The sequence below is a fragment of the Hylobates moloch genome, unplaced genomic scaffold, assembly GCF_009828535.3.
Source record: "Hylobates moloch isolate HMO894 unplaced genomic scaffold, HMol_V3 SCAFFOLD_21, whole genome shotgun sequence".
In the NCBI taxonomy this organism is placed as follows: Eukaryota; Metazoa; Chordata; class Mammalia; order Primates; family Hylobatidae; genus Hylobates; species Hylobates moloch.
Window position 1 is genome coordinate 10,662,285 of NW_026652296.1, and position 70,655 is coordinate 10,732,939.

Sequence of the window (70,655 nt, forward strand, 5' to 3'; positions counted from 1 at the left end):
CTCCTTCATATATCACCTTCTTAGGGCTATAGTGGGAATGGCAAATGCAGTGTTTGGCGTATAGTAGGTACTTGATAAATTACAGCTACTATTTTTCTTTTAAGTCTTTCTGGAAACAGAACTGAGAACCACAAAAAAATACTTTTTTATGTCCTCTACTTGTGCTCCTTGGAGGGCAGATGGAGGGATTAGAATTCAGGCTATTTAGGAGATGGGTTAACTACTTAGGCAGGGCTGGGTTCCAATCCTGGTTTGGCCACCTGCTAATTGGGAAACTCTTCTCTAAGCCTCAGTGTGCTCATGTGGAAAATGGGACTGATATTAGTATCTACCTCATGGTGAGCTGGAAGGCTGTAAGATTGTGAGCAATATTTATTCAGCACCTACTCTGCGCCTGGCTGTATTCTAAGCACTGAGGATCAGCAGTGAAAGAACATGGTGTTTTGCATTTTGGGGATGATGTTCCAGTTGGGGATTGGGGGGTAAACAAACACAGAACAGGAAAGTAGAGAATTAACGAAGATGGTTACAGGTTATCATAAAGGCTATAAAGAAATGAAAGAGGGTGGCCTGTCATGGTGGTTCATGCCTGTAATCCCAGCACTTTAGGAGGCCAAAGCAAGAGGATTGCTTGAGCCCAGGAGTTCAAGACCAGCCTATATAAGACAAGACCCCATCTGCATTAAAAAAATTATAAATAGAGCCAGGCACAGTGGCTCATGCCTGTAATCCCAGCACTTTGGGAGGCCGAGGCGGGCGGATCACGAGGTCAAGAGATCGAGACCATCCTGGCCAACATGGTGAAACCCAGTCTCTACTAAAAATACAAAAGTTAGCTGGGCATGGTGGTGTGCACCTGTAGTCTCAGTCACACTGAGGCAGGAGGGTCGCTTGAACCCGGGAGGTGGAGGTTGCAGTGAGCCGAGATCGCCCCACTGCACTCCAGCCTGGCCACAGAGTGAGACTCTGTCTCAAAATGAATGAATGAATGAATGAATGAATGAATGAATGAATGAATGAATAAAGGGTAATGTGAGAAACCTGGGGTGCTGCTTAAGTGGATGATCAGGGAAGGCTTCCTGGCAGAGGTAGCGTTTGAGCTGAGTGATAAGGCCACCACAGTGCCTGGTATATAGTAAGTGCTCAAATATAAGTAAGTGCCTGGTATGTAGTAAGAAAGTAGATGAATATGGGGGTTGGAGGCCTGAGTGGCCCCAGGCCCATTGGTGGGAGGCCCCCACTTCCAGTTATTTGGCCAGTTCCTGTGTCCTATCCTGTACTGACTCACTCCTCATTGGGCCCCTCCAGCCCAGTGAAGGTCAGCTCTCTCTCAGTATCCCCTTGACTACTCTCTCCCATTCAACCTCCCGCTGCCATTTCTACTGCAGGCTGGCTCAACTACCCTCTGGAGAAGATAGGCTTCTGGCGACGCCTGGAGGACCTCATCCAGGGCCTGACGGGTGAGAAGCCTCGGGCAGATGACATGAAATGGGCCCAGAAGATCAAATAACTTCTCCAAGCCTGCTACCTGGTTGCCAACCTTCCCTAGCCCCCAAACCGAAGCCATCTGCCAAATTCCAGCCTCTTTGAGCTGGCCCCTCCAGATGGAGAGGACATCTCCTGGGCTGGGCCCAGGTACCCCCAGCCCACCCCTCATGACACAGAATACTTGAGCCACTGATTTTTCATTTCCTTTTTTTGTTTTTTTTTTTTTTCCTTGGCCCCTCCTCAGCCACCTGAGCTGCTCTGTCTGCAAGCCTGACTCTGCCAGCCTCCCCTGGTAGAGAGGAGGTTTACCCACTCCCTGCACGCCTGCCGTCCCTGCCCTGCTGGGCACCCCTTCAGTGTGGCTGGCGTTGGGGCCACTGAGTTGCCTCTTTCCCTTCTTGTCTGGCCCCAGTGGTCTGGGGAGCCCCCAGGCACACCTAAGCATCGCGGAGCATTGTTCTGCCACGGCCCTGCATACTGACCCCGGAAGGCTGGGCAGGTGGACAGCCCCAGCTACCACCTTCAGCCTAGCCTGTCCCCCAAGGATGGTGAAGCTCAGCAGGGGTCTGAGGGTAGCCGGCCAGAAGAGGCTGGAACCTCCTGCTCAAGTCTAGACCCCTACTTCTCTGCTGCCCCCACCCTGCCAGAGCTGATGTTTCCAATACCAGGATGTCTTCACAGGGCACAGCCCCTGCAGAGGGTCTTGGTCATTTGGAAGAGGACACAGTATCCCCTCTGGCCAGAGTATGTCAGAGAAGGAAGAGTAGGGCTTTTTTGTTTTTGTTTTTTTTTTAAAGGTGCTTGCTTGTTTAATGTAAATAATAGAAAGCCTTAATATCTTTTCTGTAACACGGAGTAATATTTTAATGTCATGTTTTGGATGTACATAATATATTTATAACAAAGCAGCAAGAGTCTACTTAACCTTGGCTGCCTTGTGGTGTTTCCTGGCTGGGTGGGGTGGGGGGTATCAAGGAGCCTGGGACGTGAGGCCCCACTCTCGCCCCATTCCCAGCTCCCTGCAACCCTGGCCTCAGGATGAGAGCTGTTACCTGAGACAGTGAATTAATGTTGACCTCTGCTCCAAAGCCTTTTGGAGGGAATTGGGTGAGGACAGTGGTCTTTCCTGTTGATCATGATGATAAAGTAATGATGGCTGATCCGTATTTGTGACTTCCTTCAGCAAATATTCACCGGCACCTGGTGTGTGCCAGGCTCTGTCCTGTACACAGGTACAGCAGTGAAAGAACCAACAAAGACCTGTCCTGGTGGAGCTGACCTCCTGGGGAAAGAGTCAATAAACAAATACGTGCACATGGAAATTCAGGTGGTGATTTGTGAAGAAAATCAAACAGGACAGAGCCACAGCGGAAAAGCAGGTTTGGTGCTGCTTTGGCAGAGCGGTCATGAAGGGCCTCTGAGCTGAGACCTGGAGGAGGAGAGGAGGTCAGACACGAAAGAAGTGAGGGAAGAGGCCTCCTCATGGGACAGCAAGTACACAGGCCCTGAGGCAAGAACAAGCTTGGGGCCGCACATAGTGGCTCACTCACGCCTGTAATCCCAGCACTTTGGAAGGCTGAGGCGGACAGATCACCTGAGGTCAGGAGTTCTAGACCAGCCTGGCCAACATGGTGAAGCCCTGTCTCTACTAAAATATACAAAAATTAGCCGGGTGTGGTCGCAGACGACTTTATCCCAGCTACTTGAGAGGCAGAGGCAGGAGAATCATTCGAACCCGGGAGGTGGAGGTTGCAGTGAGCTGAGATCTAGCCATTGCACTCAAACCTGGGGGATAAGAGCGAGACTTGGCTCAGAGGAAAAAGAAAAAAAAGAACAAGCTTGGGATTTTAAGAGATGGTGAGGCAGCCACTGTGGCTGGACTAGAGTGAGCTAAGGAAAAATGGAAGACAAGGTTGGGAAAACATGGACTTGGTATACAGAAACTCAGGCTGAGGTGAGTGGGGAGCTGCTGGTCATTTTATTTATTTGTATTTATTACTTTTTTTTTAGAGACAGGTTCATGCTCTGTCACCCAGGCTAAAGTGCAGAGGTGTAATAGCTCACAGCAACCTTGAACTCCTGGACACAAACTTTCCTCCTGAGTGGCTGAGACTAGCACATGCCACCACACCTGGCTTGGCTATTTTTTTTTTTTTTTTTTTAAGAAATAGGGTCTCACTATGTTGTCCAGGTTGGTCTTGAACTCCTGGCCTCAAGTGATCCGCCTTGGCCTTCCAAAGTGCTGGAATTTTAGGTATGAGCCACTGCACCAGGTCAGGACATTATAGACAAATTAGTAACTTTATTGGTTGAATAAGTAATTATAAGGCATCTCCTGTGAACTAGGTACTGTGACTCTGTAGTGAACGCTACAGACATAGTCAATAGCTAGTCTAGGCTAGATAGTTTCTGCAATATTAGCCAGAAAAAAGAAAGCCTGTTGGGGACAGGGAAATGCCCAAGGGACTCCAGAGCAGTCACAGATAATGACATTTCTGAGTAGCTGGGATTACAGGCGCCCACCACCATGCCCGGCTAATTTTTGTATTTTTAGTAGAGATGGGGTTTCAGCATGTTGGCCAGGCTGGTCTCGAACTCTTGACCTCAGGTGATCCACCCACCTTGGCCTCCCAAAGTGTTGGGATTACAGGCATGAGCCACTGTGCCCAGTCATGACGTTTATTTTTTAAAATGTGACCCATAATGCCATTTTCCTTTGCCCACTAGACTTTTGATTTGTGACTATGCCTGAGGGGACCACACAAGGAAGGGTATTAGAATTCGACAACTCATAAATGACAGAAATTTAAAGCAAACAGCTAAAATAATTGTATTAGCTCATAAAACAGAAAAGTCTACAGGTGTTCTGAATTAAGGTTTGGCAGGACCCAGGGGCTCACATGATTCATCAAAACGTGGTCTCTCTAAGCTCTGTTTTTCTGGGTTGAGACTTACTAGACCAGCTCAGCAATCTCAGTGGAAAGTGCATTTCCAGTAGTTGCAGTGGAAGCCCCAGGGCAGGCTCTCATTGGCCTGGACTGGGTCATGTGCCCACCCCTGAACCAATCACATTGGCCAGTGGGGTGAAATGCTCTGGTTGCCCAGGGCTGAAAAATGTCCATCTGGATTTGCAGGGTTGTGATCACCTCTTCCTAAGGCATTACTACAAAAAGAAGTCAATGCTGGATGGGACAGGCAGCTAAATTCTTTAGAGGCCATAGGAGTAGCCTCATGACTGTGGTGTTGGTTTCCAGGCCCCACCAATCTGTCAGTTCCCCTGGAGTCGACGAAAAAAAACCCTCAGCCTGAGTCCAGAGAGGTAAAGTGACTCCCCCAAGGTCCCACAGGTAGTAAGGGTAGAGCAGGCCTCAGACTCAGACCATTTCACTTCTGAATTCTGGGGGCTGGAAAAAAATCCTTCTCAAAACCAGAAGGTGTGCTGCATTGGGTCTGAGAGTGTTGGGGCCACTTGTGAGATCAGGGACTTGCAAACAAGTGCCTATGAGGGCCAGACAGGGAAAAATGGTACTTAACATTACTGAGCACTTAACTTTGTGCCAGACTGTGCAGAGAGCTCTGGCATGGGTCCTGTCAAGCAGTCCCTGCAGCTCTGAGAAGTGAGTACTCTTTGCACCATTTGCAGATGGGGAAACTGAGGCACAGAGGTCATGTAATCTGCCCAAGGTCACACAGCTGGTAGGTGGCAGAATCAGGATTTGAGCCAGCGTCTGACCCAAAGCCCCTGTGCTTTAACGCTCCCATCGTGGAGAGGGAGGTGAGACAGGTGGCAGGCGAGAAATGTGTCCACTATGAGGCAACTGCAGCATGCCTGAGAAAGGGCCGCTGACGCTGGGAACTGGGATGACCTGGAGACATCAGGCCTAAAGGGCAGCTGCTACTCACAGCAGCTGGTTAAACAGGAGCCAGAAATCTAAACTTTAAAAATGCTGGCTCCGTGTTTAAAACGTACTATGGGCAAAACAAAATGAGTACATAGGCCAACTGCCTGCAGCCTCCCTCCCAGCTGCTGTGGGATGGCTTGGTTTTAGGTGGGCATGTGCTGCTATCCGGTGGTGGCACAGGGTAGTGGCATGCAGGGCAAACATGGGTTTCCAGCTCCACCGGGGGAGCTGTAGTGAACTTGCATACCCCTCTGTGCTCACTGTTCTTTAGAAGGGGCCTGGGCACACACCTTAGGGCGCCTGCCCCTAACTGCAACTCCATCACCCCGCCTTTTTTTTTTCCTTGAGACGGGGTCTTGCTCTGTCACCCAGGCTGGAGCACAGTGGCATGATCTGCACTCACTGCAGCCTTAACCTCCCAGGCTCAAGCAATCCTGCCATTTCAGCCTCTTGAATAGTGGAACGACAGACATGTGCCACCACCCCCAGCTAGTTTCTTTTTGTATTTTTTGTAGAGACAGGGTTTCACCATGTTGCCCAGGCTGGTCTCGAACTCCTGAGCTCAAGCGATCGGCCCACCTCGGCCTTCCTAAGTGCTGGGATTATAGGCATGAACCACCACGCCCAGCCAACCCTCTTTTGATAAACCAAAAATATTTTTCAAGCTACCTATATATATATATATATATATACACATACACACACATATATATATGGGTATATATATATATATATATCGCAATATATATATTGCTATATAAGCAATAGGTAATGTTTGCATAGGTAAAGGATAAGAATCATGCCGGGTGCAGTGGCTCATATCAAATAATATAAACGGGGCTAGAGTATGGATAAGCTGACCCTGGACAGTGGGCCAAATCCAGCCACTTGCTTTTCTATAGCTCAGAAGCTTTTGTGGGTTGTTTGTCTGTTTGTTTTTTAGAGACAGGGTCTTGCTCTGTTGTCCAGGCTGGAGTGCAGTGGCACAATCACAGCTCACTGTAACCTCAAACTCCTGGGCTCAAGTGATCCTCCCACCTCAGCCTCCTGAGTAGCTAGGACTACAGATGGACACCACCACATCCAGCTAATTTTTTTTTTTTTTTTTTTTTTAGAGATGGGGTCTCACTATGTTGCCCAGGGTGGTCTCAAACTCCTGGCCTCAAGTGATCCTCCCACCTCAACCTCCTGAAGCACTGGGATTACAGGTGTGAGCCACCATGTCAGCCACGAGCATTTTTTAAATGACTGGGGGAGGGGGAACAATATTTCCTAACACAGAAAATTCAAATTCCAGTTTGTAAATCTGAATTGGCACACAGCCATGCCCCTCATTTACATATTGTCCGAGGCTGCTTTTGCACTGCAGCAGCAGAGTTGAATAGTTGCATCGGAGACCACATGGTCTACACAGCCTAAAATATTTATGATCTGGCTCTTTACAGAGAAAAGTTACCAGCCTCTCCCTAGTCTAGAATGAAGGGTAAATTGCTCCCCACTCATGTTCCCTCAGGTACTCAGTTCCTCTCCTTAGAGGCCATCATTTTGACAAGACACTTGCAATGCCTTATGTAGGCAGAGGGGTATGTCTGCCCCACTCCTTTTCACACAATATGTAGGATATTATGCGCACAGTTCTGCACCTTGCCTTTTTTCACAATATATTTTGGAGATAGTTATCATTAATGTTCACAAAATGTTATTATTTTTTACAGCTGCATAGTGTTCCACCTTCAGGATGGAATGGACTTGAATTTTTTTTTTTTTTTTGAGACAAAGTCTTGCTCTATTACCTGGGCTAGAGTGCAGTGGTGCAATTCCAGCTCACTGCAGCCTCTGCCTCCTGGGCTCAAGCTATCCTCCCTCAGCCTCCCATCCCAAGTAGTTGGGACTACAGGTGCATGCCACCATGCTGAGCTAATTTTTTTTTATTATTTTTAGAGATGGGGGTCTTGCTTTGTTGCCCAGACTGGTCTCAAACTCCTGTGCTCAAGCAATCCTCCTGCCTCAGCCTCCCAAAGTGCTGGGATTACAGGCTTGAACCACGAGTGTGTTTTAAATTTTGATAGTGCATACCAAATTGTCTTACAGAGGCCATGCGGTTTAAGTTCACACGTTTTCAGAGTCCCTGTTTCCTCACACCCTTGCCAACACAGCATGTTATCAAATGCTTTGTTCTTTGCCAATCTGATAGGTGGTTTTAATTTGCATTTCTCTTACTGTATTTCATTGATTCTAAGATGTCACTGATTCTAAGATGCATCCTGATTTCAGATGTTCACATGTAAAAATGTGGCTGGGTGCGGTGGCTCACGCCTGTAATCCCAGCACTTTGGGCGGACCACGAGGTCAGGAATTCAAGACCAGCCTGGCCAACATAGTGAAACCCCGTCTCTACCAAAAATAAAAAAAAAATAATTAGCTGGATGTGGTGGCGCGCACCTATAGTCCCAGCTACTTGGGAGGCTGAGGCAGGAGAATTGCTTGAACCCAGGAGGCGGAGGTTGCAGTGAACTGAGATCGTGCCACTGAACTCCAGCCTGGGCGACACAGCGAGACTCTGTCTCAAAAAAAAAAAAAAAAAAAGTAAAAACGTATAGCTTCGAATTACTGAAATACAATGTTTTGTGAGATTGGGTATCTTACTGTGAGTTTAAAATGCATTTGCATTTCCTCATCTGTTCATGTGCTTTTCCTATTTTTCTTGGAAGGCAGGGTAGTAGTGGTTAAGAGTGTAGGGTTCAAATCCCACTTCTGTCACTTACAAGCTCGTGACTTTGGGCAAGTTACTTAACCGTTCTGTGTCTCAGTTTCCTCATCTGCAAAATGGGAATAATAATGGTACCTACCTCATAGGATAGGTGTGAAGATTAAATACATTATTATATGCAAAATACTATGTTCCTGGAATATGGCAAATGCTCAATAAATATTTGCTATAACTGTCATCTTTGAGTTATTTTTTCTTAATGAGTTTCAAGGGCTCTTTATAAGTTAAGGAAACATCCTTTTTGTCCCCCCACCTCCCTGCCCCAAGCCCCGGTTTTCATTCCTTTTTCCTTGACCACAAAAGTAACATATAATACAAAATTAAGACATTACAAAAATTGTATCAGAAGAAGCCAGTGGAAACAACTTAGATGTCCATTGATAGAGTGAGTTAATGAAGTGCACCAAGACCCCCTGCTCACCCATCCCCACCACTTTTTGACCATATATTTCAGAAACTACATCAATCATTAAATAAGATGTCTCAGCGCTATGGCTAGACACACCTCAGGGAGCCATGACTCCACATAAATGCCATAGAATTTCACTAGCAAATGTATCACACATCCTGTTTGTTTGTTTTTAGATGGAGTTTCGCTTTGTTGCCCAGCCTGGAGTGCAATGCTGCAGCAACCTCTGCCTCCCAGGTTCAAGTGATTCTCCTGCCTCAGCCTCCCGGGTAGCTGGGATTACAGGCATGAGCCACCACGCTCGGCTAATTTTTCTATTTTCAGTAGAGACGGGGTTTCATCATGTTGGCCAGGCTGGTCTCGAATTCCTGACCTCAGGTGATCCACCCGCCTTGGCCTCCCTAAGTGCTGGAATTACAGGTGTGAGCCACCATGCCCGGCCTCATCACACACTCTGTTAACCACACATCCTTCTCCTCTCTGTCTTCTGCAAGTCCACAGCCCTTCCTGTCAACAGTTTGTCAGCTTCACTTTCTGTAGCTTATGTTACAAAAACTATAGCACGAGGTTGGGGGTTTTCCTGAACTACAAATAGGAAATATGAAGGTTGTGGATAACGTCATATAATTTTTGTTTTTTCACCTTTCAAATATACTTTTTCAAACTACTCATGCCTTTTACATCCCAGAGATTCCAAACCAGCCCTAGTGTTTTCCCACGTGAAAACAGAGTTCATGAATGGACATTGTGGAATAGTCAGTTCTATATGCCTCTCAACTGAACCACTGCATCAGCTTCCTGTATCTATTAGGTATGTTTTTTGGTGGTAGGTAACAAAAACCTACCTTTAAGAACAACTTAAGCAACAGGCACATTATCTCATGTCTTCAGATGTCTGCAGGTGGGCAGCCTCGCGATTCCTTCAGCAGCTCAGCCACATCACTCAGGATTCTAGTTCTAACCATTACAACCTCATATTGTAGGAAGGAGGAAAGGGGACAAAAATAGGCTTTTTCTTCAGCGTTTTTGTTTGTTTGAGACAGTCTCGCTCTGTCGCTCAGACTGGAGTGCAATGGCACGATCTTGGCTCACTGCAACCTCTGCCTCCCAGGTTCAAGCGATTCTCGTGCCTCTCAGCCTCCCAAGTAGCTGGGATTACAGGCCTGAGCCACCAAGCTCGGCTAATTTTTGTATTTTCAGTAGAGACGGGGTTTTGCCATGTTGGCCAGGCTGGTCTCGAACTCTTGACCTCAGGTGATCCGCCCGCCTTGGCCTCCCAAAGTGTTGGGATTACAGGTGTGAGCCAGGGCGCCCAACCTTCTCTTCAGCTTTTATGAGGGGAGGGAAAGTTTCCAAACACCCACCCCGCCGTGTGGGGACATGGCGACTGGACTGGCGGTAAACAGTGCCCAACACACTTTCACTCTGGGTTCCCTGCTACCAATATTGCTGCTGCCCAATTGGGTGTCCTTGCCCTGTCTCCTCATGACAGCACGATGCACTTTGTAAAAAGGCAAACCTGCCCACATTTAGCTCAAAACCTCCCAGGCTCCACCTCCCTCATCACAGAAGAGCCAGCGGGTGACACAGGGTAAAGAGAACTGGATTCCAAAACTGATTTTACTCCTTCCTTGTTGTGTGACCTTGGAAAAGCCATCTAACTCCTCTAAGTCTCAGTTTTCTCATCTCACAAATGGAAATGGTAACAGCTACTTTGCAAGGTTCATGGAAGATTAAGTAATAATAGCAGCTAATACTTATATTGCACTTAGTGCCAAGCCCTCTTCTAAATTCTCCAGTTCTATTAACCATTTTAATCTTCCCCAAAATCCGATAAAACAAGACTCTTATCCCATCAGCTGAGTTTATCAGCTCAAGCGCAGAGCGGTGATCAGGCGCAGGCGCCGGAAGGAATCCCGCTCTGGGGACCGGCTCTGACGTCCAGGAATGGGGCAGAACCTCTTCGAGGGAGCGTGTGGGTGGGACGTACTACAACTCCCACCAGGCACCGCGCCAACGCTAGACTACAACAACCAGCATGCCCCGGGCTGTCCCGCTGAACCTCTTCCTGCGATGAGCTCTGCACGGGAATTATTATTGTCAATTTTACTTGCAAGAAGTTTCCTACAAGAGCCAAGGAATCCATGCGAGTAAACATTTACGGGCACCATAGATAAAAGGCTTGTGTTTTAATCCTCATCCTCCACCTGTTAGCTCTGAGTCTCCGTTTTCTCATCTCTAAAAATGGGGATATTCACAGGAGTTGCTGCATCGAGTTGTGAGGATTAAAAGCTGGATGTAACGGCTTGGTAATTATCAACTCTTCTAGTGTCCCTTCCTCCTCCCTGTGCCAAGGGGTTTTAGGAAAGCATTTTATCTCCACAGCAATCCTATGAGGTTGATACTACTATCCTTATAGAAGGGGAAACTGATGCCAGGAGAGGTTCAAGCGTCTTACCTGAAGTCACAAAGCAAACTGAGTGATGAAGGAAGACTTGAACCTAGAAAATTTCACTGCAAAGGTGAGTCCACCTTAGGAACCCAAATGCTTCCACTTGCTACTGATGCTTTACAGTGACTCCAAGTCCAGGGCAAGTATTTTCTGTGCTCCCCAAAGCAAACTTGTATCACGTGATACACGAAAAGTCAAGTTGCTTCACCTGTAGCCAGTGCTGGCACTTTGAGAGCTAATTATAGCTGAATTTTTTTTTTTTTTTTTTTTTTTTTTGAGACGGAGTCTCGCTCTGTCCCCCAGGCTGGAGTGCAGTGGCACAATCTCGGCTCACTGCAACCTCCGCCTCCTGGGTTCACGCCATTCTCCTGCCTCAGCCTCTCCGAGTAGCTGGGACTACAGGCGCCCGCCACCACGCCCGGCTAATTTTTTGTATTTTTTTAGTAGAGACGGGGTTTCACCGTGGTCTCGATCTCTTGACCTCGTGATCCGCCCGCCTCGGCCTCCCAAAGTGCTGGGATTACAAGCGTGAGCCACCGCGCCCAGCCATAGCTGAATTTGATGTGGTTGGAGGAATCGAGGAAGGCTTCCCTGAGGGGATGGTGCTGGATCTGAGAACTGAAGAGTGGGAACAGCACAGGCAAAGCCCCTGAAGTAGGAGAGGGCATGTGTTCCAGGGGGCTTGCAAAGGGCCAGTGTCGCCGCAGAGGTACAGAAAGTCTCAGAGGCGCAGGCTGTGCCAAGGCTATGGTGAGGCAAGTGGGGTACCTAGGGTGCAGATTTTTTTTTTTTTTTTTGAGACCGAATCTCTCTCTGTTGCCCAGGCTGGAATGCAATGGCGCGATCTTGGCTCACTGCAACCTCTGCCTCCCGGGTTCACTTGATTCTTCTGCCTCAGCCTCCCGAGTAGCTGGGATTATAGGCGCGTGCTACCACGCCCCGCTAATTTTTGTATTTTTAGTAGAGACGAGGTTTCACCATGTTGACCAGGCTGGTCTCGAGCTCCTGACCTCAGGTGATCCGCCCGCCTTGGCCTCCCACAGTGTTGGGATTACAGGCGTGAGCCACCATGCCCTGCCCTAGGGTGCAGATTTTAAGGAGTCACTCACCTGCAGCGCTGTGCAAGCGCAGAGTCAGGACCTGAGTGAAAGCCCCATTAAATCTGACCACTCCATCCTCGTCCCTGCCTTGGGTGCAGAGCCTTGTGCACAGGGTGTCCAGGCATCCTGCTTTGCCCTGGAGAGCTCTGGTTTCCACTTGTCCTGGTGAGATTATAATAGGTCCCCTTTTAATCTGATGAATGTCTTCATTAGGTGATAATTCTATGGTCACTTAACTTGTAAAGTTTGTATTTTATCCAGAGGGAATGGGGAGCCACTGAAGGCTTTAGCTGGAGGGTGTTTTGAGCAGATGTTGGTCCATATGGAGAATGGACCATAGGGGAGAGAATGGAAGCTGCTGGAGTCTTCCGAGTGGGAGATAAGAGCAGCTTGCCCTGAGTGGAGAAGTGAATGGAGCGGAGAGATGCAGAGTAGGCATTGCTGTCAGACAAAGGTGATGAATTGGATGTGCTGGGTGAGGGCTTCCAGCTTCCTTGTCCCTCTATGTTTAGAGTCCTGGTCCTTCTGCCAGTATTTTGCTCTGTGACCTTAAGCCAGTCCCTTCACCTCTCTCAGCCTCAGTGTCTACATCCATATAAGGGCTTCTCAGACAATTTATAATAAAGGAGGAGTAACTTCTTGGGTTTATTTATTTGCAAAAATATTTCCCGAGGGCCTTTGCACAAGCTGTTCCCTCTACCTCCTCATTGTTACGGTCTCTGTTGAAATATGACCACCTTAGGAGGCCCTTCCTGACCATCCTCTGCTGCGCTTTTCTTGGTTTATCTCTACCCTATCAGAATTATAGTTTCTTGTTTATTTACTTGCTGTCTACGACTAGAATGTAAGCCCCTGAAAGCAGGGATTTGCTTCTTCAGAGATGTCTATCCATCCCCAGCGCCTAGCACAGCGTCTGGTATATAGTAGGTGCTTAATGTTTGTTTGGTTGAATAAATGAATGAACGAACGAATGAATGAATTGGGTAGATGGTTAGCAAATGTTTTCCCTGCCACCTTAATGCCCCTAAATCATTTAGCTGCACCCACTCCAAGCCTTCTCTGGCCAGGGAGCATCAATCCTAGAAGCCAGATCATCTGACCTGGAGAGTGATGATTCAAAAAATTTGAACATGGAGGTTAAAATTCTGCCTGTCTCTGCCACTTAACAGCTGAGTTTAGATAAATCGCTTGATCTCTCTCGGCTGCATTTTTCACATTAATTCTGACCTTGCGGAGATGTGGTGAGGATCTAGATAGGAACTAGACAGGAAAAAGCCCCAAGCGAATTCGGCGCTTTTGTTTGAAGCTATCTTTTCTTTTTCTTTCACAATCGCGCCTTCCCAAGCCTAGTCACCCCTGCCCTTCTCACTAAGCACATCACAACCTCCCTCGCACCCGATGTGGGGGGACTTGCAGGTTGCTGGGCCCTCGAGCACGCAGATATTTCCTTTCTCTAAAAGGGAAGGAAAAGAGCCTCCCCGGCCACGGGTAGTGCAGGTCTCCGGAGCTGGCGTCAGCGGCGGCGTATGTGCGTGCGCGCGCGCCTGCGCATCAGGGCCAGGGGACGGGTTGGGGGGTGAAGAAGGGGCCGGCCTTCAAGCAACAGCGACGCAAGATGGCAGCCACCACGGGCTCGGGTGAGCGGGGGCGCCGGGCCCGGCCGGCCGAGGGGGCATGGGCTTGGGCCGTGGGCCGGGGACCCTCAAAGGCTCCTGCAGCGGGGCCAGGGTCCCCGCGCCGCCTCTGTCCGCTGGGCTCCGCGGCAGCCACCGGCGCGGCCTCACCGGGGCAGGAGGAGCAGGCGGTGGCCGGAAGCACGGGCGGGGGGCTGAGGGGCCTGTGGGCGGCGCGGCGAGGCCCTGAGGCTCCCCCGGGAGGCGTGAGGGCCCCGCTGCGCTGTCTGGGGGAGCCGGAGTGGGCGACGAGCGAGCCCCGAGGCACTCCTGAGGATACCGGGGCTGGCGACTCTTAAGGAGCAATCGAGGGGTCCCCTAGAGGAGGCGCCCCATAGCGGATGGAAGTCCCATACTGGGTGCCAGGGGTGCGGCTGAGGGGGGCCTTGGGATGTCTGGAGTGGACATCAGAGAAGCCCCTCAGGCTGGATGGAAGAAACGGGATCCTGAGGGGGTGACTTGAGAGGATCCCTATCGGTTGAGGGGACGGCTCCGGCGTTAGTTTTAGAGATGGAGTTAGCTGAGGAAATAGCTATGTTGACTAGAAAGGAGGAGCCTTGGAGCGGCTGCTTTTGGGGAGAATGAAAGGGATCTCCGCATAAGTGAGAGGGGGGGAAAAGGATTCAGATGCCAGAGGGACCTAATAGCGGTGATAGTGAAATGACCCCATCATTACCAGTCTCCTATTCGAGGATACAGATGGATTGCTCCAAGTTAGGTTTCAGGGGACAAGGTCCGAGTGGGGCAGTTGGTGGAAGCCTCTGATACTGGATGAGGAAGAACAGGTGAATTGGGAACCCCGAGGATGTCTCTTTGGGAGTGGGGATTCAACTGAGGGAAGCCCCTGAAATGAGGGAGTGGAAAAGGTCGGGTTCCGGAGATGTTTCTTGTAAAGGAGAAAAGTCCCCTCCTTTTGAATTGAGTGAGGGAAGCATATCCTAGAAGTGTCTCTTCTGTGGAGACGCTCACTCTTATCCACTCATTTGATAATTGGGACAGATATGTGGGTTCAGCTCAGAAGTTCCCCACTGGCTGATGGGAGTAGGGAGGTGAATAGATGAAATGGGAACTCTTGGGTGAGGCTGCACCCTCAGGTGCCTGGCAGTGAAGTTGGCCAAGGAGGTTCTCTCAGATGGGGTGAAAATGGGTTACCTCTCTGATGGAGGAAGCAAACAGGGCCACAATGTTCCCCACTGTGGGGCTGCAGGGACACCAGCCTGAGTACAGCAATCATTGGGATATTTAAGGCCACAGCAGCAGCAGTGTTGGGAAGGAATTGGTGATCCATGGGAAATAGGGTGAGGAGAATTCTTTATAAATGTTGCTCCTCTGCGGTCTCAAGGAGCCATACTTGTCTGATGGTTGGGGTGGGAATAAAAGAAATTGAATGTAGGGGATCTGACTGAAGTGACCCACCACAAGCTGCTGCCTTTTGCATTTGAAACAGTGGGGTCTTCTTGCAGAATAGCGGAGACCGTGAATCCTTTTACTGGATTTTGGTTTCAGCTGGAACAATGCTGAGTCAATTCATTTACCATGACGCTGCCCCAGGCACTCCCAGAAGAGAGATTCTGAGTCAGGCCAGACTGCTGGGTAAAACTTCCATCAGAATAACACTCCTACCAGGTCGTAATAAACCAAGGGGCCCAGTGTGCTGGTGGTAGCCAGCAATAAGGTGCTGTTGCAGCTCAGCCCTGCTTGCAGTCACTCGGTTGGCTACCTACAATCTGGGTTAACAGCTGCCCGATTCTAATTTCTCCAGACCCTGACAGTTAAAAAGTGAGTGCTTCATAAATGGCTATGGTGATCAGATAAAATGTCAGCTGCTGTCTAGTGGAATACAAGAGCACTTGGCATGGTTTAGATAACAGGACAGGCTTTGAGGTGCCCTAAAATGGACTTCCCAAAATTCTTTTGTCTGTTTATTCAACAGCTATTTACTGAGGGCCTATTATGTCCCATCGTGGATAGCAAACAAAATGGACATAGTCTGTGTCCTTCAGGAGCTTCCATTCAAGTCAGAGAGTGAAGGCTGTTAAGGAGTAAATAAGACAATTTCAGATAGCAGTAAGTGCTATGGAGGAAATTGTGTGATATGATAGTGTCTGGAGAGGTGGTCAGGAAAGGCTTTTCTGAGAAAGTGACATTTCAACTGAGTCATATAATGGAAAGAGCCAACTCTACAGTGTCACAGGCAGGAGAGAGGGTGGGCTGTGAGCGCAAAGGCCCTGTGGTGGGACTGAGCTTGGCATGTTGAAAGAACAGGATAAACGGCCTTCATGTGCAAGCAAGGCTTGTTAAGGAGATGAGTTGGAGAGACATGGCTTTGGATTTGAGATGGTGTGAGGGGAAGCCATCAAACAAGTGTCTGGTATGAAGTAGGCATTCAGTAAATATTTGTCGAATGAATGAATAAGAGTCTTAAAAAGAGGAGTATGACAAGATCTGACCTTCATCCCTAGGCAGTGAAAAGAGTGCAGGGTGCTTAGAGTAAAGCAGACCTTACTTGGGTTAAACTAAAATGAGTGTACAGGCCTCTCTGCTTTCTAACCCTGAGAAGTCTTCCAGGTGTGGTCAGGGCCCTGAGGCCTTCCTTAGTCAGGTTTAGAGTGAGGCTCTTGATTAATCTGTGCCTCTGGTTGCCAGGAAACAGCTGTGAAGCCTTTGAGTTCCTGTAAAGGCTGAACTTAGTTTTTTATGGTCACTGCTTTCAGCATTTGGCTACACCGCCTTCCCACTTCCTTTGGTTCTGCAATGTGTGATATCTACATATGTCTTAGAGGGTGGAACTGTGAAAAGCCCACCACAGATCCTCAGAATCCCCATGTTATGACGGGTGACTTCCTCCTGCCTTGGCCAGGATTGCAGCACATCAAGTAGTGGCCCTTGGTTGCCAGGCCCTTCCTCTCACTCAGCAGCCCACGGGCTTCCCTGACATTTAATCAGAAAATAAGTGCCAGAGGGGTAAGCCCTGGTGGGGCATGATTTTAACTTTGCATACATCGGAGTGGCCTCATATGCACATTCAGCTTATAAAAACTTAACCATGTGGGCAGCAGAGATTAGTCTTCCCTTCCATTCAAGGGTCTTACCCAGAGAGAGCTGGAAATGGATGAAAACTCACAGTCCCTTAGTTCTTCTCAGTTCCTGTGTGTCTCACTGTGTGAGCATCTTATGCCAATTGTAATTAAGTGCCTTTTGTACAACATGGGCCCTACATTCAAAGAACAGCTTCATATTGTGCTCAGCCGAAGAAATAGCAGCCTGCCCCAGTGATGGAGGGGAAACTGGCTTTGTTGGGCTAGTGCAAGTGTTGTTTTTTTTTTTGAGACAGAGTTTCGCCCTGTCACCCGGCTGGAGTGCAGTGGCGTGATCTCGGCTCACTGTAACCTCTGCTTCCCAGGTTCAAGCGATTCTCCTGCCTCAGCCTCCTGAGTAGCTGGGATCACAGGCACGCGCCACCACGCCTGGCTAATTTTTGTATTTTTAGTAGAGACAGGGTTTCACCATGTTGGTCAGGCTGGTCTCAAACTCCTGACATCATGATCCGCCCGTCTCAGCCTCCCAAAGTGCTGGGATTACAGGCGTAAGTCACTGTGCCAGGCTGCAAGCTATTATTTTCTTAAGGGATTACCAAGGTTAATTTTGATGATCATGATTTTCCCTCTTCACATTAACTGAAAACCACTCTATTTCCCCTACTACATTCTCTTTTCTCTTCGTATCTCTGTCCCCACCTCCCCTCAAATTGTAGCTCTGCAGTAATTTGATAAAAGTAGAATACAAAATATGAAGTCAGGAATCCTCTGCTTAATTTTGAAGGGGCACAGTGAAGTTCAGAGCAGCACATTTGGGAAAGTAAATGTTTGAATACTATTACTGTTATATTGTGGATAGTGCTTTAGAGTGTCCCACAGACTTCGACTTACCTGTGATGTTGTCTCATCTAACTCTCCACAGCCTGGTCACCAGCCAGGGGTAGTATCCACCCACATTACTGAGGGAGGAGCCAAAAGCCAAAGGAGGCTAGTGATGCTCGGACTAGAGCCCAGGCATTTTTAACTCCTGTTCCCTCACCAGCCTGCTCTAGTACCTTAGGAAGGAAATGGAAAAGGCATGGATTTAGGGATATGTTCTTCCTAAGTCTTGGAGTGTTTAATCTTGGAGAGAGAAAGGGCTTTAGTAAGAAGTGTTTACTGCTACCTGTTTCAGGAACCCTTTTTATAGCATCTCTGGCCACTGTTTGTCCTCTTCTGGGTTATGTGCTGTCCAAGGAGAGTGAGGTCCTTTTTTCAGGAAGCTCTTGCTTATAGCTTATACTGAATAACTCACACCTCGGGCTTGGAGCCCCATCATGGCATGTACAAAGTAGTTCCTCATCCTTATTTACATGCAAGCCCATCAGACTTCTTTTCAAGTTGCACTCTTGGGTTTACTAAGTGCTAGACACTGTATTAACTGCATTATCTCACTTGTCACAGCAGCCCATTGAGGCAGGTATCGATTGTGAAGGTGAGGAAACAGGCCAGGAGAGGAGTGACTAGCCTGAGGTGCAGAGCCTGGGTGCTCTGGGACGGTGTTGCTTCAGGACACGTGCTCTTGGCCAGATGATCGTTCTTCCAGCCCCCATTTCTTATTCTCTGAGGTAGGCCTCGCAAGCGTCTTCAGCCATTGGCATGTCTGTTATTTCTGCCTTGGCTGATTAGCTTATTCATGGGTAGATAGCAATGGCCTCTCAAGTAGTAGTCTTTCCTCATCTTCACATCCACCCTGTCACAAGTCCAGTAGGTATAACCCCAAACTAAATGCCAAATCCTCCTCTCTGTCTCCACTCTTGTCATCCTAGTCTAACCAGAACCATCTTTCTCTTGCCTGGAAGATGGGAAAAGCCTCTTGCTTTCAGTCCTGCCCTTTCCATTTTCTATACAGGAGACAGAATGATCTTTCACAGACGTAAAATAGAAACTGCCACTCCCCTTCAGCAAGCCCTTCCCACTGCTCTTATTACAGAATAACCCATCCCTTTTCCGTGGCCCACAAGGCCTTGCCGCCTTGACTTCATGTGGTATCACACACCTCTGATCTTGCTGTGTCTCCAGATCTTCATGGGCCTGACTGCTGTTCTTCAGGTCGCAGCTACCCAGAAAGGCCGTCCCTGAGCACTCCATTCAGTAGAGTTTTTTAGTCATTGTCACAGCTTCTTGTTTTGTTCTGTTTCTCTAAAGCACTTAACCTTACCTGAAGTGTTGTTTCGTTGCATATTTTCTATGCCTTTTCACTAGGGCAAGATTCTATCTCATCTTCTGCTGTGTCCCTAGCACCAGCACAGTTCTGGACAAAATAGTAGGTACTCAGTAAATATTTGTGAATGTTGCAGTGAGTTAATTCAGGATCTCTTTGATGTAGCCAAATGGATACATTTGACAATTTGTGGAGAAACAATGTATCCGATAGGACAGAAGCAAAAGTGGCTATTCAGCCTTTCAAAAAACTGAAAACTCTTATCCTTATTTGGTGGTATTTATAGAGGTACTTGATCATAGAATTAACCATCCTCCCCTTCTCCAGTTGTCCTGACTCATTTCCCACATCTTGTTTCCCCCTTTGTCAAAGAAAATCTGATGCTTGGCCTTGGTCACTGACCCTAGCAGCAGAAGAACACAGGGTCTTGCATTCTGTCACTAGCTGTTGTCACGTGGCTGGGCTGTAAAGAATGACAGGTTGCTACTAATTCTTTCCCTAGAATTCCTCTAGAGCAATAGATCTCAAACTAGTATATCTCAGAGTCACCTGGAGGGCTTGTCAGATTCTTAGGCCCAACCTGAGTTTCAGGTTCAGGAATTCTGGGCTGAAGACCTGAGAATGTACATTTCTAGCGAGTTCGCGATGAGGTCCAGGCTGCAGGTCTGGACTAACTTGGAGAACCATTGCTCTAGAGAAGGAGAAAAAAAGATCTCCTGGGCAGGCTAACTAGACAGCCAGACTACACTTGGCCGGTTGCTCAGAAATAAAAGTTACTTGCTTATGGCTTTATGTCCAGTTTTCAGGGACGTTGAATCCTAGTGCATCACCTTCCATACCTCCTCATTTTCTGAAGTGGGAGCAGCATCAGATTCCTAGCTCAGTTCACTGTCTTCCCTGAATGGGCAACCAAACCATTTTTTTTTTTTTTTTTTGGAGACGAAGTCTTGCTCTGTCGCCCAGGCTGGAGTGCAGTGGCGAAATCTACGAAATCTAGGCTTACTGCAAGCTCCGCCTCCCGGGTTCACGCCATTCTCCTGCCTCAGCCTCTCCGAGTAGCTGGGACTACAGGCGCCCGCCACCACGCCCGGCTAATTTTTTTGTATTTTTAGTAGAGACAGGGTTTCACCGTGGTCTCGATCTCCTGACCTCGTGATCCACCCGCCTCGGCCTCCCAAAGTGCTGGGATTACAAGCGTGAGCCACCACGCCGGGCCCAAACCATTTTTAACTAGCAGCTTTCTTTTCAGGAGAAACCTCTGAGGTTCTACCTTTTTTGTTGTTGTTGTTGTTTTGGGTTTTTTTTTTTTTTTTTTTTTTGGTTTTAAAACGGAGTTTCACTCTTGTTGCCCAGGCTGGAGTGCAATGGTGTGATCTTGGCTCACCGCAACCTCTGCCTCCCAGGTTCAGATTCAAGTGATTCTTCCCTCAGCCTCCTGAGTAGCGTGGATTACAGGCATGCGCCACCACGCCCAGCTAATTCTGTATTTTTAGTAGAGACGGGGTTTCTCCATCTTGGTCAGGCTGTTCTCGAACTCCTGACCTCAGGTGATCCACCCACCTCGGCCTCCCAAAGTGTTGGGATTACAGATGTGAGCCACCACGCCCAGCCAGTTCTGCCATTTTAATTCAAGACCTAGGCCAGGGTTTTCCAAGACTGACATGCTGTGGTAGCTGCTGCTTGGTGGCCATGATTTTCCCAAAAGATGTTTTAAAGGACTTCAGAATCCTTTTTGTACCACAAATATTTTAATGTGTTGCTGTGTTTCAGATTACTGCATTAAATGTTTTACTGTGGCATGGTGTAAAGCTCTATCAAATATTCATGCTTTTTCAACCTGGTTGCCATATTTTCTTTGTAATATCCTGCAACTGCTGACTTTTCAGTTTATATTTAGCTAAGAGAATAACCGGCTGACTTTTGATACTGACACAGATCCAGGAAAAAGCCTTCTGGAAAGAATAATTCTGAAATAATAGGAACAAATATTTTCTTCAAAAAGTCTTGGATTACTATGATATTTTAGCACCTTGATGAAGTTTTTTTTTAGCATTTTCATAGTTCACTTTTTAATAGTCACAGTCTATTTGATTATACTTATCATTAGCTATAGATTTTCCTAGTGTACTTCCTAGCTATTATAGAGCCTGTAGTTCTCTTGGTTTTGCAAGATTATGAGTCCTTTTGTTTGTTTGTTTTGACGAGTCTCTGTTGCCCAGGCTGGGCTGCAGTGGCATGATCACAGCTCACTGAAACCTCCACCTCCCAGGTTCAAGTGATTGTCATGCCTCAGCCTCCCAAGTAGCTGGGATTGCAGGCATGTGCCACCACAACTGGCTAATTTTTGTATTTTTAATAGAGATGGGGTTTCACCATGTTGGCCAGGCTGGTCTCAAACTCCCACCTCGGCCTCCCAAAGTGCTGAGATTACAGGTGTGAGCCACCGCGCCTGGCCTATAAGAGTCCATTTTTATGTCTTCCATATTGTCACTTGATGCTGTTTCTCCAGCTGCCTTTTTGGTGTCAGATTCACAGAGAAATATTGGGAATCTTAAAATTTATGTTGATTCAATTGATTAAAGTGCTAGAGGACCAAAACGTATGTTAGAGTATTCTTGGGTTTTCTCATCTGTTACGCTTCTGTTCTTTGGCATATGTAGGTTTAATTTTTTAATATATTCACTAAAATGTTTTGTTTAATGTACCATGATTTTGAATTTAAACTCTATTTAGGATAGGATGAGCTTTTCACTTGTTACTGATACATCCTGAAGTCTGCAGGATCTCTGAATTCCAACAATATTTGGACTTATGTCCCTGGAGTAGACCCTGAAGTTCTATAACTAGGGTGTGGTTAGGCCATTTGGAATTAAATGGTCTTTTGTTTTGTAGAAAATATTGATGTGTTAACTTTGTATGCAGTTTTTAAATGGCTTGAAATATTAGTAACTTGCTTTCATACATATTTTATGAAACGAAGTTGATTTTATAGTGAAGAATTCTTTGACTTGTGTGGTTTTCCTTATTTTAAAAAAATTGTTAAGTTTTCCTAAAATTCTCATTTATTAAAAATAAAACTAGGCTGGGTGCGGTGGCTCATGCCTGTAATCCCAGCACTTTGGGAGGCTGAGGCAGGTGGATCACTTGAGGTCAGGAGTCTGAGACCAGCCTGGCCAACATGGTGAAACCCCATCTCTACTAAACATATGAGAATTAGCTGGGCATGGTGGTGCGTGCCTGTAATCCCAGCCACTCGGGAGGCTGAGGCAGGAGAATCACTTGAACCCGGAAGGTGAAGGTTGAAGTGAGCCGAGATTGCGCCATTGCACTCCAGCCTGGGTGACAGAGTGAGACTCCATCTCTAAAAATAAATTAGAAATGGTTACCAAATTTTACTTATCTCAAAATAAAAAACCTTAGGTATGTTAATTATATGGCAACAGTGTCCAATATTTTGGACCCAGTAGATTAGAGTTTACAATAGGAAATACTGCCATTTCTTTTTTTTTTTTTTGAGACGGAGTCTCGCCCTGTTGCCAGGCTGGAGTGCAGTGGCGCGATCTCGGCTCACTGTAACCTCCGCTTCCTGGGTTCAAGCAATTCTCCTGCCTCAGCCTCTTGTGTAGCTGGGATTACAGGCGCCCGCCACCACGCCCAGCTAATTTTTGTATTTTTAGTAGAAACAGGGTTTCACCACGTTGGCCAGGATGATCTCGATCTCCTGACCTCGTGATCCGCCTGTCTCAGCCTTCCAAAGTGCTGGGATTACAGGCATGAGCCACTGCGCCCGGCCTGATACTGCCATTTCTTCAACCAGAAAAGATTTATTGATATTGAGTATCATTATATGCCAGACAGCATACCAGATTCTGGGGAGGCGGGATTGAATGAGTCACAGCTCTGACTTGAGAAACTTAGTGAGTCAGACAATAAAAAAGGAAGAAAATCAAATGTAAAGAAAACGTACCGCACAGGCCTGTGTGGAAGTAAAGGTGTTTGGGACCGGGACCGGGGGCTCTGAGAGGGCCTTCCTGACCGCCTGGCTTCTAATTAAGCTTTATAGCTTTTAAAATTATTATAGTCAGGCTGGGTGTGATGGCTGATGCCTGTAATCCCAGCACCTTGGGAGGCCAAGGCGGGCAGATCACTTGAGGCCAGGAGTTCGAGACCAGCCTAGCCAACATGGTAAAACCCCGTCTCTACTGAAAATGCAAAAATTAGCTGGGCGTGGTGGCAGGCGCCTGTAATCCCAGCTACTTGGGAGGCTGAGGTACAAAAAACGCTTCAACACAGGAGACCGAGGTTGCAGCAAGCCAAAATCACACCACTGCACTCCAGCCTGGGTAACAAAGTGGGACTCTGCCTCTTAATATATAACTGTTCTTAGGCTTTAAAATTCATACTAAGCCCCTTTAATAATCCTTACAATGTTAGACTCCCAGATAATGGTGCTGTGAATGTTTCTCTCTTGTATTTTCAAAAATAAACCAGAATTAGAATTTTGTGACATTGAGTGTTGTTCATTCTGAAATACTGTTCCTAGCTAATACCTAGTCACTCATTAATTCTTTCAGTAAGTATTTGGGTGCTTACTCTAGAGGGCAAAACACCCTGACACATTGGAGATTCAGCAGTGAACAAAACAGATGAAGTTTTACTCTCATGGAGCTTATGTTCAGATGGGAGACAGACAAGAAACAACCAATAAAGTGAAAATGAATATATTTACAATGTCGAGTGGCAATGAGTACTATGAAGAAAAATAAGGCAAGATAAGGGAATGGACAGTTAGACCCTTGGTTGAGGACAAGGGAACCAGTCAGCCATTCACAGCTGTGGGACAGAGAATTCCAGGGTGAGGGACTCACAAATGGAAAGGCAGGATGTAAGGATGCCTCTTCAGAAACTTAGAGAAGGACTGGTGTAGCTGGAGGAGGATGGGGGAGCAAGGCAGAGTGGCACAAAATGATGTTGGCGAAGCAGGTGGGGCTCTCTTGGCCAGGTGACAAGTTTGGGTGGATTGCGGGTGCAACGGGAGGCCAAGAGTAGGCTTCCAGTAGGAGAGCGAGGGCACCTAGTTTACCTTTAAGAGGATCGTCGGCCGAGCATGGTGGCTCACACCTGTAATCCCAGCACTTTGGGAAGCTGAGGCTGGCGGATCACCTGAGGTCGGGAGTTCGAGACCAGCATGACCAACATGGAAAAACCCCGTCTCTACTAAAAATACAAAATTAGTCAGGCATGGTAGTGCATGTGGAAGGTAATATATCCATTATTCTGACCTGTCTTTTAAAAACAGAGTGGTAGACCAGGTATCCTTATGTTAGTAATTCTGGGTCATGACACCCCAAGATCATTGGTGAGAGTACAATGAACATGCAAGGACGCATACAAGGTTGCTTTTGTGTGTGTTTTTTAGAAAATGAGGTTTGCAGATCTTTTGTCCTTTTTTACTCAATTTTAAAAATTTTCAACAGGTATTTATCTGAAGTACTGCGTACAGGCCAGTTTTTTTGCTTTTTGTTTTTTTGTTGTTGTTGTTGTTGTTTGAACTACCACCACAGTCATGCAAATGAATGTGAGCTGCTGAATTAATTACCCTATCTTCTACATCTCTTCTACTTCCCATCACGCAGGCCTATAAGAAGTTTGATGCCACATGTTCGGTCACAGTGTTTGCTCTAGGCAAATGCTTCTGGCTCTATATCCTGAGACATTAGCAGTAGCACACCCCAAAGCTGATCATTACCTAGGAGACTTGGATGTGTCTTATCTCTTGCCCTACTCCGAGCCTTTTGCAGCTCCCCCCGATTACCCTTAAGGTAAAGTCCAGTAGTAACATGGCTCCAACCTCTTCATCTTTTGTCAAATTTCAGAGAAGGCTGTGAGCCCTCAAAGGCTAAGTAACACTGTCCTCTGGTAGGTTCTGTTTCTCATGTTTTGATATGGTTTTATTTCATTGCCCTTTGTGTATGTCTTGTTTCCACACTGACGCCTTAGACTGTGTTAGGGAGACCCCAGTTTTTATTTTGTTCATAGCCCCTAGATTGTCTAGCAAAGTGCTGGATAGGTATTAGATAACTATCACACTGAGAGAAGGTGTGTGTGCCTATATGTTACTGATAATTTATGTATAGGGAAATTTTGACAAGCAGGTAAAAAGCCTAGCAAACTTTTTTTCACTGTGGTCCTGAAATGTGTAATTTTTTTTTTTTTTTTTTGCTTATAAATGTGGAGTCCAGTTCTATACACATTAAACATCATGAGAATTGCTTGAACCCAGGAGGCAGAGGTTGCAGTGAGCCGAGATTGCGTCATTGCACACCAGCCTAGGGGACAAGAGCGAGACTTTGTCTCAAAAAAAAAAAAAAAAAGTTCTTTGAGGTCTTTAATGATTTTGAGAGTATAAAGCGTTCTTGAGAGCAAAAGGTTTGAGAACTGCTGTTCAAAAGAAATAAATGTTTATTGTAATTGTTCAGTAGATAGCAGTTATAGATATTTATATGTATATCACAACTCCTAGTTGCAATACAGGTAGATACTGGCCAGTCCAAAGTTTTTCATTTATTAAACTGTTTCTGGTGCTGGCTTTACAACTTGAGTCAGAATCAAATTGTCCTATAATGCAGGAACAAAAGAAAGCTGACCTTTCCCTCTGTGGGTCTCAATTCCTGTTCGAAATCCTAGCCTAAAATAAATTGACCTGACTTATTTCTTTGGTTCAGTTGTATATGTTGGCTTTGCACACTTGTTTTTAAGTAGTCGAATATCTAATCCAATAGAAATGTATGTTGGAAGTATAGGATTAATTACTAATATATTTTGCCCTACTTCACAAGTAAAAATTAAATATCAGAAAAATATAACTTGAATTCACTGTTTTGAAACTAATAGCAACAAGCTTGTGATATATGAATGTTAGGATTTCCTAATCAGATCTGATTGTTAGGTGAAAAGATAACCTTTCAGCCATAGAGATGTTCTTTGCTTAAGTTTACAAGAGGAATAGTCCTACTATAAATAGTCCAGCTGACATTTAAATACCTGACATAAGAAACTAACACATTTTTTTGTCTTGCCAAAAAGAGCAACTCAAAATAGAGGTCACTTGTGTAATACAGCTTCCATTCAGTAATGAAGGGCTTAACTATAGAAGCTGTTATACTTTGCCATTTATTTGACAGTCTTAACACTTTTTTTTTTTTGGAGATGGAGTCTTGCTCTGTCACTTAGGCTGGAGTGCAGTGGTGCGACCTCAGCTCACTGTAACCTCTGCCTCCAGGGTTCAAGCGATTTTTCTGCCTCAGCCTCCCGAGTAGCTGGGACTACAGGTGCACACCACCACGCCTGGCTAATTTTTGTATTTTTAGTAGAGACGGAGTTTCATCATACTAGCCAGGCTGGACTTGAACTCCCGACCTCATGATCCGCCCACCTCGGCCTCCCAAAGTGCTGGAATTACAGGTGTGAGCCACCACGCCCCAACTTTTTTTTTTTTTTTTTTTTAGAGACAGGTTCTTGCTCTGTTTCCCAGGCTGGAATGCAGTGGCGTGATCATAGCTCACTACAGACTTGACCTCCCAGGCTCAAGCAGTCCTCCTGTCTCAGCCTCCCAAGCAGCTGGGACTGCAGGTGTGCACCACCACACTCAGCTAATTTATTTATTATTTTTTGTTTATTTTTGTTTTTTGAGACAGGGTCTCACTCTGTCACCCAGGCTGGAGTGCAGTGGTGCAGTCTCGTCTCACTGCAACCTCTGCCTTCCTGGCTCAAGTGACCCTCCCCTCTCAGCCTCCTGAGTAACTAGGACTAGAGGTGGGCACCACCATGCCCAGCTAATTCTTGTATTTTTTTGTAGAGATGAGATTTCTCCATGTTGCCGAGGCTGATTTCGAACTCCTGGCCTCAGACGATTGTCTTGGCCTCTCAAAGTGCTGGGATTACAGGTGTGAGCCACCATACCCAGCTGACCAAGTTTTAGTAACATTAAAAACATTGTCCCTTAAAAGTTAGTCACTTAAGGAATGCTGTTAAGTGAGATTCCTACTCAGAGAAGAACCCTTGATCCTTATTGAGATGAAGTACTGGACAACCAAAGCCCTAAAGAAGCTGAGGGAGCTTGGCTTATGGATTCCTAGGGGAAGGAGCCTTCTGGACAGCAGGAATGACAGTTGCACAGGCCCTGCGTAGGTCCTTGCGTGGGGTGCAGTTGAAGTGGTTCCTAATTGGTTTTTTATTATGCAAATAACATGGGATTGTTGTAAAAAATCAGGAAATAGAGAAAGTAGGGGGAATCATCCATAATTCTTTTACCCAGAGATAACAACTGTTAACATCTTGTTCTGTATCCTTACCAACTCTGTAAAGCTCCTTAAGATGTCACTTATCATCTATATGAGTTTGCTAGTGCTGTCATAACAAAATACCATAGACTGGGTGGGGCTTAAACAACAAATTTCTCACAGCTCTAGAGACCAGAAGCCCAAGATCAAGGTGTCAGCAGGTTTTGTCACATTCTGAGGTACTGAGAGTTAGGACTTAAGTATATAAATTTGAGGGGAATACAGTTCAGCCCATAACACGATCTGTGAACAAGTACCTCAGTCATCAGCCTTCCTATCAATATGATTCTATGTTCTTTTGATGTTCATTTTTATTAGTGCAGGCTTATAAATTAACCAGTAGTAATGCAGTGACTTCCCTACCCCCCAGCCTAATTAGGATTATTAATGATTTAGATTGAACCCTTTCTGAACAATAGTTGTGTTGTCTGGCTTTTTGCCTATAATGTCACCACTATCTTTCAGTTTTATGTTTGCTACAGGAGACTTAATCCAGTATAGCTGAATAATCCAGTTGGCTGCTGTGCAGATGAAAATGCCAGTGTTTTCCAAACAAGCAGTTCAAGTATGCTTGCAGGTTTTGCTGTTTCTTTTCAAATACCATATGTAGTACTATTTAATATTTTTCTTGTAATCAACTGACTCTTTTGCTTACATTTATTTTAAAGGAAACTTTTACCATTATTATAAATGGTAAGTTCGTATATTACTTACCCTAAATAAATTATTCTTAAACATAAATACATGACTGTAAAACGAAGTGTTCAGTCACATACCACCGCAAGTCCTCTAACATACCACTACCAACTCTGTCCTTCAGTTGCTTGGACCAAAAACCTGGGAGCTGTAGTTGACTCTTGTCTCTGACACCTCACAGGCAACTTGATAGCAAATCTCCACAGCTCAGACCTCTAAAATGCCTAGAATTATGCCGCTCCTCACTACTTTCCTGCTAGCACCCTGGTCCAAACCAGTATTATCTTTTGCTAGGATTATTGCAGTAGCCTCCTAGCTGCTTCTGCCCTTGCTCCCTTCACTCTCATCCTCACACAGCAGTCTGAGGGATCCTGTTATAAACAAGACAGATCATGTCACTCAGTAACAGTTGGCATCCTTAATCTCCTCTTGCTGTCTCATCTTCCTCACTTGGTTTGAGCTAAATTGGCCTCCTTACTGTCCTTTGACACCTTAAGCAGCCTCTATTTTAGGGCCTTTGCACTTGTTTGCTCTGTCTCAAAGACTTTCCCCTCAGCTATGCATAAATCATGCCCTCTCACCTTCTTCAGGTCTTTAGTTATGACACCTGATTGCAGTAAAACTTATCCTTTATCCCTCTATTTAAAAGTATAGCCCCTCCCATATTACTCCCTCCTCCGGAACACTAGGATCTGTCATACTGTATAATTTACATATTGATTTTTGTCCATTATATGTCTCCTACTAGAATGTAAGCTACAGGCATTTTTGTTTTATTCACTGCTTGTTCTTCAGTGCTTAGAAAAGTCCCCGATGTATACTAAGTGCTCAAATATTTATTCCAATTGAATTAATGGCATGTGTCCTACACTTTTGGAAATACAAATACTGGCAACACCTTCCACAATCTGGGGTCCCTCCAGTGAGCCTCTCTTCACAGTCACATTTGTCTCTGAGTCCTATTTGTCTCTGAGAGTCTGGCCAATTGAGAGCTCAGCATTCAAGGCAGAGAGCTTGAAACTTGACTGGATCCTGAGTTTTTTCCAGAGAAAATAGTGCATATGCCAGGGAAAATGGGGGAGGAAGGAGAGACAGGCAGGATTGGTTGGGAGTGCAGCCCTAGGAGAGATGATTTGTTCCCCAAGTACAGAAGGAAAGTCCATCTCTCTCTCCTCCCATAGCCCCATCCCTTGTCTGGCCCCAGTACCTAGGTTCTGTTCTAGAAGACACCTAGAAATGGCTCAAGCCTCAGCCTGAACCCGGTACTGTGGCTTGAACCTGTGAGGTGTTTTCATGCGTTGCTTTCAAGAGCTACTTGCCAGGCTTTGGGATTTTTGGAAAAAAATTAGAGAACCAGCTATTCCCTTTTAGCTTTTTTGTAAGTTAAAAGAGAAACTATCACTTAAATAATTGAAAAACAATAGAATATTTTATCCTTGGTGCCTTCAGTTGACTGTTAGTTGATTAAGAGGATACCTTTTTTTTTTTTTTTTTTTTTTTGAGATGGAGTCTCGCTCTGTCACCCAGGCTGGAGTGCAGTGGCGCAATCTCAGCTCACTGCAAGCTCCGCCTCCCGGGTTCACGCCATTCTCCTGCCTCAGCCTCTCCGTGTAGCTGGGACTACAGGCGCCCGCCACCACGCCCGGCTAATTTTTTTTTGTATCTTTAGTAGAGACGGGGTTTCACCGTGGTCTTGATCTCCTGACCTCGTGATCCGCCCGCCTCGGCCTCCCAAAGTGCTGGGATTACAAGCGTGAGCCACCGCGCCCGGCCAAGAGGATACCATTTTTATTTGCCATATCCATGGTGACTATTCCTCCTAAAGGTTGTTTGAGAGTCATGCCAACAAATGAGCATAGTCTTAGCCTCTTGTCTTCCAAGGTACTTTTGTTAGTGCCTGATATTGATGGTTTTCATCTCACACTAGTTGACCCCCAATTCATAGACATTTAGACATGTAAGCCCCTTAGGAGGTTTGTCCAAGGGGTAGGGGTGGGGTATCTTTCTAAGTTTGGTCATCTAGCCTTAGTCACTTCACCTGTCAGAGAACCATGTGCCCCTTCCCTCTGGTTATGCTGGTTGATACTGATAGCTTTATAAGTAGCAAGTTTGAGGTGTAATAACTTTCCGTGATTTTTTGCATGTTAGCATCTTGATTCCCAGGGAGAGATAATGAGCAGCTAGCTCTAGGCTTACAAGTTCCCCTGGAGTTGCTGGTATCTTGAATTTCTTTCCATTTATTTTAGGAGTAAAAGTCCCTCGCAATTTCCGACTGTTGGAAGAACTCGAAGAAGGCCAGAAAGGAGTAGGAGATGGCACAGTTAGCTGGGGTCTAGAAGATGACGAAGACATGACACTTACAAGATGGACAGGGATGATAATTGGGCCTCCAAGAGTAAGCGTCGAGCTACGGCTATAAATGTCAATGTCTTAAATTCACTGTGCCTCCTTTTAAAAAATATTAGCCTTATCACGGAAAAAAAGCTCACCAATGGTATATTTTCTGAAATGTGGCTATTCTTTTTTGACCAGTTTCATTTTATATATTTGAACCTCCTCTGATGCTGTTTAACCCCTCTAAATGGTAAGCAAAAACCTGTTTAGACTCATAGTGTGAATTTATATGACAATGTAGACAGTGAGGTGTGAAGTCATTGCACCGTCAGATGTCATTCAGAACAATCTCTGGGCTAACCAAATAACTAGGCCCTAGGTATAGCCAGTATTCCTGAAGCCAGTCTCCAAATGAACTCTGGAAAGCCTTCCCAGTTGTGGTTTTTCCTCACTGTCTCCCAGGTCTGCCGTGCACCTGTATCCTAGTTCCTTGGGCCATTCAGCAAAGGTCCCTTGCCAGCCTGTCAGCTCCTGGTCTATTCCAGGCACTACTAGACCCAGAGGCCTTTGCAAAGAAGACGAAGACAGTGAGGATGGGGAAAAATGGCCTCTTTCAGACCTTCCTGATTTGTGAGAGTTCCCAGTCTTCATAATGCCAGCCAACCATTTTTTGAGGACACATTGTAAACCCTCAAGAAATGTCTCTTAACTCTCACAAGACCCTATTGTTAGGTGCAATTGCATTCCATTTTACAGATGAGGAGACAGACTCAGAGGAGTCAGGTCTCTTGCCCAAAGTCACATAGCTGGTAACCCCCAAACCAGATCTGACTCCAGAGCCTGTGCTCTTAACCACTGTGCTGTGGTGTCTCCCTTTTGTTTACATTTTGAGTTTTCATCTGTTACCATTATAGAAGATACTAATCAAGTAGTAACTTCATGTAGGAGTCAAGAAATCGATTTCCATACTGTGACACACACTTCAGACAAGCAGTAAGGGCTTCTGCCTGAATGTAGCAAGACCTGTCCTGTGTCTGCTTGTGTTTAAGGATGATGACGACATTCATTCATTCTTTTGATTGTGTGCAGGACTCTGCACTAGCACTGTGGGAGCAGAAAGACATGTAGGGTGTGGCCCCGGCTGGAACAGGGACAAGTGACATGTTCGTTAAGTGTTAGGACACTAATGCTCACCTCAGATGGTCATCAACACTCATGGTGAATGATTGGCTTTGCCATTTAATGTTGCTTCTTAAGTCATTTTGTGACCCTATCGTTTTGTGGAGTTTAAAAAATATATACATTCGATCTGTTTTTACTCATTTCTTTATCCTTTTTTTCCTGTGAAAACCAGAATTTTCTGTGTCTGCTAAATACCAGGGAAAACCCAATCTAGAAATCCTGTTTCTCCGTGGAGATAATTTTCTTTGCTGTCTCTGAAGGTCCATCATATGCTGACGTCTTCTTCACTGCATGTCTTCTCTTCCTAAGAATGATTTTGGATCATCTTGAGGATGAGAACTGTGCTTCCCTCCTTACTTCCCAGAATACCTAGAAATGACTCAGAATGGGGTACTCAATAGATTTTTTGTTTTGTTTTGTTTTGTTTTGAGACGGAGTCTCGCTCTTTCACCCAGGCTGGAGTGCAGTGGCGCAATCTCGGCTCACTGCAGGCTCCGCCCCCCGGGGTTCATGCCATTCTCCTGCCTCAGCCTCCCGCGTAGCTGGGACTACAGGTGCCTGCCACCTCGCCCGGCTAATTTTTTGTATTTTTAGTAGAGACGGGGTTTCACCGTGTTAGCCAGGATGGTCTCGATCTCCTGACCTTCTGATCCGCCCGCCTCGGCCTCCCAAAGTGCTGGGATTACAGGCGTGAGCCACTGCGCCCGGCCAACTCAATAGATTTGTTAATCAACTTACTGATTTACAGGTTCTAAAATATTGAGAATTGAACCAATGTACAACATTGTGATACACTAAATACCACTGAATTGTAATGTACACTTTCAAAAAAACACACAAGACGATGAATCAGTAAGTTCTGCTGAAAATATTCTATCTGCCTAAAACAGCTTGGGCTACCCTGAATTTCAGTTTATCTCTTTCCAAAAGAGGCTTTGGAAGTTGTAATGAGTAGCTATGGTATGCCAGGAGTCCTCCATGTATTTGTTTTTGGTAGCAGCTTTATTGGGATAGAATTCACCCTTTTAAATGTACAGTTCAGTGGTCTTATATTCAGAGTTGTGCATCCATCACTAATTTCAGAACGTTTTCGTCACCTCTAAAAGGAACCCCATACCCATTGGTAGGCACCCCCCATTCTCCCTCCCACATCCCCCATTTCCCATCTTTGACAATCATCAGTCTTCTTTCTAGCTCAATGAATTTGCCTTTTCTGAACATCTATTATAAATGGAATTCTACAGTATGTGGCCTTTTGTGACTGGCTTCCTTTACTCGGCATAATTTTTTCAAGGTTCAAGCATATTGTAGCATCTATCAATACTTTTATTCTTGTTATGGCTGAATAATATTCCATTGTACAGATATGCCGTATTTTGTTTTTCCATTTGTTTATGAACATTTGGGTTGTTTCTACCTTTTGGCTATTATAAATAATGCTGCTAGGAACATTTATATACAGGTTTGTATGTGGACATATATTTTCTTTTTTTTTTTTATCTACATCTGCTGGAATACATGGATATACTTTTTGTTTTTGGCTACCTAATTTTTCCTCTTTTGAAGATGGACATATATTATATATAATTATATATTATAATGCACTATATATTATATATAATTATATATCATATAATGCATTATATATTATATCATATATATTATATGATATATAATTATATATAATATATTTTTATTTAAAGAAAAGCAAATCCTCCAAGCCTATATATATTATATATAACATATGTAATATATAGCATATATATATATATATATATATATTTTTTTTTTTTTTTTTTTATCAGGCTGGAGTGCAGTGGCGCAATCTCGGCTCACTGCAACCTCCGCCTCCCGGATTCAAGCAATTCTCTGCCTTAGCCTCCCGAGTAGCTGGGATTACAGGTGCCTGCCACCACGCCCAGCTAGTTTTGTATTTTTAGTAGAGACGGGGTTTCACCATCTTAGCCAGGCTGGTCTTGAACTCCTGACCTCATGATCCACCCACCTTGGCCTCCCAAAGTGCTGGAATTACAGGTGTGAGCCATCGCGCCCAGCCGGAGATACATTTTTGAATTCCCCTGGGTGTATACCTACGAGTGGAATTGCTGGATCATATGGTAACTGTGTTTAACATTTGGAGGAAATGCCAAACTGTTTCCCAAAGTGGCTGCACCATTTTCCATTCCTACTAGCAATGCCTGAGAGTTCCCATTTCTCCACATTCTCACCAACACTTGTTATTGTCTTTTCACCCCTGTAGTTTTTATTATCCTGGTTCCCCAAGGTTGGAAACTGAGTCATAAAAGGAACTATCTGCGTGTAGATGCTTCCTGTGACCAATCTTTTATGATTAGCACATGAGCTATTTGCTGTGTAACTCGAATATCCACATAATTATTAAAGCATCTAAATAGAGCACTTGAGTAACTCATCTCCCTATTAGGTTTTTGTTACTGTTTACTCAAAAGAACATTTTCCATCAAAATTTCAAAGGTTTGTACCATATGATCCAGGAATTCTTCTAGGAATTTACTTTCCAATTTCTCTTGAATGTATTGCCCAAAGGCAGTGTACAAAATTATTTCATGCAGCATTGTCAGTAGTAGCAAAATACTGGAAACAACATCATTGTCTTTGAGTATGCCATATTATGTCCTGTTTAGCTGTTGAACAATGAGACAGATTTATGTGTGCTGAAGTGGAATGATCTCCATGATATTGTGAAAAAGTAAATTATAAAACAGGAGACAAAGTATGCTGCCAGTTGGAGTGGGGGGCCTTGGGGCCAGAGAAGAGCTCATGCATACACTGCTTCTGTGTGCTTAGAATGCCTCTGGAGGAATGGGAAAGAAGCTGCTGACAGGGGTTGTCTTCTTCAGAAGGGAGCTGGCTGGCTAGGGCTGGAGTGGAAAGGAAACTTACTTTTTACCATATACCCTTCTGTACTCTTTGAATGTTTTAGTCATATGTGTGTGCTGTTTGAACAGTGCCCCCACTTTTTTTGTTTGTTTTTATTTAAAGAAAAGCAAATCCTCTAAACCTAAAAACAAAGCTTCTGAGCCAACTACTCCTTGCACAATTCTGGCAAATGTCTAGCTGTCCACAGCATTAGACATGGAATATTTCTACTTTGACCACAGAAGTACTAACAATAGTCAAGTTATATAGAGCAGAGTTTCTCAGCCTCGGCATATAGGGCTGGTTCTTTTCTTTGTCATGGGGGTGCTAGGTATGTGTATTGTAGGCTGTTTAGCAGCATCCCTGGCCTCTACTCACTAGATGCCAGCAGTACCCCCTGTCTCCATTGCAACAACCATAAATGTGTCTAGACGATGCTTGATCCTCCCTTCCCCTTCCCAGCAGAGGGGCAAAAATTGCCGTCATTGAGAAGCACTGTTGTGCCTCTGGGGTTCTCCAAAATAGTGTTTTTTCTGTTTTTTTGAGATGGAGTCTTGCTCTGTTGCCCAGGCTGGAGTGCAGTGGCGTGATTTCAGCTCACGGCAGTCTCTGTCTCCCGGGTTCAAGCGATTCTTCTGCCTCAGCCTCCCTAGTAGCTGGGCTTATAGGCACACACCACCACGCCCAGCTAATTTTTATATTTTTAGTAGAGACAGGTTTTTGCCATGTTGGCCAGGCTGGTCTCAGACTCCTGACCTCAGGTGATCCGCCCACCTTGGCCTCTCAAAGTGCTGGGATTACAGGTGTGAGCCACCACACCTGGCCAAGTGTTTTATGTGTGGATTAGAGCCTGGATGTGTGTTTATACCCTGAAGTACTGGTACCCATGCTTCAGAGGAACCAAACATAATTACAGGGGTGTAGGAAGTAAAAGGAAAATGATCCTTTCTCTGATTCATTATGCTCACCATCGAATGAAACTTAAGTTGGTGTGTGGTGTGTTTCTACCCACTTTTGCTGTGGGTATGCAAACGTAAATATATATCTTTTTAAGAAAAATGGGATCTTCCTATGCATAATGTTTTACAAGTTAATTTTTTTTCACCTAATAGATGGTGGACATCTTTCTATATCAGTGCATATTGACTGATCTCTTTTTTAAAAGCTTTGAGGCGGGGCTTGGTAGCTCACGCCTATAATTCCAGCACTTTGGGAGGCCAAGGTGGGCAGATCACCTGAGGTCAGGAGTTCAAGACCAGCCTGGCCAATATGGCGAAACCCCGTCTCTACTAACAAAGTACAAAAATTAGCTGGGCGCAGTGGCAGATGCCTGACTCGGGAGGCTGAGGCAGGAGAATCACTTGAACCTGGGAGGTAGAGGTTGCAGTAAGCCGAGATCGTGCCACTGCTTGTGACAGGAGCGAAACTCCATCTCAAAAAAGAAAAAAAAAAAGCCTTAAGTTATATGACTGATTAATGAATATGAATATATTCTTCTAAAAATTTTTAACGACAAAAGCCCAGGTGTGGTGATTCATGCCTGTAATCCCAGCGCTTTGGGAGGCCGAGGCAGGTGAATCATTTGAGGTCAGGAGTCGAGACCAGCCTGGCCAACATGTTGAAACCCCATCTCTACTAAAAATACAAAAATTAGCTGGGCGTAGTGATGCGCGCCTGTAGTCCCAGCTACTCAGGAGGCTGAGGAGGGATTGCTTGAACCCAGGAGGCAGAGGTTTCAGTGGGCCAAGATCATACCACTGGACTCCAACCTGGGCGACAGAGTGAGACTCTTGTCTCAAAAACAATTTTTTTTTTCAACAATACAGAGTATATAGAATAAGAATTTAACTTAGTCCTGCTTTAACTCTGTGTCAGTCAGGAAAAGAGAAATCATACCAGGTAATTTTTTTCCCAGCTTTATTGAGGTGTAATTGATAAAAACTGTGTATATCCAAAGTATACAATGTGATGATTCGATATACATATAGATCGTATAATGATTACGACAACCAAATTAATCAACGCATCCATCACCACACGTAGCTACCTTGTGTGTCTGTGGTAAGGACACTTAAGATCTACTCTTTTACCAAATTTTAAGTAAACAATCCAGTATTATTAATTGTAGTCACCATGCTTTACATTAGATTCCCAGAACTTACTCATAACTGAAAGTTCGTGCCCTTTGACCAGTATCTCCCCTTACACCCTGGTCCCTGTCAACCACTGTTCTGTTCTCTGCTTCTGTGAGTTCTACTTTTAGATTCCATGTATAAGTGAGATCATACACTTTTTGTCTTTCTGTGTCTGGCTGATTTCACTTGGCATAATGTCCTTCAGGCTCATCCATGTTGTCATGACTAGCAAGATTTCTTTTTTTTTTTTTGAGACAGAGTCTCGCACTGTCACCCGGGCTGGAGTGCAGTGGCGCCATCTCGGCTCACTGCAACCCCCGCCTCCCAGGTTCAAGCAATTCTCCGACTGGCAGGATTTCTTATTTATGGCTGAATAATATTTCATTGTGTGATATATGCCATATTTTCTCTAGGGCATTTAAGCTGTTTCCATATATTGGCTATTGTGAATAACTGCAATGAGCGTGGAAGCGCAGATGATCTCTTTGAGATACTGATTTAATTTCCTTTGGATCTATATCCAATACTAGGCAACAGAGATAATTTAATATAGGAAGTTGATCAAATAGATGTTGGACTAAAAAATCAAAGAAGGCACACTGTGAGAACACAGAGATACTGCTGCAGAAACAGTAACCACCCCCCTGGGTTTGGGAGACCAGGAGAGGAAGCTTGGGCTGTCAGAACCTGGCACTTGGGGAAAAGGTGCCCCCTCTGCTGCTGCTGGCACCCGCGGGGCAGGGGCAAGGCTGGTTGTAGGAGTGCAAAAGACACTGAAGCCCAGAACCAGCTCTTGCTGCTGAGGTGAGGGGCTCATACTGGGATGATACCTAAAGGAACAGCAAGCAAATGTGAAGGGGCAAATGCCTCCTCCTTTTTATTTTCTATTAGGATCATGTGGTTAATTTGACCCTTCAGTCCTTAAGTCTGAGTGCCACCCAAATATTCTACAACCTAACTAGAGAAGTGAAAACTTACTATTGCCTAGAGATAGGCCCCGTGCTCACTCAGAAGGATACCATGAGTGGTGGGAAGAGGGAAAGTCTCTGTACAAAGGATAATTGTGTCTTGTCGCTGTGCAGAGAGGTGCCTGCTGCTGCTGGCTAGGAAACTCCAAGTCCACTTCTCTCCACTCTGCTTTGGATGCTGGGGCTGGGACTCTGCACACTACACTTTTCCTTTGTCAGCTGTCTTCCTCTGAAGGTTCCACCAGTCAGGGACACGAGAGAGCCTGAAAGACATGGGGAAGGGAAAAGGGATTTGCTGTATCCTGTTTGCCTGTTCTGTCTGTACCACCCTGGTAACAGCCCTTCATCCTGGCATCAGTAGTGGGTTTCAGCCTCCAGCTTTTTGGGGACATTCACAAAACCAGCCTCATCACATCCTGCCAAGCCCTCTCCTTGGAGGTTCTAGCAGCAGCCAGGCAGCACCCCTTTCTCAGAGTTCTGAGTTCAACTCTGCAGACCTCTTCCTTAGCCTCCAACCCTGGTAAACACAACCCTGGTAAACTCCAGCTTATCCTCCCCTCCCTTAAGAGTTTCCATCCTGCTTCATTTCGTTATTACATCTGTGTTAGCTTAGATTCCCTTTGAACATTTTCAGTCCACTGACGCCTGTTTAACCAATGTCTTACATTAAATTCTGTTATAAAACCTAGTGTGGAGTCTTATTTCCTGACTTATCCCTAACTGCCATATCCCCACTCTTCTCCCCAGCAGTTACTGTGATCTGCATTCTAACATAGCATGTACCCACATTGTACGTTAAACGTAATTTGTATATAACTACATAAGATTCGAACTGAATAGCAGGTGACTAGTTGACCTAATGTTTCCTTTTTGTATGTTTAGATTTTGTAATTTTCCTTGCATTTTTTTAATTAATACCTTATTCCTTTTCTCATATCTCATACTTTTTTTTTTTTTTTTTGAGATAGGGTCTCATCTGTCAGCCAGGCTGAAGTGCAGTGACACAATCACAGCTCACTGCAGCCTTGACCTCCTGGGCTCAAGTAATCCTCCTGCCTCAGCCTCCCAAGTAGCCAAGACCACAGGCGCACCACCACACCTGGCTAATTTTTTTACTTTTTGTAAAGACAGGGTCTCACTTTGTTGCCCAGGCAACTCCTGGGCTCACACAGTCCTCCTGTCTTGGCCTCCCAAAGTGCTGAGATTACAGGCATGGGCCACTGTGCCTAGCCTAGCTCATACATTTTTAAAACAAATTTTATTTTCTAATACTTACAGGCTTGTAGAAAAGTTGCAAAGGTAGTACTTCCTGTACTACCTTTTCCCTGTTGCTAGCATCTTATGTTAGTATGGTACATTTGTCACAACCAATAAACCAATGTTGATACATTATTATTAACTAAAGTCCATACTTTCTTCAGGTGTTCTTAGTTTTTACTTATGTCTGTTTTTTGTTCCAGAATCCCATCCAAGATACCACATTACACTTAGTCGTCATATCTCTGGCTCCTCGTGGCAATGACATTTCTCAGGTTTTTCTTGTTTTTGATGCCCTTGGCTGTTTTGAGGAGTACTGGTCAGGTATTTTGTAGACTGTCTCTCTATTGGAATTTGTCTTTTTTTTTTTTTAATGATTAGACTGGGGTTATCTCTTATGTATGCATTTGGCCCAGGAAAAATTTATAATCTCCAGGCTCTGGGCCTGTAGTGCCTAATGAACGAAGTAGCCTGTGTGCACACAAATATACCCAGAATTGGAAGAAAGTGTATGTCTGCTTTTATAGGCTATACATATCCTACAATGTATTGTCTATACCCAGTGCCATGTTTTGCCAGTCTTTCGTGTGTGTGTGTACCCAAGGAGTGTCCCTCGGCCTTTGAGAAGGCTACGAAGTCTCCGGGTTATATGAATATGCCACGTCCATATAGTCCCTTGCAAGTAGACATGTAGATTGTAGTTATTTTTGCTATTGCAGACAGTGCTTCACATTTTGTGCACAAGTATGTGTCTCTCTGAAGGAAATTGCTAGGAAGGGGCCTGCTGGTCTGAGCATGCCCATTTCACATGTTGATGAGCACTGCCAAACGGCTCCACAAAGCATGAGCCATATCAACAAAGTGGAAAGTGTTTGTTTCATGATCAAATAATGAATCTTAAGAGCAGTATTTCTCACAGACACAAAATGTTCCAGCAGTTCTCCTTCAGGCACATTTCCTTTGCTGAAACCTTTTTAGCAGGTCCCTGGAGCACTCACGAACAAAATAAAAGAAAAAAACCAGAAACCCTGTAACCCTGTTTTCTATTAATGTCTAGCCTGGGGCTTTTTTTTTTTTTTTTTTGGACAAAGTGTCACTCTGTCACCCAAGCTGGAGTGCAGTGGTGCAGTCTTGGCTTACTGCAGCTTCCACCTCCCGGGTTTAAGCAGTTCACCTGTCTCAGCCCGCCGGTTAGCTGGGACTACAGGCGCCTGCCAATATGCTGGCTAATTTTTGTATTTTTAGTAGAGACAGGGTTTCATCATGTTGGCCAGATGGGTCTCGAACTCCTGACCTCAGGTTATTCACCCACCTCGGCCCCCCCAAATGCTGCAATTACAGGCGTCAGCCACCGCACCCAGCCTTAGCTTGGGGGTTTTTTGTTTGTTTGTTTTTTGTTGTTTTGTTTTGTTTTGTTTTGGAGATGGAGTCTTGCACTGTCGCCCAGGCTGGAGTGCAGTGGCGGGATCTTGGCTCATTGCAAGCTCCACCTCCCAGGTTGTCATCACATCGTGCCATTCTCCTGCCTCAGCCTCCCAAGTAGCTGACATGACATGACATCGTGCCATTCTCCTGCCTCAGCCTCCCAAGTAGCTGGGACTACAGGCGCCCACCACCACGCCCGGCTAATTTTTTGTATTTTTAGTAGAGACAGGATTTCACTGTGTTAGCCAGGATGGTCTTGATCTACTGACCTCATGATCCGCCTGTCTCAGCTTCCCAAAGTGCTGGGATTACAGGTGTGAGCCACTGCACCCGGCCTTAGCTTGGGGCTTTTAAATGACCCTTCAGGTGTGTGTCTGTGATAACTTGACTTGAGGCTTTCTTTTACTGTGTTCCAGTGAAATTACCAGATGAACATCAGTGGTGAGAAATTTGATTCCTTAAAACGTAAGGAATTTCATCCTTGAATTGTGTGACAAAACCAGGGAGCATGATTTTTGCTCCATTCAGGATCTATTCAGTCGACACTGAGTACGTAGTTGTTGATGGAGACTATGATAGGTTCTGAGGATGGATCTCTTATATTTTCCATAAATCTGTATGTGAGTCATGCCTTTGTTTGCTTCCTACTTGTTCTGTTTACTGGGTTTTTTTTTTTTCTTTGAGGAAACACCTTAATTGCAATGAGGTGTTTATTTTATAATATAAAAGTGTGAAGAGAAACATTCATTCAACATTTGAGTACCAATTCAGTTGAGGGCCCTTGTCAAGGCCCCCACCCTCCTTTTTCTGTGTTTAGTGAGGGTGTCTGATGCATAACTGAGCCTGGGTTGGGAGGGGCTGAGGGGATCGTGAGGACTTCCAAGGGGAAGCAGCTGGGGTGAGACCCCAAGGTGGAGAGAACTTGGCAAGGTTGAAGAGAAGTGGTGGGCAGGGGAGGGAGAAGAGTAAAAGAAGAGGCAGTTAGGGCTGCCCAGGTCAGTCTGGGAACTTTGGCTTCCTCTTCAGGTCACTAGGAGCCATCAGAGGGTTAAGCCAGCAGAGACAGCTTCCTGTTTTTAAGACGTCGATCTGGCTGCTGTGCCGGGAGCAAGAGAGAAAGAGACTTGGGGGAGTTCAGAAGAGGTGACAGTGGTGGAGGAAAGTGGATGGATACGGGGTCTCTTTCAGAGGTAGAACAGTGGGACCTTCTGACCGCTGGCAGGTAGAGGGTAAGGGAGAGGGGAATTGGGTTGCCTGCTAGTTTTTGCTTTAACTAACTGGGTAGATGCTGATGTCACTCATTGAGGAAGAGGAGGGCAGGTTGAGGGTAGGTAGAAATTTACAGTTTTGGTTTGGTTATAGTTTGGGATCCCTGTGGACAAGAAAAGTTTCCATGGGTATATTATGAATGCCTTCTGAATCAAGGGTTTAAATCACATCCTCTGATTTCTTCTCCCCAAAGACCACTAGATGCTGCTGTTTACACAGGAGCAATTAGGCAGTACAAGACTCCTTTACTGAGGAGAGGGCACTGATGCCTGAGAGGGGAACCCACAGAGAGGGGAGCCCCTGCCTTTGAGGGGGTTACTCTTAACTGGAAGACATTACCCTTCAGCATGGTCTTCAGACACATGTGATAGCAGTGTGACTTCATATGGGACAGAAAGCTAGGGACTAGGTAGTGTTTGAGCTGGGTCTTCAGGGTTGCAAGGCATTTCAGGTGGGGGCAGGACGCTCCAAGCAGAAGGAACAGCCAGGCAACAGAGCATGTCTCGCTGCTCATGGGGTAGACGGTACAGTGAAGAGGTTATTGGCATAGGGGGCTGGACTTTTCAGTGTTTCTCAACAAAGGCACAGTTAGCCTTTTAAGAAGGACTGTTTTTGGTTAGGTGCAGTGGCTCACGCCTGTAATCCCAGCACTTTGGGAGGCCGAGGAGGGCAGATCAGCTGAGGTCAGTAGTTCGAGACCAGCCTGGCCAACATGGAGAAACCCCGTCTCTACTAAAAATACAAAATTACCCGGCCATGGTGGCACATGCCTGTAATCCCAGCTACTCAGGAGACAGGAGAATTGCTTGAACCTGGGAGGTGGAGGTTGTGATGAGCTGAGATCGCACCATTGCACTCCAGCCTGGGCAACAAGAGCAAAATTCTGTCTCAAAAAAAAAAAAAAAAAAAAAACAAAACCGTTTTTCCCTGTGCCACCTCACCCATTGAATGCCAATAATCTCTCAGGTCAGACTACCAAAAAGAAAAACAAAGACTGCAGGGAGGGATGGAACAACCCAGTTGAAATCCCTTACCCAGTGCCTAACCCCGGAGTGATGGAGAAGGGGGAAGCAGCTCTGAGTCTGCACCCCTCCCTCATCTTGTCTTAATTTTGAGGTTCTCTAAAGCAGTGGCCTGTTCTGCGCTTTAATACCACATAGTGGTATTTAACTGATTGGGTGATGATCCTGGTGAGTGGACATTTAACTTGGCTTCCTAGAATAGAGAATGCCTCTTACCATTCCCCAGAGAAGGACTCCAAAGTAGAGAAATTAACATAAAAACAGGTCCCTCTGATTAGACTTAATACTAACTTAAAACTTCACTGGTACTAGCTTAAATGCTCCATCTTCTTTGTATTCCCCCAAGGCCCAGAAGTGTAGGAACTAGTATAGTGTAGGAACTAGTATAGAACTGCTGACCTACCACAGAACAAGTAGACTCCATGCTGGAAGCAGAGGTACCAGTTCCACAGTCAGGGATAAATGGGGTTTCACAAGCTCTACCTTTTTGAATGCTTCGTTTGTAATTGCGTGACATCTCTGTACCCTTTTTTTCCAGACAATTTATGAAAACCGAATATACAGCCTTAAAATAGAATGTGGACCTAAATACCCAGAAGCACCCCCCTTTGTAAGATTTGTAACAAAAATTAATATGAATGGAGTAAATAGTTCTAATGGAGTGGTAAGTTGTTTTTTTCTACCCCACTTGTTCCTTGGAGTTGACAATTGCTTTGTAATTAACATCAGGAGCTTTTAGACTGGGCCCAATTCCTATGTTCCTTGGTTATTTGTTGATAAACTGTATCACTGTGCATAGGAGCACAGATTTGGGATGGGGCCTGTTTCCCAATTATATCTGGTGATCGCTCGTACAGCACTTACCCTGGGCTAGTTCTGTGCTGGTCGCTTTGAGATATGAGCTCTTTCCTCATGCCACCCCAATGAGGTAGAGATGAGGAAACTGAGGCACAGATGTGGAAGATCTTTCCCAGGGCTGCACCTTTAACCCCTGGGCCTTATTTGTGAACCACTGGCATGTAATATATTTTTTTCCTGTAATGGCCTTGCTTTTTTATTTTTACTACCATAAATGAAAAACCTGTCTCAGTTATCATAACTGGGCAATAATGGCAACAGTAAATATTACAAAAATAGAGCAATGTTAATAAATCTTGACTCCATGTGTCATTTGCCAAAAGCTTTGAGCCTTTGAGGCCTGCTCTCCTGTTCAAAGAGGAGATCAGCAAGTGTTGAAGGGATGCTACACATGTTAACGTCACACCAAGCCTTCGCCTTTGAGATACTCAGAAAATTGAAAAGAGATGAGCTTCGTTACAGTGTGTTTAGTGTTTAATCCTGAATCTGAGTTCCACCTAAAGTCCTGAGCCCAGAGCTCAACCTATGCTTTGGGGAATTTATTTTGGGAAATGCTGCCCTAACCTGAGAGGTGCTGGCTCTGTGGCAGGCCCTTGTCACTAGAGCAGGGGTCCTGGCCACCCTTTGCCTTGGCTGTCCGTACTGCCCTGCATGCACATCTGTCCCCTCAACCTGGGCGCAGTGAAGAGGACAGGCCCTGAGCCTGGCAGCAGCCAGCCCAGCAGCAGCCATTATTGAAGAGCCAAGTAGGGCTGGGTTGAGTCTCACCAAGTGTCAGTACCACCGTTTCCTTATCCCAGATAGTAATCGTTCAGGGCACAAAAGGGAAAGGCAGGTTGACTGGAGGGAGGGACTCTAACAGGTAGGTATTCCGCATGTAAGGTATTAGGATTAGCAGCAGATTTAGCTTGAAAAGTACATCTTACTCCAGTTTGCACCTTAGCTTAACCCCGGCATATAGTTATTTTGTTTGAGAGTCTGAGAGTAATTTGCTTTTGTTTGCCTTGTTGTAGGTGGACCCAAGAGCCATATCAGTGCTAGCAAAATGGCAGAATTCATATAGCATCAAAGTTGTCCTGCAAGAGCTTCGGCGCCTAATGATGTCTAAAGAAAATATGAAACTCCCTCAGCCGCCCGAAGGACAGTGTTACAGCAATTAATCAAAAAGAAAAACCACAGGCCCTTCCCCTTCCCCCCCATTCGATTTAATCAGTCTTCATTTTCCACAGTAGTAAATTTTCTAGATACGTCTTGTAGACCTCAAAGTACTGGAAAGGAAGCTCCCATTCAAAGGAAATTTATCTTAAGATACTGTAAATGATACTAATTTTTTGTCCATTTGAAATATATAAGTTGTGCTATAACGAATCATCCTGTCAAGTGTAACCACTGTCCACGTAGTTGAACTTCTGGGATCAAGAAAGTCTATTTAAATTGATTCCCATCATAACTGGTGGGGCATATCTAACTCAACTGTGAAAAGACACATCACACAATCACCTTGCTGCTGATTACACGGCCTGGGGTCTCTGCCTTCTCCCCTTACCCTCCCGCCTCCCACCCTCCCTGCAACAACAGCCCTCTAGCCTGGGGGGCTTGTTAGAGTAGATGTGAAGGTTTCAGGTCGCAGCCTGTGGGACTACTGCTAGGTGTGTGGGGTGTTTCGCCTGCACCCCTGGTTTCTTTAAGTCTTAAGTGATGCCCCTTCCAAGCCATCATCCTGTCCCCACCCTCCTCCACTCCCGCCCTTGGCCGAAGCATAGATTGTAACCCCTCCGCTCCCCTCTGAGATTGGCCTTCGGTGAGGAATTCAGGGCTTTCCCCATATCTTCTCTCCCCCACCTTTATCGAGGGGTGCTGCTTTTTCTTCCCTCCTCCTCAAGTTCCTTTTTGCACCGTCACCACCCAACACCTTCCATGACACTTCCTTGCTTTGGCCAGAAGCCATCAGGTAAGGTTGGAAAGAGTCTCTGACCTCCCTTGTTTAGTTTTGGAACCATACTCACTCACTCTCCACCAGCCTGGGAAATGAATATTGGGTCCTCAGCTCTGCCACCCTCTGCTGTCATCAGCTGATGCATTGTTTTTAGCTCAGGTTTTGATAAGGTGAAAATAGTCACCAGGGTTACTCAGACCTGCCAGCTCTCGGAGTCCTTGGTGGTTGAACTTGGAGAAAGACCACATGAAGACACTTGTAAGCACACATGATCCCTCTGAATTGTTTTACTTTCCTGTAATTGCTTTTGCTTTTAAAAATTGAAGAAGTTTTAAACAGGGCTTTCATTTGGTCATCCTTGCAATCCATTGGGGTCTAGTTTGGAATCTGACAACTGGAACAAAAAGAACCTTGAATCCGGTGCATGCCTTGGTTTTGGTGCTGCTGCTGCTTCCCAAGATCCTCAGCAGGGATTAAGAAAGAACCCGGTGTGCACAGCAGATCCCCGAAATTGGTGGGCTTGACCTCCTGGCAAATTGCTGCGTCTTTCCACTTGCTGTTCAGGACCACTAAATGCTGAAATGTGGATGCATACCGAAATAAAAGCAATTCATTGTGTACTAAAGGTTTTTTTTTTTTAATTTAGTATTTGTGTAAAACCACCCTTTGAAGCAGCAACTATCAAGTCTGAAAAGCAATTGATGTTTCCATTAATCTTTTTCTGGGGGGAAAACCTTAGTTCTAAGGATTTAACATCCTGTAAGTGAAGTTTAACATAACAGTATTCCATAAGCAGCCTTTTTATTGTCAGACCATTGCCTGATTTTAATATAATAAAAAAAAGTGTGCGTTAATATTTAACAGGCTGTACTTTTCTTCCTCTTGGCATATTAGGGACAGAATTCAATGTTTTAGATGCTTTGGGATTCAAATTGACATCCTACAGCAGGGGTCGGCAAACTTTCTAAAAGGGCCTAAATGAGTAAATATATAGGCTTTGCAGGCCAAGAGGCAAAATCTAAGGACATTGTGTAAGTACTTATATTCTGAGAGAAAACAGATTTCCCAAATTTTTAATTGGTGAAATTCAAAGTGGAATTCAGTTTATTTATAATGTTACTGGCCTACTAACGTAAGGACGAGTTCTTTTAGGAGATAACATGTTGTTCAATTGGGATTCATTAATGTTCCCTATCATCAAGCCTCTTGCAAATGTTCATCTGTAAAAATAATTCTTCATGCTAAAAGCCATACAGAATCAGTCAGTGGGCTAGATTTGGCCCATGGATCATAGTTTGCCAACCCCTGTCCTAAAGATGGTAGGGCTTTTTTTTGTTGTTTTGTTTTGAGACAGAGTTTTGCTCTCGTTGCCCAGGCTGGAGTGCAATGGCGCAATCTCAGCTCACTGCAACCTCCGCCTCTCAGATTCAAGCGATTCTCCTGCTTTAGCCTCCCGAATAGCTGGGATTACAGGCACCCGCCACCACACCCAGCTAATTTTTTGTAGTTTTGGTAGAGATGGGGTTTCACCATGGTGCCCAGGCTGGTCTTGAACTCCTGACCTCAGGTGATCCACCCACCTTGGCTTCCCAAAGTGCTGGAATTACAGGCGTGAGCCACCGTGGCCAGCCCAAGATGGTAGTTTAAAAAAGGGTTCTTCCTTTGGTTTAAGTAGCCTCACAGGTCTTGAGCTATTAAGCCTCCACTAGAAGCCATTCATTGGCTGGACTTAGTAGTCTATTCAGAGAAAAAAACAGGATTGTCACATGTATTTCTGATGTTTAAAAAAATTTTTTTTATCTGATGATTAACGATTTGTCTACCATCTACTGCATATGCAGTGGGAATGTGTCTAGTTTTTACCCAGAGCTTGAACTTCCTGCCGTAGTCCCAGCTACACACAGGTACGACCTTGGTGCCCTGTGCAGAAGCAGGCTATTCCCTCTGGCTGTTGGGGCCAGCTCAGGTGTGAGAAGAGCTGGCTGTAAGGAAAGGGCCAGGTTCTTCCCAACAGGCCACCCTCCAGAAAGCCCTGCCCAGATTTCTTTGGATGGTCTTTGGAGTCCTCTGCAGGGACTGGTGCCCTTCAGTTACGAAAGTACATACATTGGGCCAGGGAAAGCTGTGGGCTCTTCATCCTCAGTCAGCCCTCCCAAGGGAGGAGAGGAGAGGTTCCAAAATTATTTCAGGCCAGACATGGTGGCCCACACCTGTAATCCTAACACTGGGAGGCCAAGGCGGGAAGATCACTTGAGCCCAGGAGTTTGAGACCAGCGTGAGCAACATAGCGAGACCCCTGTCGCTATAAAAAGTTAAAAAATTAGCCAGTGTAGCCGGGCGCGGTGGCTTATGCCTGTAATCCCAGCACGTTGGGAGGCCGAGGTGGGCAGATCACGAGGTCAGGAGATCGAGACCATCTTGGCTAACACGGTGAAACCCTGTCTCTACTAACAATATAAAAGATTAGCCGGGCGTGGTGGCGGGTGCTGAGGCAGGAGAATGATGTGAATCCAGGAGGCGGAGCTTGCAGTGAGCCGAGATCGCGCCACTGCACTCCAGCCTGGGCAACAGAGGGAAACCCTGTCTCTAAAAAATAAAATGGCCGGGCGCGGTGGCTCACGCCTGTAATCCCAGCACTTTGGGAGGCCGGGGCGGGTGGATCATGAGGTCAGGAGATCGAGACCATCCTGGCTAACACGGTGAAACCCCGTCTCTACTAAAAATACAAAAAATTAGCCGGGCGCGCTGGCGGGCGCCTGTAGTCCCAGCTACTCAGGAGGCTGAGGCAGGAGAATGGCGTGAACCCGGGAGGCGAGCTTGCAGTGAGCGGAGATTGCGCCACTGCACTCCAGCCTGAGCAACAGAGCGAGACTCCGCCTCAAAAAAATAAAAATAAAAAATAAAATAAAAATAAAAGATAAAATGCTGCTGGAAAACCCCAGAACAAATTCGTGGTTAAATCTAAAGGTGGCCTCTTCTGTGCTGAGTGACCCCCAAGAGGAAAACAAATCCTGTCTCAAATCCTAGAGTGTGCACTTTACCTGGCTTCCCTGGGTCACATCTCCGGTCCCCAGCCCCTACCAGGTTTACATACCAGAGGGGATGCGGGCTGGGTGGACCTGGGCTTAAGGCCTGTGAAACAACACTCAAAACCCTCTGAGACAGCTGTTTGGATCTGTGATCTTGTGGGCACTGTGTCCCACGTTTGTGTAATTTGCTCTTCCTTGGTGGTGGGTTTACAGATGGTCTAAAGTTTATGGACAGAGTTTAGGCCTAGGGCACACAGGAAGTGCTTGTCTGAGGTTCAGATGTTGCCACTTTTTTTTTTTTTTTTTTCCGAGACGGAATCTCTGTCGCCCAAGTTGGGGTGCAGTGGAGTGATCTTGGCTCACTGCAACCTCTGCCTCTTGGATTCAAGCAATTCTGCCTCAGCTTTCCGAGTAGCTGGGACTACAGGCCTGTGCCACCACGCCAAACTAATTTTTTGTATTTTTAGTAGAGACAGGGTTTCACTATGTTGGCCAGGCTGGTCTTGAACTCCTGACCTCAGATGATCTGCCACCTCAGCCTCCCAAAGTGCCGTGAGCCACTGCGCCCGGCCAGATGTTGCCACTTTTGCCAGGTGGTTTCCCTGGGTCACACCTCTGGTCTCCAGCCCCTGCCAGGTTTGTGTACCAGAGGGGATGCGTCCACTGGTAATTTTCACTGTGTGGAAACTTGTGGTGTGGGGAAACATCTGTTGTTACCTGACAAAGGTCAGGGAGGCAGCGGGTGTAGAAAGCACCCCTTCTGGCTGACCAACAGCAAGCCAGCTATGGGGCCCCACTGCCCTGGATCTCTGACCGACTCTGGTCTTGGGGCAAGGGCCAGTTCCTTGGGCTGCATCTCCACTGGAGAAAGTCCTCCAGCCCTCTGGGTGGGAGCACTGTTGGCTGTACTGCACTTTTAGTTGTGGTGTTGCATAACGATGTGGATGGTGTCGCATGAACAGAGCGGCCCCTGCCTCTGTGCCCCTTTCCACCCTGCCTGTGGATCCCTGCTTGGCCTTTTTTTTTTTAGACGGAGTTTCAATCTTGTTGCCCAGGCTGGAGTACAATGGCATGATCTCGGCTCACTGCAACCTCTGCCTCCTGGGTTCAGGATATTCTCCTGCCTCAGCCTCCCGAGTAGCTGAGATTACAGGCATGCACCACCATGCCTGGCTAATTTTGTATTTTTATTAGAGACAGGGTTTCTCCATGTTGGTCAGGCTGGTCTCGAACTCCCAACCTCAGGTGATCCGCCCGCCTCGGCCTCCCAAAGTGCTGGGATTGCAGGCGTGAGCCACTGCACCCGGCCCCTGCATGGCCTCTTGCACCTCCCCTCAGAGGACCTTAGGGAGCCCAGAGACAGTCACATTCCCTCTCTTGGCCTGTCCCTTCTTTTTTTTTTTTTTTTTTGAGACGGAGTCTCTCTCTCTGTCGCCCAGGCTGGAGTGCAGTGGCGCAATCTCGGCTCACTGCAAGCTCCGCTTCCCGGGTTCACGCCATTCTCCTGCCTCAGCCTCTCCGAGTAGCTGGGACTACAGGCGCCCGCCACCACGCCCAGCTAATTTTTTTGTATTTTTAGTAGAGACGGGGTTTCACCGTGGTCTTGATCTCCTGACCTCATGATCCACCTGCCTCAGCCTCCCAAAGTGCTGGGATTACAAGCGTGAGCCACCGCGCCCGGCTGGCCTGTCCCTTCTTGACGTCACTCCCTCATCACGGAGCCTCATGACAGCATTAGGGATTTCCTTACTTGGCAGAGGAGGATATTCCATTAAGAAGAGGCAGCTTGGCTGGGCGCAGTGGCTCACGCCTGTAATCCCAGCACTTTGGGAGGCCAAGGCAGGCAGATCACCTGAGGTCGGGATTTCGAGACCAACCTGACCAACACGGAGAAATCCCGTCTCTACTAAAAATACAAAATTAGCTGGGCGTGGTGGCACATGCCTGTAATCCCAGCTACTCAGGAGGCTGAGGCAGGAGAATCACTTGAACCCGGGAGGTGGAAGTTGTGGCGAGCCGAGATCACGCCATTGTACTCCAGTCTCGGCAACAAGAGTGAAACTCGGTCTCAACAAAAAAAAAAAAGGCAGCTTGCGAAAGCTTCATTCTTTCCAGTTTGCAAGAAACAAGCTGCTGGGGTGGGTGGATTGTACAGAGCTCTGAGCTCCAGATGATAACAGATGAACCTCAAAGACTTCCTTGTGAGACCTGGGCAAGGTCACCTGCTAGATGCAGTCAGCTGTCACACACGGGCCAAGGTGACCCTGGGAGAGGGGAGACCTTAGGCTAGAGCCACCTCATTGCTGCTGGTGGCCCTGTCACTGTGAGAAGAAGACACGGGCAACATCCTTGGGGTTCTGACATGTGTCTGATGTTATGCAGCTGGGTGGGGACAGGTGAGTGTGAAGGTGTTACTAAGTACTGGGCACATGGGCTGAGTGAATGCCAGATCTTTCTGATTTTCCAAGGAAGCTGGGAAGGCAGATTTTTACATGAAGTCTCCCCACATTTATGTGTCAATTAACAGAGTTGGCCAGAGACAGTGGCTCATGCCTATAATCTTAGCACTTTCGGAGGCTGAGGCTGGCAGATCCGTTGAGCCAACAAGTTTGAGACCAGGCTGGGCAACATGGTGAAACTCTGTCTCTACAAAAAAATTTAAAAATTAGCCGGGTGTGGTGGCACATGCCTGTAGTTCTATCTACTCGGGAGGCTGAGGTGGGAGGATCACCTAAGTCCAGGAGGTCAAGGCTGCAGGGAGTCATGATAATGCCACTGCACTCCAACCTGGGCAACTGAGTGAGACCCTGTCTCAAAAAAACAAAACAAAAACTTCCTACCCCATGTAGAACAAAATAAACTCATCCATGAGCCATGCCCAGCACAGGCCACAGTTGAGACTGCTATATGTGACTCTGTCACCAGCTGCCCCTGGTCCTCCCAAGATGGTCAGTGTGATGTCCCTTTGACCTCTAGGAGGTCTGTGGTTCTGGCAGCCCTGCCCGGGGACATGCTTGGAGCCTGGGCGGCAGCACCTGTTTTTGGGGGACCCATGGGAACCAGACCCACAGGTAACTGAAGCTGCTGCAAGATGCACTATTAGTTTATATACCATCAAGAAAAAAATGCTTGGCATGGTGGCTCACTCTAATCTCAGCACTTTGGGACTCCATCTCAAAAAAAAAAAAAAAAAAAAAGGAAAAATGTTGCCAATTATAAGTGTAAGACACTATAACTGTAAAAAACATACCAATTCCAGAAATGTGAAGATGTCCATTTTAGAGTCGGTGGAAGCAGAGTGGGTTTGTCAGTTGTGACAGGGAACGAGCCACACTGCCAGTGAAGGCCAGAGACCACATCAAAACCCTGCTGACAAAATAAATTGGCCCCTTACACTATTAGGGGAAAATCCGAGGTGAAGAGCCCATTTTTATTTTATTAAATAGAGAATACATGATCCTAGAAGGGATTTCAAACAGCAGAAAGGGAATGGAGTGGCCGGGCGCAGTGGCTCAAGCCTGTGATCCCAGCACTTTGGGAGGCCAAAGTGGGCGGATCACTTGAGGTCAGGAGTTTGAGACCAGCCTGGCCAACATGGTGAAACCCCGTCTACCAAAAATACAAAAATTAGCCGGGCGTGGTGGTGCATGCCTGTAATCTCAGCTACTCGGTAGGCTGAGGCAGGAGAATCGCTTGAACCAGGGATGCGGAAGCTGCAGTGAGCTGGGATCACACCACCGCCCTCCAGCCTGGGTGACAGAGTGAGATTCCGTCTAAACAAAGAAAAAAAAAAAAAAAGAGGCTGGGTGCAGTGGTTCACGTCTGTCATCCCAGCACTTTAGGAGACCGAGGCGGGCAGATCACCTGAATTCAGGAGTTCGAGACCAGTCTGACCAACATGATGAAACTCCATCTCTACTAAAAACACAAAAATGAGCCGGGCATGGTGGCAGACGCCTGTAATCCCAGCTACTCGGGAGGCTGAGGCAGGAGAATCGCTTGAACCTGGGAGATGGAGGCTGCAGTGGGCTGGGCTTGCACCACCGCACTCCAGCCTAGGTGACACAGTGAGACTCTGTCTCAAAAAGAAAAAAAGAGAATAGAGTGCAGGGCGAAATCTCACCTCTGACCCCGTTCTCCCAAGGCAAGCACCAGTATGTGAGCCTCTGAGATGGCACAGGCAGCACGCGAGCAAACGCATGTGCAGCCAGCACCACTCCGCATTCTTTCCCCCTCCCCTCGTGCAGTTTCCCCCACTTTTTTACGCAAATGGGAATGTGGTCTCCACTTAGCTCCTCCCCAGGATATTCTTCCCAGCGCCCTGCAGAGCAGCCTTGGGGATCTGCTCCGTAGTTAAGCGCAGCACACCCAGCACACGAAGGGCCACCACTACGGTGGCCAGGCCTGGACTGCTGGGCCTGAGGTGGTCTCCGCTGCTCTGCTGCCCGCTGGCCTCAGGGCATGTGTGTGCATTTGCATACCTCTGTAGAACACAGTTCTAGGAGAGGGTTTCTCCATCCAAGGATACAGGCATTTTATTTTATTTATTTTATTTTATTTTATTTTATTTTATTATTTATTTTTATTTTATTTTATTTTTGAGACAGAGTCTCACTGTGTCGCCCAGACTGGAGTGCAATGGCACTATCCTGGCTCACTGCAACCTACGCCTTCCAGGTTCAAGTGATTCCCCTGCCTCAGCCTCCCGAGTAGCTGGGATTACAGGTGCCTGCCACCATGCCCCACTAATTTTTGTATTTTTAGTAGAAAGAGGGTTTCACCATGTTGGCCAGGCTGGTTTCGAACTCCTGATCTCAAATGATCCACCTGCCTCGGACTCCCATGCCCAGTGTATTTTAACCATCTCATTCATTGCGGTAGTTATTCCTTTGTCCCTCTTGCAGGTGGGCGCCTCATCTAGCTTCTTCACTGCCATGAACCCAGTGTTAAAAATAGTGTTGAAGGCTGGGCACAGTGGCTCAAGCCTGTAATCCCAGCATTTTGGGAGGCCAAGGTGGGTGGATCACCTGAGATCAGAAGTTCGAGACCAGCCTGGCCAACATGGTGAAACCCCATCTCTACTGACAATACAAAAATTAGCTGGGCATGGTGGCATGTGCTTGTAATCCCAGCAACTCGGGAGGCTGAGACAGGAGAATCACTTGAACCTGGGTAGCGGAGGTTGCAGTGAGCCGAGATCAAGCCATTGTACTCCAGCCTGGGTGACAGAGCCAGACTCTGTCTCAAAATATAATAATAGGCTTGGCGTGGTGGCTCACGCCTGTAATCCCAGCACTTTGGGAGGCGGAGGTGGGTGCACCACCTGAGGTCAGGAGTTCAAGATCAGCCTGACCAACATGGTGAAACCCTGACTCTACTAAAAATACAAAAAATTAGCTGGATGTGGTGGTAGGTGCCTGTAATCCCAGCTACTCAGGAGGCTGAGGCAGGAGAATCACTTGAATCCAGGAGACAGAGGTTGCAGTGAGCCGAGATTGCGCCACTGCACTCCAGCCCGGGTGACAGAGTGGGAATGCATCTCAAAAAAAAAAACAAAAAAACCAGCAACTTTGGCCTAGCACAGTGGTTCATGCCTGTAATCCCAGCACTCTGGGAAGCCAAGGTAGGCAGATCACTTGAGTCCGGGAGTTTGAGACCAGCCTGGGCAACACGACAAAACCCCGTCTCTACAAAAACTACAGAAATTAGCTGGGCATGGTGTTGCGCACACCTGTAGTCCCAGCTACTCGGGAGGCTGAGGTGGGAGGATCGCTTGAGCCCAAGAGGAGGAGGTTGCAGTGGGCCGTGATTGTGCCACTGCACTCCAGCCTGGGCAACACAGCGAGACTCTGTTTCAATAAATAAATATATATACATATATAGATATATATATACACATATATATATATACACACATATATATATATACACACACACACATATATATATACACTTAAGTAAAAACCAATTATCTAGGAGCAAACGTCAAGTAAATAATAGTACAGGTAGGGCTCAGATGCGGCAAAAAATCATGTTGGGGCAGGTGCCTGAGTAACATCAGCGAGCGCATACAGGTTTCTCCTTTTGTCTCTGGCCCAGCTGTTAATGATATATTCATGTTTATTATCTGCCCCCTCCCACCCCACTAAAATGACAGCTTCAAGAGGGTAGGGATGGGGCCAATTGTGTTCATGGCTGTGTTCCTGCCATCTCACACAATGTCTGGCATAGGTGCTCAGTGAATACTTGTGAATGGGTGAGTGGCTAGCTGGAAGGCCATGCATGAGTGAATGAGCGGAGGTGACACCTTCACATCCTCTCTCCGCCTCGGTGGACACCAGTGCAGGCCCAGGAGTCAGCCGTTTCCACTACCAGCTGTGTGGCCCCGGGCGGGCTCCTTAACCTCTCTGCGTTTCCGTTGCCATTTCGCCGGGTTATTCTAAGGATTACGTGTGGTTTTACACGGCGTGGGCTTCTTGCAGTCCTCGGCACGGAGCACCCCTCCGTAAATGTTATTTCGCTATTGTTCTTTCCTTTCCTTTCGGTATATTCTGCTTATGTATTCGCTATTGCTCTTCCCCATCTCACCGACCAGAGGAGTGAAGCTCCCCGCTCTCCCGGCGCCCGGCTTTCCTGTTCCGGCTCGGGCCTGCGCGCCCGCCCTCGGCCAGCAGAGGGCGCGAGCGCTCTAGGGACCAACGCTCCGGCTGGGCCGGGCTACGCGTCATCTCTCAGCCGAACCGAGGCTGGGGCTGGAGGAGGGGACAGGCGTGGCCGCCGGGCAGGGGTGGACCACCGGGCATCTGGGTGTGTGCATTTGGCACAGCGGGAGCCTGCTGGAGGCTCCCAAAGCGGAGTGGGCAAGCTTTTTCCCCCAGTGCGCTTCCAACCCTTTTTCTTTTTTTTTTTTTTTTTTTTTTTTGCGACAGGGTCTCTTGTCGCCCAGGCTGGAGTGCAGTGATGCGATCACGGGTCACTGCAGCCTCCAACTCCTGGGCTCAAGCGATTCTCCTGCCTCAGCCTCCCGGGTAGCCGTAACTACAAGTGGGCGCCACCACACCCAACTAATTATTCATTTAGAGACAGGGTCTCACTCTGTCACCCAGGCTGGGGTGCAGTGGCATGATCAAGTCTCATTGCAGCCTCAACCTCCTCCTCAAGCAATCCTCCTGTCTCAGCCTCCTGAGTAGCTGGGACTACAGGTGCAGGCCACTGGCCAATTTAAAAAAAAAAAAAATTTTTTTTTTATTAGCCAGACGTGGTGGCAGGCGCCTGTAGTCCCAGCTACTCGGGAGGCTGAGGCAGGAGAATGGCGTGAACCCGGAAGGCGAGCTTGCAGTGAGCTGAGATCACGCCACTGCACTCAAGCCTGGGCGACTGAGCGAGACTCCATCTCAAAAAAATAATAATAAATTTTTTTTTTAGTAGAGACAGGGTCTCACTGTGTTGCCTGGGCTGGTCTCAAACTCCTGGACTCAAGTGATCCTCCTGCCTTGGCCTCCTAAAGTGCTGGGATTATAGGCGTAAGCCACCATGCCTGGCCTCCAACCCATTTTTTTGCCAAGGACCAGCTGAGACCCAGAAAGGGTTGTCCAAGGTCACCCAGCAGGTGGGGGTAGTGGGGGTCACGCTGTGAATACAAGGCTTTGAAGCTCACGTACCTCAAGGACCTGATGGGGCTGTGGAGAACACAGGACTGACCACATTTGCCTCTAGAATGCTGGCCCACATGGCCAAATCTTCCAAGTCTTCAAGAGAGACAAGGACATCAGGATGTAGTGAAATGTCTCGATTTTTATGGTAGCAATGAATTAAAGGCTTTGTTTGTTTTTGTAGAGCCAGGGTCTCATTATATTGCCCAGGCTGGTCTTGAACCCTTGGCCTCAAGTGATCCTCCCGTCTTGGCCTCCCAAAGTGCTGGGATACAGGCATGTTGGTATCCACACTCCAGAGCTGCCCATTCCACAGATATTTAATGAGCAGCTACTGTGTGCCCAGCACTGCCCTAGGCCACACCACTTCTAGCCTTGTTTGTTTGTTTGTTTGTTTGTTTGTTTGTTTGTTTTGAGATGGAGTCTTGCTCTGTCACCAGGCTTAAGTCCAGTGGCGCGATCTCGGCTCCCTGCTACCTCCACCTCCCGGGTTCAGGCAATTCTGCCTCAGCCTCCCAAGTAGCTGGGACTACAGGTGTGCACCACCACACCCGGCTACTTTTTGTATTTTTAGTAGAGATGGGGTTTCACCATATTGCCCAGGCTGGTCTCAAACTCCTGACCTCAGGTGATCTGCCTGCCTCGGCCTCCCAAAGTGCTGAGATTACAGGCGTGAGCCACCATGCCTGGCCGCCTTTTTTATTTTTAATCACAGTTTCCACCTTTGAGCAACCTTGGAGGTAGCTCACCTCTTCCTCCCTTGGAGGAAGGTGTTTTGAAACAAAACCATCTCCCTGGTTTCTTCACCTGCCTGCCTGAGCTTCTTTTTTTTTTTTTTTTTTCTTTTGAGACGGAGTCTCGCTCTGTCGCCCAGGCTGGAGTGCAGTGGCACGATCTCGGCTCACTGCAAGCTCCGCCTCCCGGGTTCACGCCATTCTCCTGCCTCAGCCTCTCCGAGTAGCTGGGACAACAGGCACCCGCCACCACGCCCGGCTAATTTTTTGTATTTTTAGTAGAGACGGGGTTTCACCGTGGTCTCGATCTCCTGACCTCGTGATCCGCCCGCCTCGGCCTCCCAAAGTGCTAGGATTACAAGCGTGAGCCACCGCGCCCGGCCTGCCTGAGCTTCTTTAGGCTTCAGTTTACCTGTGACTGCATCTTCCAGGACTGCATTACCCAGGACATCTCCTCCCTCTGGGTTAGGAGCCAGTCTCCATCCCTGAGCTTCCCCAGTAGAGCTTCCATTTGTTCATTTGTCCATTCATTCATTCAACAAGCATTCATTGAGTGTTTACTGTGTGCCAAATCCTGTGTGCAGGGACATGCAGTGATGAAAGAGACAAAACCCTCCCTTTGTGGAGCTGATATTTGAATGGGGGAGTTAGACAACAGACAAAGAAGGAAATGCACTAGGTTCTTTTCCAGGCGTTCAGCACATACCCAAGTAAAGGAACAGAGGGCGGGCAGGCAGCAGTGGGCAGGGGGCCTCTTGGAGGAGGTGACCCCAAGTGAGGAGGAGCCGCCAGGCCTGGAGTCTGGTAGGTACAGTTCCAGTCCAAGGGAACAGCAAGAGCAGAGGCCCTGGGTGGTAAGATGCAAGTCACATTATCACATTAAGTCTACAGCACAGGGGCTGGGCACAGTGGCTCACGCCTGTGATCCCAGCACTTTGGGAGGCTGAGGCAGGTGGATCACCTGAGGTCAGGAGTTCGAGACCAGCCTGGCCAACATGATGAAACCCCATCTCTACTAAAAATGCAAAAATTAGCCGAGTATGGTGGTGGGCACCTGTAATCCCAGCTACTCAGGAGGCTGAGGCAGGAGAATCGCTTGAACCTGGGAGGCGGAGGTTGCACTGAGCCGAGATCATGCCACTACACTCCAGCCTGGGTGACAGAGCGAGACTCTGTCTCAAAAAAGAGTCTGCAGCACATGGCATGCAATAGACACTCTGTAAACAGATGGATAGATGGACACATGGATGAGCTTGTGGCCTCGGCAGCCCCCTCTCTTGGCTTGGTTGCCCACATCTGGCCCTGGGGGTGAACATGGACACCGCCTGGCACAAGGAAGTGGCTCAGTCAGCTCCAGAGCTCCCTGAACTGCACCCCAGCCCAGAGTGGGGGTCTCCCCGCCCCGACAGCAGCAGGAGCTGTGGACTGGCTGCCACGCCCCAGCCATTCACAATCTGGGGGACACTTCCCCTGACCTGGTCCAAATCCCAGCTCTCCAGGGTCACCCTGACCTACAGACCTGACCACTCTGAACCTCAGGCGAGGCCACCATCTGCCCACGCCAGCCCTGCCTCTTTCACACTCTTCCCTGCCCCCAATGGCTCAGGCGCCCAAGCCATGGGTTCCTTGGAATGTAATTCTTTTTCTTCCCAGAAGCCTGGGCCGTTCACTTCCGGCCACACTGCCCTTGGTGCCTTCCTGACCCTTTGCTTCACAAACCTGACACGGTGGCCAGAGGCTTAAAGCCGGACCCAGCCACACCACCTGGCCTCCCCATCGTGCCACGGCCCATCCATCAGCATCCCGCCCTGGGAATCTGACTGTAGACACCAGGAGCCTCCACAGCCGTTTCCCACAAAACCCCTGCTGGGAACATGCTGACCCAGCTGTGCCATCCAAAGGGCACTGCCCTCAACAGCTTACAGGCTGATTCCAAATCCTAGAGCTCCCGCTTCACCAGGGGCATGTTGGTATCCACACTCCAGAGCTGCCCATTCCACAGATATTTAATGAGCAGCTACTGTGTGCCCAGCACTGCCCTAGGCCCAGCAGACATAGCAGGGAACACGGCTCGGCCCTCGTGAAATGGATGTCCTGGGAATGGTGATGGGCAGGGCAAAGGACTAGGGAGAAACAGTAAACAAATGAAAAAGTAAACGATGTAGAAGATGAGATGGTGATAAATGCTGTAGAGGGAAACAAGGCAGGGAGGGGGATAGGGGATGGGGTGGGGCAGAGGTGCCATTGAAAATTGGAATGGGGGCAGGTGCCTGATGCTTGAGAAGTGGCATTTGAGCAAAGACCTGCAGGAGGTGAGGGAGTGAGGCATGTGGACATCTGGGGGAAGAATGTGTCCTGCAGAGGAAGCAGCCAGTGCAAATGCCGTGAGGCAGGAGCATGCCTAATTTGTTGGAGAAACAGCCAGGAGGCCAGTGCGGCTGGGGCAGAGTACAGGGTCAGGGAGGGAGGAGGAGGCTTAGGAGATGGGGTGGGGGAGGGGTAGTGGTGGGGCAGATCCTACAGGGCCTTTCAAAGATCCATCTTTTTCTCCAAGGGAGATGGGAACCATTGCAGAGGAGGGATGCATGTGCCCCAGGTTTTTACCTCTAGCTTCCGTCTAGCTTCCTGCAGAGAACAGACCACGGGGCGTTGCTGGAAGCAGGGAGTTGACTGCAGTAGACCAGAGGGGCAGAGGATGGCACTGGACCTGGTGTTCCAGAAGAGGTAAGAAGTGATCAGTGGCTGGGCACAGTGGCTTTTGCCTGTAATGCCAGCACTTTGGGAGGCCGAGGTGAGAGGATCACTTGAGGCCAGGAGTTCAAGACCAGCCTGAGCAACATAGCAACAGAATGAGACTCCAGCTCCCGCACTTCCTTGATTCTGGAATGCATACCTTTCCTGTGGCCTGTTAGATTTCCATGAAATGCAGAACGCTCAGACTGGGGAGCCCACAGGACTCAGAAGTGAGAGGGTAGGAGGGGGAAAGGGGCTGGGCGACTCCCAGGTTTTGGCCTAGCCCAGGGAAGGCTCAGGAAGAACCAGTTTGTGGGGGCCTTCCGGTGCTGGGTGGGAGTGTGTTAAACTACGATGCCTGTGAGACCCTCAGATCGGGGAAGATCGGGGACTCAAGGAGGCTGGCCAGTCCAGAGTGACCTGGGGACAGGCACCAGAGTGGCCCCTGTGGAAATGGAGTTTAAGGTGTGAGGCTGTACTCCCAGGGGAGGGTGTGGGTGGAAGAAAGGAGGCATTTGTTCAGATTAGGAAAAGTCTCCCCTCCAGCAGGCACAGTCCACCTGGCCAGACGACCTGGGGAGCCATCACCCTCCCACCTCTCCTGGTGGGCGCAGCGCTGTGCAAGGCATTGGGTGCAAAGCACATCACTGACTGGAGGCCAAGTTACACTCAGCCCTCCACTGTACGGTCCTGGGGTCTTCTGATGTCAACAGGATGAAACTGAGGCCCAGAAAGGCCAAGTGGCTTGCCCGAGATCACACAGCTTTGAGCCACAAAGTGAGATTCCACTCTGACCCCTGTGACCTTGAGCCAGTGGCCTTAGCTGCCCATCTGCCACCCACCATGACGATTAATCAGCTACTTCTATCCTGGCAAGGTCAGCAGAGAGCAACTTTACTTACCCTGATGAGCTGAGGTGCCTGAAATGCCTCACAGCCACCATCTCACTTTGCTCCCAACCATTCCTTGGTAGTGTTGGTGGCCCCGTTTCACAGATGAGGACACTGAGGCTCCAAGAGGCTCTGTCACTAGCTCAGGGTGACCCACCAGAGCTGGGATCTGAACCCAGGACTGGCAGCACCCAGCAACCAGCACTGTCTAAGCACAGAGCTTTCCAGATGGGGTCAGAGATGTGAGGCAAACCAAGAATGACAGTCAAGACTTAACGAGCGGCCAGGCGCAGTGGCTCATGCCTGTAATCCCAGCACTTTGGGAGGCCGAGACAGGCAGATTACCTAAGGTCAGGAGTTCGAGACCAGCCTGGCCAACACGGCGAAACCCCATCTCTACTAAAAATACAAAAGTCAGCTGGGCATGGTGGCGCAAGCCTGTAATCCCAGCTACTTGGGAGGCTGAGGAAGGAGAATCGCTTGAATCTGGGAGGCAGAGGTTGCAGCGAGCCAAGATCACACAACTGCATTCCAGCCTGGGCGACAAAGCGAGACTCCATCTCAAAAAGAACGACAAAAAAAAAAGACGTAATGAGCACCTTTTCTATGCTGAGCTCATTATAAAGCAATTCACGGACTCTCCCCCAGCCCTGAGATCGGGACTACTGATCAAACCCATCTTACAGAAGAGGAAACTGAGGCCTTGATGACTTGCTAGGAGAAGGTCTGTTGGCCCCTGCAGGTTCCTGTACCCCCACCGACCCTGTCCTTCCCAAAGGCCCCAAGGTGGTGGAAGAGGTCAGGCAGTGCTGAGTGACCCTGGGAAGGCTGCTGGCCCCTGGGCCTCTGACTCCTCACTCTGACCACAGGCAATGACCCAGATCTCTGAGTTCTGCCACCCTGAAGAACCCAGCCCCAGGAGGGGGACTCCAATCCTCCTGTTCACTCTCAGCCAGGCCGAATCCATTAGGCTGATGCCCTGTGACATTTTTGCCCAAGGTCAGTGCTTCCTATGAAATCATACACACCAGACCCTGAAGCCTGGCCAAGCAGGGACCCTGGGAGGCCACTGAGCCCTACCAGATGGCCAGGCTGCATGGACACCAGCTGCATGTGGTGGTCTCTGCGTCCCACTGAAGCTCTGCTCAGATAAATCACAAAGCAGCCTCAGCTCACAGAACCCCTAGCAAAGTCCTGGTGTGGGGGGGTGTTGGGGTGGCAAAGACCCTGAGGCTCAGAGAGGGGCTCCATTTGCCCAAAGATGCACAGCTGGGGAGTGGGCTGATGGGGGCTGGAATGGAGTCTGAGAGATTTGAGATTATCTGCTCTCAGCTGGGCTGCAAACCAGACACAGCTGTTGCGGCCCCAGGTCTCAGAGGGCCCTGGAGACAGATGCAGGGGTTCTTGAGTCTGGGGGAGCAGCTGCCACTGCGTGTGTGCGTGTTTATGTGTGTGTGTGGGTGTGTGGGTGTGTGTCCAAACACACATGTGCATGTCCACAAGCCATATAAGATACTGAATGGGTAGAACAAGGATTCCTGAGCAGGCAGTCTGCATTTAAATCCCAGCCCCTGATTTACTGCTGTGTGACTTTGGGCAAACAACCCTGCCTCTGGATGGAAGGAGAAAGGGAGGCCTTTGTTCAGATTAGGGAAAGGTCCCCTCCTGCAGACAGGCCCACCTGGGTAGACAACCTGGGAGCCATCACTCTCCCCCTCAGGGGCGTCCTTATTTGTGTAATGGGAATGAGCGGCCCCTCTGTGTGTGCCTGGGAGGGAGCTGTCAGCCCTGGGCCCTGGCCCTGCAGCCCCTGGGCCTCCCTCAGCAGAGTCCTCCCTGCAGTGGCTGCTGCAGGGGATGGTGGGTGCAGGGCCTCTTCCTCTCACCCTGCCTCCCTCACTTTCTTTAAAAATTTTTTTTTTTTTTTTTTTTTTGAGACGCTCTGTCGCCCAGGTTGGAGTGCAGTGACGCAATCTCGGCTCACTGCGAGCTCCACCTCCCAGGTTCACGCCATTCTCCTGCCTCAGCCTCCTGAGTAGCTGGGACTACAGGCGCCCGCCACCGCGCCCGGCTACTTTTTTGTATTTTTAGTAGAGACAGGGTTTCACCATGGTCTCGATCTCCTGATCCGTGATCCACCCGCCTCAGCCTCCCAAAGTGCTGGGATTACAGGCGTGAGCCACCTCGCCTGGCCCAAGAAAATTTTTTTTTATTTTTTAAGAAATGGGGACCAGGTGCGGTGGCTCATGCCTGTAATCCCAGCACTTTGGGAGGCTGAGGCAGGCAGATCACATGAGGTCAGGAGTTCTAGACCAGCCTGGCCAACATGGTGAAACCCCGTCCCTACTAAAAATACAAAAATTAGCCAGGCCTGGTGGTGCAGCCTGTGATCCCAGCTACTCGGGAGGCTGAGGCAAGATAATCGCTTGAACCCAAGAGGTGGAGTTTGCAGTGAGCCAAGATTGCCCCACTGCACCCCAGCCTGGGTGGCAGAGCAAGACTCCATCTGAAGAAAAAAAAAATGGGGGTCTTGCTCTGTTGCCCAGGCTGGAGTGCAGTGGCGTGATCACTACTCACTGCAGCCTTGACGTCCTGGGCCCAAGTGATGCTCCCACCTCAGCCTCCCAAGTAGCTGAGACCACAGGCTCATGCCATCATGCCTGGCTAATTTTTGCATTTTATGTAGAGATGAGGTCTTGCTATGTTGTCCAGGCTGGTCTTGAACTCCTGAGCTCAGGTAATCCTCCGTCTTGGCCTCCCAAAGTGCTGGGATTAAAGGCGTAAGCCACTGGGCCTGACCCCTCACTTCCTTCCCACCTGCCCAACCCCTCTTGATTCCTTATCCTGCTCTTGGGGTCCTCTGGTGCAGAAGTGGTCCAGATAAGGGGTGCCCCGAGGAGCCCTGGGGGCCTGACCCAGAGGAGACAACACCTGCAGCCCTGGTTATGGAGCCACACTGGGTGCCAGAGGTTTACCCCTGGAATTCTGGAACCCTGTCTAGTCTCTGAGCCTCAGTTTCCCCATCTGTACAATGGCAAAGATGGGGGAAAGCCCCAGCCAATGGGCCTGTGACAGCTCCTGGCTCGGGTCATGGATGCCAGCATCACCCCATTATCACTCATGGTACTGCTCTCTCTCCTTCACCCCAGCCCAAGAACATGGATTTGCCTAAGTTCAATGCATGTGTGATGTCACCCAGCTGTATTTTTTATGAGAAAATGCTAAATATATATATAAATAAATACATAATTTTAAAAATTCTTCCTGCTGACAGATCAACAAACATTATTGTTGTTTTGAGACAGAGTCTTGCTCTGTCACCCAGGCTGGAGTGCAGTGGCGTGATCTCGGCCCACTGCAACCTCCACCTCTCAAGTGATTCTCCTGCCTCAGCCTCCCAAGTAGCTGGGATTATAGGCAAGCACCACCAAGCCTGGCTAATTTTTGTATTTTTAGTAGAGATGGAGTTTCACCATGCTGGCCAGGTTGGTCTCAAACTCCTGACCTCAGATGATCTGCCTGCCTCGGCCTCCCAAAGCGCTGGGATTGCAGGCGTGAGCCACCATGTCTGGGCCAGGTCAACAAACATTTTTAAAAATTAAAAAATAAAGAGAAAATGCAAGGCATGCAACAAAATGCCTATTTTCCCCAGTGTGTGTCTGTATTTCCCCAGTGTGTGTAGTCAGGGAAAACATCCAGAAGAAAACACTCCACCATTTCAACCCCAGTATTCCAGCCCAGTTCTCAGGCAGGGGCTGTCCCTCTCTGGGACACATGGAGGAGACATTTTGGGTTGTCACACTCTGGGGGGCCTCCTGATCTGTAGGCAGAAGCCCAGGATGCTGCTAAGCATCGCACGGTGGACAGGACAGGCGGCCCCCACTCAGAGACGCACTGGGCCCAGAATGTGGCCGACGTTGAGAAATCCTGTTCTCATGAGGCATGGTGGCTCACCTGTAATCTCAGCACTTTGGGAGGCCGAGGTGGGAGGATCAGAGGATCACTTGAGTCCAGGAATTCGAGGCTGCAGTGAGCTATGATCATGCCACTATACTCCAGTCTGGGCAACAGAGCAAGACCCTGTCTCAAAACAAAAACAAAAACAAAAACAAAGAACATCAACCCTGCTCTACCTGTATGGGTGTGGGTACATTTCTTTCCTCCCCTCACCTTTCCATATTTCCTAAAGGCAAGTGACCAAGAATGTGGACTGAGCCACCAGAAGGACTGGCACTAGAATTCTGGCCTTGCCTCTCACCGGTTGTGTGCACTGGGCAAGTGTCCAGACATCGCTGATCATCTGCCTGGGGGGTGCACGGCTTGCCTCATGCAGCTGTAGGAAGATTTGGTGAGAGGAGGCCTATGAAGGGGCTGGTTCACAGATAGCCCTCAATTCAGGAGAAGCTGTTCATGTCTACAGGAAAAATACTGGTAACTGGTGCAGGTGCAGTGGCTCACACCTATAATCCCAGCACTTTGGGAGGCTAAGGTGGGAGGTTCACTTGAAGTCAGGAGTTTAAGACCAGCCTGGGCAACATAGCAAGACCCCATCTCAAAAGAAAATGCTAGTAACAGTGTCAGTGACTGAGCTTGTGATGCCCAGAGGCTGGGCCAGCAGGGCAGGAAATGTCAGTGTGGTCACCCTCACCGCAAGCCTTTGACGAAAGGACTGGTATTAGGCCCACTCAACAGAGAAGGAAACTGAGGCACAGAGAGGCTAGGCAATATGCCCAACATCACACAGCAAGTAAGTGGCAAGGCAGGGATGAGAACCCTAGCTACAGGGCCCAAGTTCCCACACTGCAACCATTGGGTCCTCACCGTCTCCAGCCCCAGATAAGGGGGGGTTTTCAATTGAGTTTTCCCATTTGTCTTCTCTAAAACTTAGATTTTTTTTCCCCAAAAGTCGATGTTGGCATTTGGATCATTGCTAAAATGGCAGGTACCTCCTGTACCCAGCCATTAACCTCCTGCCTGGGCCCCAGACATCTTGCCAGGCGCCCCAGTTTCCCTGAAGAGGGGCCAAAACAGCCAGGAATTTCACGCCCCTCCTGCCCTGGGCCAACTTCAAAACAGCTCCATGTCATAAGCCCTGCTTTGATTCCAGTCATTTTATGAGCATGAAATCCAAGTCTTACTCCCTCCGAGGGTGTCAAGCTCCTTGGGGGATAGGATGGGCTTGTGGGGCCACTGGACAAGCCACAGGGAAGGGGTCAGGGCTTTTAAAAGATCTGAGGTTGGGAAAGCCGGAGTCTCCCTTTAAGACTCAGGGCTGTGCCTGGAGAGGAGACCCCGGGCCCACTTCTCCTAGCAAGCACCTACTATGTGCTGGGTGTTCTGCCCGCCTGTGTTGGCCTCCGCTCTCCATAACAGCTTCTACAAAGCCGGATGACTTTTCCCCAATTACAGATGGAGAAAATGAGGGTTGGTGAGAACAGTCACTCCAGTCACTGGGCAGAGTCAGGATCTAGGCTCTTTCCCCTGCATCCTGCTGCCTCCCGACTTCCAGAGTCACAGCAAGAGGGACAAAGGGCAGACAGGTGGAGAACTTCCCTCCCAACTGCCTGAGCTCTGGGCTGTAGCTGAAGGTGACGAGACTCACTTGGGTGGACCTTCTGAGGTGCATTCAGAACTCGGGGATAAACATTGGCTGTAACTTATCTGCAAGACACCAGAAGGGGAGAGACCCCCGCACTCTCGGCTGTGGGTATCCATGCTGGGTGTGGACGTGGGCTTCTGGGATTAGGGGTCCTACAGAACCTGATTTCCTGGTTACCTCCTTGAGGCTGGGCCCCCAACAGCTCTTCACAGCCCCCACCTCACTGGCTGGACGGCATCCAGCCCCCCACCACAGCCTGAGCAACAGCCCTGAAATGCCCTGAAACGAGTCTTCCAGGACTGCCACAAACTTGGTGGCTTAGAAAAAGAGAAGTATTAGCCTGGGCAACATGGCGAGACCCCATCTCTACAAAAAAATACAAAAATCAGCTGGGCGTGGTGGTGCGTGTCTGGAGCCCCAGATACTAGGAAGGCTGAGGTGGGAGGATCACTTGAGCCTGGAGAGGTCGAAGCTGCAGTGAGCTGAGATTGCACCAATGCACTCCAGCCTGGGCGACAGAGCAAGATACCCTGTCTCAAAAAAAAAAAAAAAGGAGAGAGAGAGACAGAGAACTACGTCCTCCCACAGTTCTGGAGGCCAGAAGTCTGAAGTCAGGGCATCGGCAGGGTGCGCCCCTCTGAAGGCTCCCGGCAATTACCCGCCTTCACTTCTTCCAGCTCCTGGTGTTCCCCAGGGTTCCTCGGCACCCCTGGGCTTGTGGCCGCATCTCTCCAGTTCCTGCCTCTGTCTTCACACGGCCTTCTTCTCTGTGCCTCTCTGTGTATCCTCCTCTTCTTCTTTTTTTTTTTTTTTTTGAGACAGAGTCTTGCTCTGTCGCCCAGGCTGGAGTGCAGTGGCATGATCATGACTCACTGCAGCCTCTGCCTCCCGGGTTCAAGTGATTCGCTTGCCTCAGCCTCCCGAGTAGCTGGAATTACAGGTATGCAACACCACACCCAGATAATTTTTGTATTTTCAGTACAAATGGGCTTTCACCATGTTGGCCAGGCTGACCTCGAACTCCTGGCCTCAAGTGATCCACCAGCCTCAGCCTCCCAAAGTGCTGGGACTACAGGCGTGAGCCACCGTGCCTGGCCTTCCCACTCCTCTTCTTACAAGGCCACCAGGCATTGGACTTCGGGCCCGTCGCAACTCCAATATGATCTTATCTGGCGATCCCTGTCTAATTAACCAGCCAATGCCCTTATTTCCAACTATGGTCACACTCTGAGGTTCCTGGTGGACATGAACTTCAGGGGAACAGAAGGTCATCCACCATAAGCACCTGCTGTGTGTTCCAGGCCCAGGGGACAGCGTGGTGGATGAGGCAGACAGGATGGGCTCTGCCCTCGTAGAGTTCCAGTTCAGAGGTGGGGTGAGAGGGAGGAAGACAGAAACATAATTACAGAAATGATGCTTTCGTTACGACTGCAATAAGCTCTGCCAAGAAGCATCAGACACAGGGACCTACGGGGCAAGAGGCCTCACCTTCGGCTGGGCTAGGATGGGTGAGACCATCAGCACCCAACCACCCGGTCTGCCTCACCCAGGCCTGGGCAGCGGCCTCCCAAAGGGCCCTTTCCCTCCACCCAAGTTCCCTCTCATGCTTCCTGGGGTCGTTGCCTGGAACTCACTTCCTCCTGGAAGCCTCTCCTGGCCCCACAGGCTGTCAGGTGCTTCCTCTGGGGCTCTCAAGGCCCCCGAACTTCCTCCTATTACTGGTAGGTGGTAGGGTTGTCTTTTTTTCTAACTTGGGAATTTTAATTTTTTTAAAGACAGGGTCTCACTCTGTGGCATAAGCTGGAATGGTGCAATCACAGCTCACTACAGCCTCAGCCTCCCGGGCTCAAGCAACTCTCCCACCTGAGCCTCCCGAGTAACTGGGACTTCAGACATGCGCCACCATGCCCAGCCAATGTTTTGATTTTTTTGTAGAGATGGTGTCTCTCTATGTTGCCCAGGCTGGTCTCAAACTCCCAGACTCAAGCGATCCTCCCATCTTGGCCTCCCAAAGTGCTAGAATTACAGGGATGAGCCACCACTCCCGGCTTAACTTGGGAATTCTTTATGTTTATTTACTTACGAAAAGAATGCTTTCTGTTTAAAAAAAAAAAAAAAAAAAAAAGCTTTGATAGAAAAGTGCACTCTCGGCCGGGCACGGCGGCTCACGTCTGTAATCCCAGCACTTTGGGGGGCCAAGGCGGGTGGATCACCTGAGGTCAGGAGTTCGAGACTGGCCTGGCCAACATGGAGAAACCCTGTCTCTACTAAAAACACAAAAATTAGCCAGGCATGTTGGCAGGCGCCTGTAATCCCAGCTACTTGGGAGGCTGAGGCAGGAGAATCACTTGAACCCAGGAGGCAGAGGTTGCAGTGAGCCGAGATTGTGCCCCTGCACTCCAGCCTGGGCGACAAAGTGAGACTCCATCTCAACAACAACAATAACAACAAAAAAAAGATTAAAAAAAAAAAAAAAGAAAGTGCACTGTCTTCCTCCCCTCCCTAAATCCATGGTCCAGAAATTTCCTCTCTTGGCAGGTAGATGCATTCAACATGGTCACTGGTACACAGTAGGTGCTCCATAAATGTTTGAATCCATGAGTAGCCAGTGCTGGGCTCTAGGGACAGGAAGACAATGAAGTCACCACCCCTGGTCCCCAGGAATTCACTGGGGTACAATCTCTATGCTGCCCAGCCCAGAGTGGGGTACACAGTTGGTGCTCCCTAAATGCTGCTGGTGGTTGGGAAGTTGCCTTTGGAGTCCCCGCCATCTTTGCTGCCATTGGCGCAGACAGGGCTGGACCCTGGGTGGAGTGGCCCCAGGGGCTGGTGGAGTGCCCTCTGGGACAGCTGGGGCCAGGCTGCCAGGGTCTGGGAATCCCGGCTTCCTTGCCTCAGGCACCTACTGTTTTCTCTGGGCCTTGACTCTGGTGGTTGGCTTTTCCCATCCAGGTCTTCTGTCGCCAACCACTGCTCAGACTTCAGGACCTTGGTGGAGAACAGGGCGTTCCCAGGCCATCCATTAGCATTTATCACGTTCCTCCCATGTGCCCGGGGCTGTGTCACGTGCCAGCATGGGGAGCGGGAATAAAATGCCAGGCCTCACTGTGCGGGGCAAGTCAAGGGAAAAATCCTGGATTCAGCCGCACAAGCGGAGGGGCAGGAGGAGGACCTATCATAGCCTCCTCTTATGAAACCTTTTGTGCTGGGCCACTCCTGTACCCGCGTGACCTCACCTGATCCTTACAACAGCCTTTCGAGTCTGGCACCCTTGGATTCCCAGTTACAGATGAGGACACAGGGGCCCAGAGAGGCTGAGACTTGCCTGAGGCCACACAGCAAGTCAGGCATGGGGATAGCGAGGACACCAGGCAGCTTGCCCTGCGGCCCAAACCCTCGTCTTTGTCCAGCCACTAGAGGTAGGTATGTGGGGAGGAGGGAGGAGGCCTTCTTTTCTAACTTTGCAATTCTCTGTATATTCTAAAGTTTGTTCATTGGATGTGTTTCACTTTTGCAATCAGCAAGAAACGAAACTGAGAAAGCGTGTTGTTTTAGTAGAGATTCCTTATGAAGCTGTTTTCTCTCACCCTTCTGAACAGCCGACTGTCCCTGTGCCTCAGTTTCCCTTTCAGCCGCAGTGCTGGTGGGACAACACAGGGACACACACTTTGGGGAAAGCAAATTAGCAATGGCTCTTAGAAGAGGAAGAGTGTCTACCCTGCACAGCTCTACCTCTAGGAATTGACCATCAGAGTCTAGACAGCACCTGCCTGAGTCCTCGAAGACTCGGACACCGGGTGCCCGTAGTCAGTGTGGTGTGTAGTAGTGAACCTCAGGCAGCAACCTACATCTTCATCAACAAGGGCCTGGAAAACAGGACATGGTGCATTCCCATGGTGGAATACCACACAGCTGCAAACAAGGACAGTTGCAGAGAGGGTTGGGGTCTATTGCTAAGTGAAAAAAGCCAGCTGCGGAGCAGCGGTTTTTTTTGTTGTTGTTTTTTTGAGACAGAGTCTTGTTCTGTCTGGAATGCAGTGGTGTGATCTCAGCTCACTGCAGCCTCCACCTCTCAGGTTCAAGCGATTCTCCTGCCTCAGCCTCCCAAGCAGCTAGGATTACAGGTACTCTCCACCATGCCCGACTAATTTTTGTATTTTTAGTAGAGATGGGTTTTCTTTCTTTCTTTCCTTTCTTTCTTTCTTTCTTTCTTTCTTTCTTTCTTTCTTTCTTTCTTTCTTTCTTTCTTTCTTTCTTCTTTCTTTCTTCTTTTTCTTTTTTTCTTTCTTTCTTTCTAGACAGAGTCTTGCTCTGTCGCCCAGGCTGGAGTGCATTGGCGTGATCTCGGCTCACTACAAGCTCCACCTCCCGGGTTCATGCCATTCTCCTGCCTCAGCCTCCCCAGTAGCTGGGACTCCAGGCGCCCGCCACCACGCCTGGCTAATTTTTTTTTTTTTGAGACGGAGTCTTGCTCTGTCACCCAGGCTGGAGTGCAGTGGCGCGATCTCGGCTCACTGCACGCTCCGCCTCCCGGGTTCACACCATTCTCCTGCCTCAGCCTCTCCGAGTAGCTGGGACTACAGGCGCCCGCCACCACGCCCGGCTAATTTTTTTTTGTATTTTTAGTAGAGACGGGGTTTCACCGTGGTCTTGATCTCCTG

At 47.9% G+C, this 70,655-nt stretch overlaps 2 protein-coding genes across 11 annotated transcripts in view; both read left to right on the forward strand.

Annotated features, from left to right (window-relative positions):
- Nucleotides 1–6,064, forward strand: part of PEDS1 (plasmanylethanolamine desaturase 1) — a 31,974-nt gene extending 25,910 nt beyond the window's left edge. The window contains exons 6-7 of one of the 5 annotated variants that reach the window (XM_058432984.1): nt 1,389–1,460; nt 2,703–6,064. In XM_058432984.1, the coding sequence (XP_058288967.1) occupies nt 1,389–1,460; nt 2,703–2,914 (284 nt within the window). In that variant the 3' untranslated portion in view covers nt 2,915–6,064. Of the gene's footprint in view, nt 1–1,388; nt 2,397–2,671 lie in introns of those variants that run through there. The other 4 variants (XM_058432985.1, XM_058432986.1, XM_058432987.1 and 1 more) reach the window with 4 other exon arrangements.
- Nucleotides 6,065–13,679: 7,615 nt separating this feature from the next.
- On the forward strand, nt 13,680–46,218 carry UBE2V1 (ubiquitin conjugating enzyme E2 V1). Of its 6 annotated transcripts, none has more exons than XM_058432988.1 (5): nt 13,680–13,758; nt 30,320–30,468; nt 39,051–39,122; nt 43,102–43,227; nt 44,435–46,218. In XM_058432988.1, exons 1-5 carry the CDS (start codon nt 13,737–13,739, stop codon nt 44,579–44,581), a joined length of 516 nt encoding a protein of 171 aa, XP_058288971.1. In that variant the 5' UTR covers nt 13,680–13,736; the 3' UTR covers nt 44,582–46,218. The 6 variants fall into 6 exon arrangements, with proteins under 6 accessions (XP_058288971.1, XP_031998963.1, XP_058288972.1 ...); XM_058432989.1 differs by lacking the exon at nt 13,680–13,758 and adding an exon at nt 27,823–27,942; XM_032143072.2 differs by lacking the exon at nt 39,051–39,122 and having other exon boundaries at nt 13,714–13,758.
- The last annotated feature ends 24,437 nt before the right edge of the window (nt 46,219–70,655 follow it).

Coding starts and splice junctions, on each gene's coding strand:
- UBE2V1 (XM_058432988.1), top strand. CDS start 13,737: ATGGCAGCCACCACGGGCTCGG. Junction 13,759..30,319: donor GGCAGCCACCACGGGCTCGG/GTGAGCGGGGGC, acceptor CATTTATTTTAG/GAGTAAAAGTCCCTCGCAAT. Junction 30,469..39,050: donor TGATAATTGGGCCTCCAAGA/GTAAGCGTCGAG, acceptor TTTTTGTTCCAG/AATCCCATCCAAGATACCAC.